This window comes from Solanum verrucosum, unplaced genomic scaffold (assembly GCF_900185275.1).
Source record: "Solanum verrucosum unplaced genomic scaffold, falcon-dt-bn FXZP01000011.1, whole genome shotgun sequence".
NCBI classification, from domain to species: domain Eukaryota; kingdom Viridiplantae; phylum Streptophyta; class Magnoliopsida; order Solanales; family Solanaceae; genus Solanum; species Solanum verrucosum.
The window spans coordinates 1,232,588-1,304,676 of NW_026020058.1; the positions used below are offsets into that span (position 1 = coordinate 1,232,588).

Genomic DNA, 72,089 nt, shown 5'->3' on the forward strand with positions numbered 1-72,089 from the left:
ATATCCTTACCTACTTCTATATGTGCCTACTCAAGCCTAAAACAAAGAGTTCCTAGAAGCTTGGGTTATGTTTTGGAGTCTTATGTGAAAAAGAGTTTTCCATGGTCTCCTTATGTCATGCATGTTTTAAATGAATTCTTATTAAATGAGAAAATGAGTTTTCATAAATTTATGTTCCTCATGTTGATGTGCATCTATAATGATTTGCCTAAATGTTTCATGAGTTGACTTATGAGCATGTTTAAAAGTGTTTTGATGATGTTGCCTAAAGTGCTTCTATGAGAAAGTTGCATGATGTGCATTTAGCATAAGTTGTCTATTTGTTTTATGAGGTGATAATGTGAGCATGCTTACTCGAGTTTTGGAGAAGGTTGCATGATGTGCTTTAATGAGAAAATTGCATATTGTGTCCTTTGATGTTATGATGTGCATGAGATGATTTGGAGAAGGAAGTACCTCCAATGAAATGAAATGAGAAATGAGCAATGGCAAAGATGATGCATAAGGAGTTAGTAGATGTTGTGCCTACTTTCTTGAATTGCATGAAGTTGTGTGGGACTTTCTATGTGGAGTTGATGTTTCCTCCTATATTTATGCATTTGTATTGATGTTGTATGCATGTTGATGGACTGTTTACTTGAGTCGTTACCCCTTATGTGTTTAAAGTGTCATTCGAGGACGAATGTTCCTAAGTGGGGGATAATGTAACGACTCGGAAAATGATAGAGTGAAACTAGAGCCTCACATGTGAGTTTGGAGTCGAGAACTTAATGAAATGGTTATAATTGAATTTGACCCAAAAAGTTCTTAAAATGTGCTTCGGAAGTTACCGGAAACTTGTTTAACTGTATATAAAAAGATCCGTTTCGTTTTTCGAAAATCCGACTTCATATTCTCGTTTAGGGGGTCAAATTGAGTGGGAAATGGGTCTAACCCAAATTTTAGAGCAACCGTATCAAAATCCAAAATTTCCAAGTGAAGCCTTTTTCGAGGGTCTACTTTGGAGGGTCATATCTCCTAGCACACAAATTATTTGGGTGGCCAATTATATATCCATGGAAAGCCCTTTGAGTTAGCTACCTAACGCACTTCGTTTCACCTCATTCGGAGTTCGGACGAAGAAGTTATGCCCATTTTCGTAAAATCTGTCCGGTAGGAAATGGCAATTTCCAGTATGCGGGGTTACTGTTCACCCGCCTCATTTTCTTTTCTAAGTGTTGGACCTTTTTTTTTCAAAAGACTTATATTATTTCCTAGATACCATAATCCAATTCCCATCCCTAAAAACATTTCCCTCTCTCAAAAACTCTCTCAAAACCCAAGGAAGCTCAAGGTGAAAGATGGAGCTAGGGTGGATGGTGGCTATTGATTTCTTCACCAATTTCGTTTGGTTCTTGAAGATTAAGGTATGGGGATCCTTTATCCTTGATCATTCTTTCTTTCAAGGAGCCCAATCAAAAGGTTTTCAAGGTCTTTCAAATACACCAAAATCCTATTTCGAATTCTAAGCATGGGTCCTTGCATTAAATGATTTCCAATGATGTTTTATGTTGTTATTAATGATTATTGATGGTTTTAGGAAAGAAATCTTCATGAACCCATGCCTTTACAAATTCTCTAAATTTGGCCTAAAGTGGGTGTATTGATTTGTGTAAATTGTTGTGGGCTGTTCATGTATGTATTTATCTATGTTGAATTGTTAAGAATTGTTATTGAATTGAAGGATGTGGGATGTTAGCCTTGAATGGGCAAAATTGTGAATTGGTCTTCATGTTGATTATGGGCTTATGCTTAGCTTAGTTTGTATAGTTGAATGTTGTTATTATCATTGTTATTGTATTGTTAATTGTTGGAATATGAGGATGATGAAGATTGCCATGGAAAGAGGGTAAGTTGATCAAACTTGATAAATATTGTATAATTGGCATGAAATTGAGTATTGTGGCTTATGGCCTTTGAAAAGGGTGGTAAGATGGCTTGATCTCTTAGTATTAATATAATTGTTATTGGTTGGTTTGATCCACCTTTGGTGGAGGTGGTTATTTGTTGTATTATTGTGAATTGAGGCCATGAAGGGCATTATATGAATGTTATTATATTGTTGTATTATTATACACATATGAGGCTATATGTAAAGTTTTATGTGAAGCTATATGTGAAGGAATGATGTGAATGAGTTTTATGTGAAGCTATATGTGAAGGAATGATGTGAATGAGTTTTATGTGAAGCTATAGGTGAAGGAATGATGTGAATGAATTTTATGTGAAGCTATATGTGAAGAAATGATGTGAATGAGTTTTATGTGAAGAAATGATGTGAATGAGTTTTATGTGAAACTATATGTGAAGGAATGGTGTGAATGAGTTTTATGTGAAGAAATGATGTGAATGAGTTTTATGTGAAACTATATGTGAAGGAATGGTGTGAATGAGTTTTATGTGATCTTGTGATGATCCTATTTTACGTCAACATTACTGAGCTAATAGAAGTTAAATAAGTTATGTAATTGTATTTCTAAGGTTGATATACTCGTGAACAAGTTTATGGGTCCTTATGATTATTTAGGAACTCTTGAATTATGAAATTACTATTACACATCCTATTATGGTCTATTTTGCATATTATCATGAAATGGAATTATTATGTGATGTTTATGGTTTTCATGCTTCCATGATCAAATTATGAAGATTGATATATATGTATGTTGTTGGTGGGCTGATTTATATGGATTTTGGAATTGGTTGGACTTAGTATTCTTGAAATACAAGATTTCATTTACATGAACAATAGCCCACCTTGTGTTTGATAAAATGCCCATTTATAGAATTCTTAGGAAATGGAAGGTCCAATGTACGTCCTATGAATCGGATGGTTATATAATTACTGAAATGATGATGAAATGGACACATGTATATTGTTTTCTCTATATAAGTGTTGTGAGTCGACCAAGCCTAGTACGGGGGGTAGTAGGCCCGTATAACCATATCGAGGGGTTGGTACCTTGGTTGCCTAGTACGGGGGGTAGTAGGCCCGTATAACCATATCGAGGGGTTGGTACCTTGGTTGCCTAGTACGGGGGGTAGTAGGCCCGTATAACCATATCGAGGGGTTGGTACCTTGGTTGCCTAGTACGGGGGGTAGTAGGCCCGTATAACCATATCGAGGGGTTTGTACCTTGGTCCCTAGCTCGGGGGGTGGTAGGCCCGGGTAACCACATTGAGGGGTTTGTACCTCTTTCGCCTCTCCAAGGGGGTGGTAGGCCTTGGAAATACTATATTGATGGTCACTCACCACACATGTACTATGCCCCACTAAATATGATTTATTTTATGTAAGCATCATTATACATATCATCTCATTAATATGCTATCTATCGGGTATGATTATGCACTTTGCCTATAAAGTCCTTATCTAAGGTAATCTTGGGGAACACTTAAGTGTGCTTGAAGAGGATTGTGTGGGCGGTCACTTCTTGTCTCACTCAAGTGTGTCTTAAGGTTATATTAGGTAGAGGTCCTATGGTAATGAAATGACATGTGTCCTTCTAAAGTTAAGCATGGGTTGTATATAGATTTATGTTAAGTATATGTATGGTTAGCTATGGTCTTATATGTTAATGTTGACTTGTATTATGTCTCTTATACTTGTAACGGAAACGTTTTATCAAAGGATATGAAAGCATACATTTCTTGTAAATGTCCGTTGTGCATATTTTCTTGCATGGTCTCCATACTTAGTACTTAATTGTGCTAACCCCTTTCTTTCGCTTTTTGACTAAAGTGTAGGGATTTGGAGATGGTGATATGTCATGGCTACTTGTTAGGTTTTTAAGAGTTGAAGATGAAGACTTGGTGAGTCCTCATAGATTCGAGGGCAATAACCAACATGTTCTTTTTATGTCTCTCTAGTATTTGCTTAGGTTTTGAGTGGGCTTAGTCCCAATGTTATATTCAAGTATTAGATGGTTTTGAGACATATTGTATAAAGTCTAGAAAGTCTTTCGCTTGCTATTTATTGAAAGTATCTTCGTGTGTGAAGAAAGTTTTTAATTCCTTATAGTTTTGGTGTCTATGCGATGAATGAATGCTAAGAGGCTTGTATTAGACCTCTTCGAGGTCGAGTACGCCGGTTACGACTAGGGGGTGCTCCCGGGTCGTGACACTTATAGTAGACATTCTTTTGCTTCTGATAGAAGACTGGCTATTCAACTTATTTCTCCGATAGAACCTTGTTATGGTCCAGCTAGAAATTGCGTTGCTTCTTTACATACTTTATCAACGGTTATATCTGTAGAAAAACAAAAAATTAAAATTGATCCTCGGTTAAACATTGTTCAAACGAATGATAAAGCATCCGATATTTCTGATAAGGATATTCCTTCTGTATCCGAGATGGATTTTAATCTTAATGATATTTAATGATAAGTGAACATCAAATTGATTTTAGTCCAGGTTCGCTGGCAAGAAAATATATTCAAAACGAATTTTTAAATGAAAAATAGAACCGGTTTAAAACTTGGTTTTTTGACACTTATAGTAAAGATGATTTAAATAATATTTCTCAAGAGTTTTATGAAATTTGTGCATTACATAATCATATTATGTATTTTGCGCCTTGGTTTATAACCACTTATTTGCCTTTATTCATCAACGTTCTTGAACGATCTTACAAAGATGAATCAGGTAATATTATTCAATCCATTTATCCTCCTCAAGCTCCATTTATTTTACCAAATAATACTGCTATTACTTTTACTGCTTTTCATAAATTTATTGATAATGAAGTCGCCGCAGTAAGTATAAATGAAATTAATCGTATTATTTCTCAAAATAATTATTTGGGTCTATATGTTAAAGTTATTGGTGAACATATTTGTTCTCTAGACAAAAAATTAGATAGTCTATCTAATCTGATTGTTCAAATTGATAATAAACTAAAATTTGTGAAACAAGTTTCGGAACAGGCTTCGTCGTCAAAACAACCTGACGTTCATATTCAAAGGCCTCCTGAGATTCAGGATTTTATTCTTAGACCTTTGCACGACCTTGAAAATCTTCTTGATAAAAAGTTTTCTCAATTTGGTGCAAGTGCGAAACCAATAAGTCTCGCTGAAGATTTTGCAGATGAGATGGAAGCCACTTTTGATTTCAAAACTCAAATGGAAATGAAAGTTAATAAACTTCATGGGTATCCAAAGAAGAATAGTGGTAATACTGCTTATGCTAGAAAACCTAGCATGCAAACATATTACTATCCTAGGCCTACTCCTCAAGATGTTTTAATAGAGGAAAGAGATTGGAATCAAACTAATACTTCTTATAGTGGAAGTGAGATTTATGAATGAAATCTCGATGGGTTAACTGATAGGCAGTTGACGATTATGGTTCATAGGATGCTTATGTATGCTACTATCTGCAAAAGTGTTAGTAACACTGACAAGACCATTTGCAAGATGATTATTGCAGGATTTACCGGTCAACTAAGAGGATGGTGGGATAATTATATGACCTCTGATGTGAGAGCAACAATTATTAATGCTAAGGCAGTAAATGAAGGAGTTGATAATTTAGGCTTTGCCCTTGTTCAAAATAGAGAAGACGTTGTGTATACACTTATTTTGACTATTCTCGAACATTTTAGTGGTAGATTTACCAATCAATATGAAACCATTAGATCTCTATTAAATGGTCTTAGATGTAGACATTTAGGTGAGTTTAGATGGTATAAAGACACTTATTTAAGTCGGGTAATGGAACTTCCCGAAAATGGTTTAGAATTCTGGAAAGCCAAATTTATTGATGGCTTACCTTCTTTATTTGCAGAAAGAGTAAAAAAGACTCTTAGAAATCCACAAGGAATTATTCCCTATAGTGATTTAACTTATGGAAAGCTTATTGGGGCTTGTACGCAAGAAGGCATAAATTTGTGCAATGAGTTAAAACTCTCAAGACAGCTTAAGGTGGATAAGCTTAGAGAAAAGTCTCAATTAGGAGATTTTTGTACTCAATTCAGTTTACCGGATGCTTCAAAAAGCACCCACCGAGAAACTTTTAAATCAGAATATCATAGATCTCATCATAAGAAAAGAAGATCTAGAAGAAGGACTAGAGAAGAAAGAGATGAGCGTAGGGCTCATCGTAAATCTCATAGATTTACCGGGAATAGGTCCAGGCGAAATCTTGATAAGATTAAGTGTTATAAATGTGGAAAATTTGGGCATATAGCTCCAAATTGTAAGCTAGAAAAGCTTAAGACTCTAGAACTTGGTGATGATATTCAAGAGAAGATTTTTAGTTTTCTATATACTTTTGGTTCCGAATCAGATTATGATGATTCTGAAGCAAGTTATGCAACAGAAGATGAGCAACTTGAGTCATCTAGTAAGGTTCAACAAGATTTGAATGATGCTTGCAAATGTCATGGTGATAGTTGTCACTGCGAACATTATGAATTCTACAAGCTACAATCTCAATTCGAAGACATGAATATGTTCACTATCACTGCAGACAATGTGATAGAACTTCTAAAAGAAGTTACCGATAATACTCTTCGTGAAAAGATCATTCAATTGGCTGCTAGTAAAACTAGCTCTTCAACTAGTATTCCTAGTGATAGAAAGGTTAAAGATGATTTTAATTAATCTGCTCCTTACTCCTTGTCTGAAGTTCATAATAGACTCTCTTCTAAACAAACCATGGTTATTCGTGATTTCTCTTTTGATGATTTAAAAGGAGAAATTGAACATTTGAAGGAAGAAATTAAATTTCTTAAACAAAATCATATTATTTGTGATCACCGTCTTACTCAGATTGAGTCTGCTAATAGCAAGGGAAAAAATAAGGTTGATGAATCTACTGCTGAAGAAAATATTCTTGCCAACACTTTGAATATTGATCCGAAACAAAATATGTTTTTAGGAATGATACAAATTGTTACAGCTCATAAATGATATGTTAAATGTACTATATTAATTGATAATGCTTTTTGTTTAACTAACATTGCTATGATTGATAGTGGCGCTGATGTGAGTTGCATTCAAGAAGGTCTTGTACCTACTAAATATTTTGAAAAAACAACTCATATGGTTAAATCTGTATCTGGTCATGCTTTAGATATAAAATATAAATTATCTAATACTCGTATTTTCCAAAATAAAGTTTGTATTCCTCACTTCTTTTTCTTAGTAAAAAATCAGTTATACCCTCCTATTATTCTAGGAACTCCTTTTATAAATGCAATTTATCCTTTTACTAATATAAATGCTAAAGGATTTTCTGCTACTTATAAAAATCAAGATATTAGTTATACTTTTATCACCGAACCTATTTCTAGAGATAATAATGCTCTAATTGAAATGAAACAAAAGCATGTTGATTATTCACAACTTGAGATATTTAGTATGAATATATTAGATACTTTAAAATCTGCTAAAGTACAGGAAAAAATTAAACTCATTTCTGAAAAAATGGCCATTGATATTTGTGCCGATCATCCTAGTGCCTTTTGGAATCGAAAAAGCATATTGTAACTCTTCCATATGAAGATGATTTCTCTGAGGAAAAATATCCCTACCAAATCACGTCCTTGTCAAATGAATACCGAATTGGTTGAATTCTGCAAAAACGAAATTGATAATTTATTACAAAAAGGGTTGATAAAGCCTTCCAAATCACCATGGTCTTGTACTGTTTTTTATGTTAATAACGCAGCAGAAAAAGAACGAGGTGTTCCCAGGTTAATTATAAATTATAAACCTTTAGATAAATTTTTAAAATGGATTAGGTATCCTATTCCAAACAAAAGGGATTTATTAACCAGATTATATGATGCTAATATGTTTTCAAAATTTGATCTAAAATCTGGATATTGACAAATCCAATTATTTAAAGACCATTCATATAGAACGGCATTTAATGTTCCGTTTGGACAGTACGAATGGAATGTAATGCCTTTTGGGTTAAAAAATGCTCTCTCAGAATTTCAAAAGATAATGAATGATATTTTTAATCCCTATTTGGATTTCATCATAGTTTATATTGATGATATTTTGGTATACTCAAAGACTCTTGAAATGCATATTAAGCATTTAGACATTTTTAAGAAAATAGTTATTCAAAATGGTTTGGTCATATCTAAACCTAAAATGAGTCTTTTTCAAACAGAAATTAGATTTTTGGGTCATTTGATTTGTCAAGGAAAAATGACTCATATTCAGCGATCTATTGAATTTGCATCAAAATTCCCTGATATTATTACAGATAAGACGCAATTGCAGCGGTTTCTGGGAAGTTTAAACTACATTTCCCCATTCTACAAGAATTTATCTCAAGATTTAGTTCTGTTATATGACAGGCTAAAAAAAGATCATAAAAAGCCTTGGACTAATAGTCTCACAGATCTTGTAAAAGACTATTAAAGAAAGAGTTAAATCTTTACCTTGTTTAACCCTTGCTAATCCTGCTTGGCCAAAGATTGTAGAGACGGATGCGTCTAATATTGGGTATGGAGGTATATTGAAACAAATTAATCCGCATGATAAATATCTTATTCGATTTCATTCAGGAAAATGGAGTGATGCTCAGAAAAAATATGCGACGGTAGCTCATGAAATGTTAACTATCGTTAAGTGCGTTTTAAAATTTCAAGATGATTTATATAATCAAAATTTTTTGATAAAAACTGATGCTCAGTCAGTCAAGTATATGTTTGATAAAGATTTTAAACATGATGCGTCTAAGTTAATTTTTGCTAGGTGGCAGGCACAATTAGCCCCTTTTGATTTCGAAATTCATTATAAAAAGGGAAGTGATAATTCCCTCTCAGACTTCTTATCAAGGGAATATCTTTCTTCTGATGAGTTTTCTTGACTTCTTTCCTGATAAAGATTTGGTTACTATTTTGAAGGCAGTTCCTCTTATTAGAGATTTAAAGGAACTTATATTATGAAAAATTATAGACGGAATGGTGATTGATGTTGTCAATAATTACATGATTGAACAAGAGCTTTATGAAAGATTTTATTGTGATGAAGTTTATAACCTCTTGAATGATTAAAAATATAACCTCTTGAATGATTAAAACTAAATGTTATGTTTGCAGGATGGATCCTCCTTGGATAACCAAGGTTAGAGGAAAAGGCAGTTATACTCGCGGAAGGGGAAGATCATCCCCAAGTTCATCAAGATCAGCATACAGATCTTCATCATCTAGTACTCCAATTATACAAAAGGGAGGAATGAGTTTATATACCTTAAATTCTAGAGCACAAGAAAAAGCTTCATCATCAATACATCTGGAAGATATTCCAGAAAGTGATCCATTATATCCTAAACTACAGGAGTTTATAACTCAAAAGCAGGGTGATTCTTTTGCTTCAATCGCCAAAGAAGAAGTTGATGATATCGAAACATATGAAAAGGTAGAAAAAAGAGAAATGATATTTCTCTTAGAAAACTCTGACATACAGAGAAGAGAAAAACCTTGGAAGATATTCCAGAGGTATTTAGTTAATGAGCTTTATTTCCCGTGAGTCATACAAAACTCAGAAATATTATGAGACTCTGCTGATAAGCACAAGTGTTGAATTTCAACATTTTTCAGGATATAATACAAGTGAGAATGTTTATAACTTCTCTAAAATGATTATAAAACACGTCATTCATATTGAAGATTGGGGTATTTCCTCAATGACTGAAAGACAATTCAGTCTAAACAAAGTCATGATATGCTTTACCTATTGGGATTATATTCAGGCATTTAATAAAGTTCTCTGTTATAACAATGAAAGGCATAAACATACTTGGTTTATAAAAGTATGTGCCAAGATATTTGCGAATCCTATACCAAATTGGTTTTTAAACTGGTGGTCATACCACGGGCCAACAATAAAAATATTGCTCGAACCATTTCACAAGTTATACAAAGAATGGGTCAAGGTTTCCCCAGATCTCAACAAGTTATATCATCAAGAACATATTTGTTATTTTCAACAAATTGAACAGATATACTTTTTTATAGAATTCTCTGTTCCATGGATTCATAAATGGGTTCCGGAAGTAGATTTCACTGAGGAACAAATCCCTTGTCTATACAGAACTTATTATAATAATTTTTGGGACAAGTTGATGAAGAAAGATCCTCAAACAAAGTCCATATATGGACAAGAACTGCTGGATCTAATTACGAAAATCATACACGATTATAAATCAATTCCTAATAAAGGAATTATGATTGATAACTCAACCTCCGTAAAACATATGGCTAGAAAAATTTCTAATCATGATGAAGGAGAACAAAATGAAATGATTATGAGATATCTAGAAGAAGTAAAGAAGAAGATTCTTCTAAATATAAGTCATTACGCAAAACCAGATTCATCAATGCGTAGTGAAACAAGTGAAGATATGCATGAAGCCCAACAATATGAAGAAGAAAGTCCAGTGGATGCACTGAAGAAAGCCGAAAATTTTTTGGCAAAATTAAAGGACAAAGTGTAAAGCTTATGCGCGTCGGTAGCGGGCCCGCGCTACTGTAGCAACACTGTTCACCAACAGTAAATACACTGTTACCAGGACCCATATATGGGCCCAGTATCCTGTACAAAAACGCTTTTCTTTTTCTATAAATAGGTCTGTTTTTCTTTAATTGAGAGCAGGTTTTAGAAACCATCTCTCCTTCTTTCTACTTTCTCTCTCCCCACTTGTAAAATATTTTCAAGTATTGTAAGCTTACCGGACTTTGGCCGGAGGAATAGTAAAGTGTGTTGTTTGCTACAAGGTACCTCCTTTTATTTTCAAGTTTTTATTTCTGAGTTATGCCGTGACTATGTCCGGCTAAGAAATTATATCTATGCCGGATAACTAACTTCTCTTTTATATAGACCATGAACGGATCTAAGCTTTATTTAAATATAGAAGAATTTTAGTATGGCTTTTCAACTTGGTTCTGAGATTGAGGTACAGTCAGATCTAGTACTACTTTTATTGGCTTTGTCTTTATGACTCCGTCTGATGAACCGTGGTTTTTAGCCCAAAATTGAGTTTGATAAGTAGAGCGCCTCATACCCGGTTAGAACTATCAGACACATGGGCTTAATAAAAGTATGTATTAGCTTCTTGACAGGCCCTTTGCTTGGGTAAAATAATAAAACCATGCAGTCTGAGAAACTATGTTAAAATTCTTGTGTATTTCGATTCTTATGTAGTTGGACTACCTTTAAGAATATTGACTTGCTTGATCTATGACTGGGCAGACCACCGCCAGGTCAGTGATAATAATAATAATAATTATTATAATAATAATAATAATATTATTAAATTATTATTATTATTATTATTATTATTATTATTATTATTATTATTATGGTATAAGAGAGAACATCAAATACATAATCTTATAATTTTTTGTCAAATCAAAACTTTATATGAATTTATGTTTGAAATGAATTAATTTTTTTTATCATGTACGAAGATATATGTTTATCTAATTATGTATAATGTTTTCATTGTTTCAGATGCGTAGATTGAGCTTATTTCACTTTGGATAAAAATATTGGATGACAACAACTTAAATCACCAAATAAATGCATGCTATAGAATATTTTGATATTTATTTTGATGTAGATTTTAAAGGATTTAAAATTGTAATGTTGAAGTTGTTATACAAAAGTTTGGATTATTTTTATTTGATATAATTTGAATTTGTGAAACTTATTAATACAAATTTATTTAATGAAATTTGATTTGCTTTAAATGTGTTATTTACAAAAATTATTCATTCTTTTGAAGACCTGATGAAAATCAAATTCCACATTTATTGTTAAAATAATAATAATAATAATAAATTTGTAAGATTCCACAAATCAAATTATATATTTAAATATTAATCTCACATCATGACAAATTTAAATTCACACAAATTTAATTTTTAAAAAATTGAGATCATACTATGAATGTTCTAAACTGTCACAAAATGATATTGAAAAACCTCCTCAAATTAAAAGGCATTTTGCGGGGAGCGTCATGGAGGTTTACTAAAGCCGCTGCAAATATGCTCGTGGCAAGGGTAATTGTAGCATTTTTAGAAATCGCCACAATTTAATTTGTGGGATCTCAAAACCGCCATAAATTGATAAAATAACCCCCATAAATTGAGCATTTTTTTGTAGTGATAGAGAGACAATATCTGCAATGGAGAGTAAGATAGTTTATATCAATGTCGAGCTTGCTGTTGTAGCTGAAAGAGAGAAGAAAGAGAGAAGAAGAGAGAGGAGGAGGAGATTGCGGCAGCAAAGGAGGTAGAGGACAAGAGGTATGCAGCGCTTCAGGCCCAACTAACTTTTTTTTTTAATCAGGAAATATTCTTCCTCCATGTCCGGCCAGCAGTGATGGATCTGATCAGGAGGGTGGTGAGAATGATAAGTCTGATAAGGAAAGTGAGGGTGATGAGAATAGTAAATCTGATAAGGAGAGTGAGGGTGATGAGGAGTAGTTGTATCTATTTGACATTTTAGACTTCTATATTTTTGGATTTGTTTAATTTGATCGTATTTTAGTTTATTTTGAAGTTGGATGAAGTTTATTTTGAAATAGTTTAATGTATATGTTGAAAATATTGTGTTGTTTTGGTTGGATGAAGTTTATTTGGCTTTGTGTTGTTTTGGTTGGATGAAGTTTATTTGGCTTTGGGTTCTTTTGGTTAGATGAATTTTATTTGGCTTTGGGTTGTTTTGGTTGGATGAAGCTTATTTGGCTTTGGGTTGTTTTGGTATAAATATGTAGGTGGGCAACTAAAAATTGCAGCAATTTGCTGCCTGTTTTGCAGCAGAAAACCAACCTCCGGAGGTCAACATTTCAAAAATTAAAAATAAAAATACCGACCTCCGGAGGTCAGAATTTCAACATTACAAAAATAAAAATACCGACCTCCGAAGATCGAAATTTCAAAAATACAAAAATTAAAATACCGACCTCCGGAGGTCAGAATTTCAACATTACAAAAATAAAAATACCGACCTCCCGAGGTCAGAATTTCAAAAATACAAAAATAAAAATACCGACCTCCGGAGATCAGAATTTCAACATTATAAAAATAAAAATACCGACCTCCGGAGGTCAGAATTTCAACATTACAAAATAAAAATACCGACCTCCGGAGGTCAGAATTTCAACATTACAAAAATAAAAATACCGACCTCCGGAGGTCAGAATCTCAAAATGCAAAAATAAAAATACCGACCTCCAGAGGTCAGAATTTAAAAAAAATGAATATTCCGACATAAAATAAAAATCGACCTCGAGAGGTCAGTAAATACCGACCTCCAGAGGTCGGTATTGAATAGCGACCAAGCTTTTTCCGACCTAAGTTGAGATGTCGGTTTTAGGGTATTTCAGGGAATGCCGACCTCCGGAGGTCGGTATTTGTAGGTCAGTATTCACTGTTTTTTTAGTAGTGTTTGGAGAATCCATCTTTGTCATCATGATATATCTACTAATCATATGTTGCACATCAAAATATTAGATGGAAAATATTTGGTCCCTGACCCTAAACAAATTAAGAGAAAAATTAATCATTTATTGGTGTGATCCATATAATTACTATTGTACACAATATATTATATTTCAGACCATGAAGCTTTGTTCTCATAAACAATGATTGACTATTTTTATGAGGCATTGAATATCACATCAGCTTGGATATTTATCCACATTATCAAGATGAATTGTCTTGATTATATATTCTGAAAGTTGTGCTCTTAACTCAATTATTTTGCACAAATAATTTTGTGAATGTCAAACTGTAGGTTGAAAATAAATGTATATGTGATTATCTTATAGATGCATCTATTTATCATATCACATCTCAGGTGTACGGACCCATATTCACCTTTTATACTTTCAGAATTTAGATATTTAGTCCCAAGATAAGGTGATCCAATCAACTTATCATGAGAACAAGTAACAAAAAGATTCTTGAAGAATTTTCTAGTTCTTCAATATATGTTGAATATTTAATATTCACATCTTTCGAGTGGTCAAAATCACATATGCTTCTTCAAGATCTTTCATTTTAAATTTAGAAGACAAAAAGTTTTTAGTCTCATTAATAACATTCATATTAGGGCGAAAGATTAACTTGGCATCTACATACATATATATAATCACACAATTTGAACATATCATTTTAGAATAAATACAAATATCAGATGAATTGACATTAAATTCATTATCTGCTATTATGATATTAAAATTTTCATATAACTGCTTAGGTGCTTTTTTTTAGTCCATACAAGAACTTTTCAATTTGCATAATTTATGCTTTTGTCTTAAAGCTACAAAATCTTTAGATTGAGTCATATAGACCTCTTTCTCTAAATCACCATTTAAAAATATCATTTTGACATCTATTTGGCGTACCACTAAACTATGAATAGAGGCTAAAGTAATAATAGTCCGAATAGTTGCTATTTTAGTCACAGGAGAATAAGTATCAAAGTAATCAACATTTTTTTAGTTAAATCTCCTAATCACTAGCATATACTTATAATTATTTATTATACCATTAAGTTTAATTATTTTTTAAAATATTCACTTGCTGCTTATGGATTTATAATTTTTTTCGTAAATCATACATGTTCCTAATATGATTAAAAATTATAGACTTTAATTCACTTTTAATATTCTTTTTTCAAAACATCATGATCTCATTGCTTCATCATAAATCTTAGAGTCTTCTTATATCAAGTAGATAGACACTAATTCATCATTTAAATAATCAATATTAGTATTTTTAGTTAAAAATAATAGTGATAAAATCAAAACTATAGCTAATCTCAATTGTATGCTTTTTACTCCTTTTAAGTTCATTTTCTTGATCATTAGAAATAACAGATGAAGACACAACATGAGAATAAACATATATATATATATATATATATATATATATATAGAAGCATTATTTGTACATCACTAAACATATTATTTTTCAAAGAAAAAATATGCTCAAAAAATTTTGATCTCTCGGTTCACAAATATAATGATCATTCAAACACATAAATCTATATACAACACCATTTTAATCATAATTAATAAAGATAGTGTCAAAAGTCTTAGAACATGTATTAACTTGTTTAAAATTAGGTAGATCAACCTTAGCCAAACATCCTACACTTTCAGAAATTTTAAGTTAGGAAAAAGAAAATTCACAACTCATATGAGTTCTTGTCCAATTTTTTATGAGGAATTCTATTAAGAATATAACATGTAGACAGGACTGTTTCACCTCACATATTATCAGATGGATCTGAGCTTAAAATCATAAATTCATCATTTTTGAAAGTTTTTTTTTGCTACGTCATTTTGTTGGGAGTATGGGGACACTAACATTATGAATAATATTATTTTTCTTATAAATTATTCTAGAGTTTAGTATTGTATTCATCGTTCCTATCAGATATAAATCTCTTGATTTTTCTGTCTGATTGATTTTTCACTTCTACTTTGAATTTCATGAACATACTTTTATCCTCGTCTTTAAACTTAAGAGGATATACCTTAGTGTATCTAGAAGAGTCATCAACAAAAGTAATATAATTTTTTTTTCTATTTTTGCTAGTATAGTTCTTGAAATTTGCTAATGTTTTAATATATTAGATATCAAGCAATTCATACTTTCTAATAGTAACACAAATTTGATAGAGTTCTTGACATGCTTTGCTTCTACGCACATGACATTCAAGAAAGTCATCAATTTTTACTATATGAATTAATTTCATTTTTTAATTTTTTTTTAATAGAAGCAATATTAGTATGACCTAGTCTACCATAACACAAATTAATAAACTCAACAATATAAATAGAATCAAAATACTTACATTATTGACGGTCTATCGAACAATGTTCAATACAAATAATTCTTAGTCACGAGAAATAATTATTTTATTAACTTCAAAAATAAGTTTGCCTTGTTGATTACAATTGGAATCACTTCATTTTCCTCAGCAAGATGAACTTGGATATCACTTTGTCCTCCTTGCTTTAAATTATGTCTTATTTTATATAGCACTGGATAGACCTGCAATCAAGCTTTTTACAAAAAAAAATAAGGACCTTTTGATTTTTGAATCTGACTTTCTAGCTTGTTAAAGTGATTTTTTTCTTCACATGTTTCTTTTTCAAGATTTTCTTATGTTTGTCTTTGAATCTATCTTTCACAACAACATTAGAAGATTTCACAAGATTAGCTTTAAAAGAATTAAGAGAAAGAACTTCAATTTTATTTTTGAGATGATTTGTCTCCCCAATTTGCATGTGATTAATAAGTTTTGGAGAGTCAAATTTTTTTTTCTTCTGTTTTAATTGATTTCTATAATTACTTCAATGATAGAATTTTTTCAAGCATAAAATTAGTTTGAAAAATCTTACACATCTTCATATCATCATTGAGAGCATCAACAATCAAATTCTCATATTCATGAACTTGTTCTATGATATACTTATTGTCAATCATCTGAAACTTGATCCAATATTTTCCCCGCATCATTTTTTTTAAACTGTCCCATATTTCCTTAATTGATTTATACTTAACAAACAAATCAAATAAAGAATTAGTCATATGATTAAGCAAATATCCTCTAACCATTTTGTTATCTCTTTCAGACTTTATTTTAAACAGCAGCATCAATAACCATAACATTGCGGAAACTAGTAGTGGTGTTAGAACAATCAGTGGGAGGTTCGTTAAATAAAACACAATCAAATTTTAATTGTTCAAAGAAAATCATTTTTTTTGTGACAACATTTAAAATTATTTTCATCCAATGGATCAAGCTTTTGACATGTCTGGGAGAGTTTTGTGAAATTGGCCATTTGTTCAATATTATAAGTGAAAATCACTATTAAATTATTGATGAAAATACTACAATATTTGATATTGGATTGAAATTAAAAATAGTAATCAAATTATCATAAATACTATGTCGTGACAAGTCATTATTTTGAAAGTGATTTTGACATGACTCTGATACAAATCATTAAGGTTGATCACTCTCCAAGGTACAACTCTTCCAAACACGTGCACTCAAAGTTAAAAGTTTGAAATTACTCAAGTACTATTGCCCAGAAATTAACAAAAATAAAAAGCAAATGAAAGATAAAGTGTGCGAGAAAGCTAACAAAGGAGATAATATTTCTTTATGTGAATGTGCTTTCTTATTAAAAGAAGACATCAAATATATATGTATAAGAATTGTACGTTTTGACGAGAAAGTAAATGAAATATCAGTTGAATATCTCCATAAGTTTCTGAACAATGAATTCAAGAGAATGAATATCTGCATTCTCATTAGCACAATTAATTTAATAGAGTGAATGTAAAATTTTACTTTGCATTTTCATATGCACAATCAATTGCATGAAAATGAATGCAATAAATATTATTTTACATTCTCAATTCTCATTCATGTACGAGAAAGCGCTAACAGGTTAAAAAAATGATTTTTATCGTACAGTTTTGTGTTGGGTTAGATCATGAGTGTCTTTTTTTGGGGTTCGATCAGAATTTTATGTGAACAATTAAATAAAGAATTGAGATTTTAAAAAAAAGGGTGTCACGCCAAAATTACGTGAATTGGCAAATATCCCCAAGTAATTAGTTAATATGGGTATAGTTTAATTTATTTACTGTCAGTAAATGTAATTTCAATTTTTTTGCCATAATTAATGGGACCCACCACCTCTTTGCATATCGAACCAACAAAATCCTTCATATGCTTTTGTATATAATTTTATACAATATCAAATTTATCTCTCCTATCCCCATTCCATATCTTTCTCCTAAAATTACTCTTCCACTTCTAATTTGAATTTTGAATTTCACCTTCTCCCTCTAGTCGTGCTTTCACTTTTCGCAGGTAACCGTCAAAATCGTGGGTGAATCCATTTTTTTTCTTTTTTCATCTTCAACAATTGTATATGTATTAAGCTTGTTAGTTATTTCATATTTTTTTAAAAAAATCTTTCTTACTTATCATATTATAAGTTTTTCAAAATCAGAATAGATGATTCATCTCCATCTATGAGGATTACAAGAGGTATGTCATTGCATGTCAATGTTGTTGACAATCCACCTTCATTTTTAATGGGTTCAACTCAAAATTTTGGGATCAATGTAGGGTCTATGGCAAAATCTAAACAAGTTCAAGATGAACAATCTATTGAAGAATTGAGATTCAATAAAAAAAATGACTCAATGACAATTCAGAAAGTCATCAACCACACGAAGGCTAGCGGCATTAAAATTGTTCGAGGAAGTAAGAGAAAAGCCATAAACAGTGATTCAGAGGAGAGTGGATCTGCTTCATCGGAAATTGACAAATCTGAAGAACATTAGGAACATGATTTGCATGAAGTGTATGTTTATTTTATGCTTAAATCACATTTTGTATATTAATATTTGTATATTTTGATAGTTATATACATTTTTATTTTGAAGTCTATGTATAATTTCTACCTAAATCACACTTGTATATTGATATGTATTTATACAAATTGCTTGAAGTATAGATGTATATTTTCTGCTTAAATCACATTTGTATATTGATATTTATATATTTTGTTAGTTATATACAATTTTTTATTTGAAGTCTATGTACAGTTTCTGCCTAAATCACATTTGTATATTGATTTGTGTTTATACAAATTGCTTGAAGTATATAAATGTATATAGTGATTTGTATATTGAGTTAATATATACAAATATTGCTTGAGGTATTTGTATATTTTGTATATTTAAGTACTATATTCATATACATATAAGTTTATAGTTATATACAAAGAAAATGCAAATACAAATTTAGCTTATTTATACAAATGTTTTAGTTTTGTATAAAAGCATATAATAGTATGCAACACTTAACTGAAACATTTTGTATCTTTAAATTTTTTTTATAGGAAATTAGATTCATGTGCAAATATATTGATATTTGTATATTTTGTTAGTTATATACAATTTTTATTTTGAATTCTATGTATAGTTTCTGCATAAATCACACTTGTATATTGATATGTATTTATACAAATTGCTTAAAGTATATATGTATACATATAAGTAATCGTATAAAATACCAAAAATTACTCGCATTAAAGAACACAATTGTATTCGAATCATATACAATACATATATATAAACTGTATCATTCAACTTTTTTTCAAACAAAAAAAAAAAGAATAGAATTGTTAATATACGATTTCTCTAATCTTGTATAAACGAATACAATTTTTTGTGAAACATCAAAATCAACAAAACAAAAATCATTCGTTACTCAAAATTTTAACCATAGACTATACAAATCAATTGTATACTTCCGTGCTGCTTCAATACATGAAGTTTCCTTGAAAGAAACGATTATCTGGCGTTGAATATACAAAATTATTGATTAAAGGGATACTTCAATCGTTTGAGGAGACAAGATGTTATGGACTTTCTATCGTTGTAGAACTCTTTTTTGGAAAAAATATTTGATTTTGGACATTTAGCTTAAATCATGGGATTATGTAAATTTCTTGTTGTCGTTTTTAGCGCTAATGATTCAGTTTATTTAAAAAAATAAAGTATTGTATAAATTTTTAACCAAAAAACGTTATATCCAAAATAAATGCTTAATAGCAAATTAAACTATACCCATGAAATGTAATTATATAAATTATACCGATAGAGCATTATTTTAAAAAATATGTTTGTCATATATGAAATTTTCCCATTAACAAATTACAATTTTTGACTGGGATAAATAAGATAACAAAAAAGTTATAGAATTTTTTTTATATGAATTTAATCAATTGACCTAGATATGATAATTCTAATATAATTTTTTTTAAAAGACTATTAGGAGATTAAGGGTGTATTTGGTACGAAGGAAAATATTTTCCAATTTTTCCATGTTTGGTTAGCTGAAATATTTTGGAAAATGTTATCATTTTCTTCAAATTGAAGGAAAGTGATTTCTCTTCAAAATTGAAGGAAAATGATTTCTCTTCAAAAATGAAGGAAAACATTTTCCACAACTCTATTTTATCCTTCAATATTTTTTCTTACCCTACCCCAAACCTGACCCTCACCATCCAAAAAAAAGAAATTAAATTTTTTAAATTTTCTTATTTTTTTAAAATTTCAAATATTTTTTTACTCCTACTCCCAAACCAACCCCCATGCCCCTACCCTCAATCCAGGCCCCCCTCCCCAAACAAAAAAAATATAAAAAATAAAAATTAATTTTGAAAAAATATTTCAAATTTTAAAATATTTTTTACCTCACCCAACCTCTACCACCTCTACCACCCCTATCCCCCCCTCCCCCTCAAACAAAAAAAAAATATTTTAGAAAAATATTTCAATTTTTTAAAATTTCATTTTTTACTCCACCCATACCCTGACCCCCCTCCCCCCTCCCCTCCATCAATTTTTTTTAAAAAAAAATTATTTTTGAAAAATATTTTTAATTTAATTTTTTTCATTGTTTACGCCACCCCCAACCCATGCCACCCCGTCAATTTTTTTTTAATTTTTTTTTTTTTGAAAAATATTTCAAATATAAAAAATTATCATTTTTTACGCCACCTCCATCCCTATCCTCTCTTAACCCCCCCCCCCCCCCCCCCACTCCCCACCTAGGACACCACATCAAAATAAAAAATTATATATATTTTTAAAAAAATATTTCAAATTTAATAAAAATTCATTTTTTACGCCACCCACCCTAACCCCCTCCCCCCCTCGGCACCCACCACCCAGGCCACCTTGTCAAATTTCTTTTTTTAAAAAAAAAAAATTATTTTGAAAAATATTGCAAATTTTAAAATTTTCATGTTTTATGCCACCCCTACCCCTACCCCTACCCCATCCCCAAGCCCCCCCCCCCCCCCACCGCTGCCCCGCCCCTGACCCGTCAATATTTATTTATTTTAAAAAAAAATATTTTTGAAAATTTTTTATATGGGTCGAAAGTTTGAGTCAGATCTTAGGTTCGGATTTTGGAATGGTCATCGGGGTCTTGTCCTAATTCTGGTGTGAAGGTCGGGTTCCACATCAATTATCGGGATTGATTTTCGGATAAAAAATTATTTTCCTAAAGAATATTTTCTAGTCTCAAGCCAAAAATAAAAGATATTTTCTGGAAAAAACATTTTCTACTCACCAACCAAACATGAGAAAATAAATTAGAAATCCACTTGTTTTTCAAGAAAACATTTTCTAGGAAAACAATTTCCATTGAAAACATTTTTCTTCATACCAAACACACCCTAAATCTCTCCTAAAAAAAATTCTCTAGACGACTATATTGTGAATATTATGTGTTCTTGTGAAAAAAAAAATCATTAATTTAAGCATTGACTAAATATGGAAGAGATCTTTTTCAATAAGGCAACTTTTTTTCACCAAGAAAATATTCCAGAGACAAACACAATTATGATAGAATTCAAATAACATAGAAAATTGAGGACAAACATTAACAAATCACCCCTGACCTGAATTTTCCTAGCAAATAATCTTGATCCACTTCTTTACATAACCTTCATCATTACTACTTGCCAGGATTAAAACTAGTAAGATCTAATTATTACGATTAGAAATAATTTTAAAATATTGTTGTTTTTATTTTTAAAGATGAAACGGTAGAAATATTGAAAATATGGTTAGAACTTTGTTGGAATCAAAATCACATCGTGCAAAAGCTAATAATTACAAATATTAACAATGATAAATTAAATGACAAACGAAAATTGTAAAAATATTATATGTATGATATGAGTTTGGTCAATTGTCCTACATATGATAATTCTAATATAAGAATATATTTTAAAACTATTAAGAGAGTAATTTTTCCTTAAACATAACTCTCTACACGACTAAGTTGTGGATGTTGTTGTGTATTCTTCTGAGAAAAAAAATAATCTTCAAGTTGTAGAAGTTCAATATTTTTCCGCTAAGAAAAACATAACTCAAAAATGGAAGAAATCATTTTTAACAAGAAAACCTTTTCGAAGTAAATTGTAAAGTAGAAAATTCAAATAAGGTAGAAGAGTCGAGGCAAATTCTAACATAAAAGTCACGATTTGAAAAATTTAATCAAGCGTGATAAAATTGTATAATTAATGGAGGGTCAATTTTAAGCTTGAAAATAGCATTAACGGTAACTTTGATTCAAAAGGTGAAACTTGGAAGAAAAATATTTTTGAGTCATTTTTGATATATTAAGAGCGTTTTTTGACCTAATTGGTGGAAGGAGAGAATTTAATTCAATAGGTTGAAAAAGGATATTCTTTTGGGTATTTTAAATAAATACGTTAGGATTGAGGACATGTACGATAGAACCAAGACTAGGGTGAAGTCAATTTTCCACTCTGAGCATTTCCTAGTCATGATGGGGTTGCACTAGGGATCAACTTTTAGCCTTTTTTTTGCACTAGTTTGGATGAACTAACGCGGCATAACCAAGGTGAGATGTCATAGTGTATGTTTCACAAATAATATAGTATTAATTGATGAGATATGCGGTAGAGTGAATGTTATGCTAGAGGTTTGAAGATAAATTCTGGAATTTAAAAGTTTAGGCTGAGCAGGATCAAAATTGAATACTTGAAGTGTAAGTTCAATGATGTTACACATGGAATCGGCGCGGAAGTAAACCTTAACGCTCAGGTCTTCCCCAAAAGAGAGGATGTTGCGAGTATATCTGGGTTCTTTAATTTAAGGTAATGAGGATATCAATGATAATGTCACCCATTGTGTTGGTACAAGATCATGAAATGGAGGCTCAATCCAAAGTCTTTTGTGATAAGAAGGTACCGCTAAAAACTAAATGTAAGTTCTACAAAGTGGTAATTAGAGTGAATATGTTGTATGAGACAAAGTGTTGCCTAGTCAAGAACTCACATGTTGAAAAGAACAAAGTTGCGGGTGGAAGCACACTGCCATAACATAATGGTAAGGTGCGAAGCTACACTTCAAAGACAGAGTCACTAGATTTCAGCATTTTCATTGCTATATAATATGAGGATGTTGAGATGAATTTGTGGGTATACTAAGAGAGATAATATTAGGAATGAAGATATCATGGACAAGGTAGGAACAACTACCATGGTGAACAAGATGAGAAAAGTGTGACTGAAATAATTTAGACATGTGTAAAGGAGAAGTGTAGATGCTCTAGTAAAGAGGTGTGAGAGGTTGCCAATGGTGAGCATCAAGAGAAGTAGATGTAAGACAAAGAAGTATTGAGGGCATGTAATTAGATATGACATGTTGTATCTTGGGCTTACCGAGGACATGACCCTAGAAAACAGGATTTGGAAGTTGCAGTTAAGGATAAAAGGTTAGCTGGTAATTGAGTGTTCTCTCCCAATTTCCTACAGGATAGGCTTCGTGATCATACTTAGACTTAAATTCTTATCGGTGGTATTAGCATTATAGATATAATTTTTTTGTTCTTCAGATATCCCCGTGTTTTTATGCTTCAATTATTGCATTTTATGTATTCTCTTTTTCAAATTGTTTGGATATGCTTTATTTTAAATTAAGGATCTATCAAAAACAACATATCTTTACGAGGTTGGAGTAAGATCCACACTCTTTATCCTTTTCATAACCCACTTGTGAAATTACAACGGATATGTTGTTACAACAAGTATGTTTTTATAAACTCTACATGGGCAAGTGCAACTCTCCTGATCATACTCTCATATCCATTCGTGCAAAACTTCATATAAATAATTTACCGAATATTTTCATTACCTTCAGAACCTAACACAATAAAAACCTTTTGCTTAGCAAGAAAATATTTTCTTTGAAAAACAGTTACGTCATATCAAATGCACCCTTCTTATCCTATAGTTCTCATCCAGTTTCGGCGCTTTTAAAAACAAACTGCTCTATAAAGCCACAAATCCATCGAGCTTGAAGCCAAAAAGCGTGCAGTGATGCGCACACTTAATTGAAGCAAAACACATAACTGACAAAGAATTAAAATACCAAATATAATCGTTACTATAAGAATTAATTTTGAAATGCTGATATCAATCCAACTCCTCAGAGATAAGATTCAATGAGTTGGTTGCTACTTCTTGAGATAATGTTGCACGTCACTGTTTGAAGCGCACAATTCTCAGAAGTGCATGGCTTTGCCCATCATAAAGCTTTTGGCGCCCCTGGCTTTGCATCGCTTCATGGCTTCAAACAATCAAGGAATGGCTTTTAATTACCTTTCATTGACTGTTTGGTTCTATACCTTGAGTGATCTACCGTAAACGTTGTCTAGCACAAGCACTGCACAACTAGAAGAGTAAATTGCAACACTAAACAAGGGGTCTAGTACTGTGAGACCATAATAAGGTTTATTAAATCATGATATTAAACTAAAAGAGAAAATCCAGAAACAGAGGAATCCCAGACTAGGCTACCCATCTCACCCAGATGCACAAAGAGGGGAAAGTGAGTGACTACAAGCATGTGCATTGCCCAAACACCTAAATCTGCAATCATACAATCGCACTGTATGTTGCAACCTGAACGTAGAGATGATCAGGAAGCAGAGGAAGAAATTATAATGTTTATGATGAGAATGTAAAACTCTATTATGAGAAAATACACAGAGTTGGAACCTGGATGATTTTCTCCATCTTCGTAACTTATAGCCAAGCCAGGTCAGTGTAAGGCTGCCTAAAACCATGGGTAAGTTGTAAAGTTCAAATATGTAGCAGCTCAAGAAGTAAGAAAACATTTTTACTTTGATATATTCAAAAGGAATTACATGCTCAAATATGATATATTACCTCCCACTGACCTACTTCAACAGATGTAGTGATTGATACTCAGTGGGATGGATGATGGATGATGGATGATGGATGATGGATGATGCATAATTGAAGGAGTAGTCATGTCAAAATGGCCGCTCCTTCGCATATATCAGCTTATACCTAATTGCCAGCCTCCTACCTCTCAAATAATGTTTTTGGGAGAAGAGAATTTGTGTTGGATAACAACTTTTAAGGTTGAAAGTATCATTCCTGAACCTTAAAAAAATCCAAAACCCACAACAAAAATTCATTCAGAATACCAAATCAAGCTATTCTTTGACAAACTATTTTGATCGAATTAAGATCATGTATCAGCCACCCGTAAGAATATTTGCATAATTTTCATCCTGAAAGGGAAAAGGAATAAAGGACACTATCCTTGCATCCAGACAAATGGCCTTCCACAACAATATATATTCATTCTGTCTTTTAGAATAAAGGCAAACAAGAAGTGGACAATTGAAGTATAAACAGCATAGGGATATGAAAAGAGAATTTCCAATAATTTGTTAGAAAGCCATATTTACATCTGCAACTATGGATATGAAATCAAAGAACTAAACTTCAGCTTTCTTTATCATAAAAAAATTAAAAACTAAACTTCAGCAGCTATTTCTGAAACCTAATGAAAAACTAGTGCTGGGAAAAAAAGGTTTATTCTTCCTTTTCATGTTTCTTTTACAGATAAGAACTGATTATACCTCCAAATGCAATCATAAAATTTGGAAGCCATCACCTTCAAACTTCCACAAAAAGCAAAGGACATTCGAAGGACAACCACCACCTTTGAAGGATTGCTTTTAACCCTGCAAGGAAAATCAGGTTGTTACAAACATAGTGAGAATACAAGAGATGTAATTTTATTGAACAGTGAACTATACCTTTGGAACATTTTCACAAACTTTATACAAATCGGGAGTTATTGAAGCTAGCCATAAACCAGGGAAGAGCGTCTGCAAAGAAGAAGTAAGAAAACAAATTCAGGTCATTCCATAACCACAAGGCAAAATAGACGGCAGAGAAAGTGATGATAAATTCTCACATCAAGTTGTTTCTGAACAGTCTTTACTCTCTTCTTAGGTTTTCTTGTAGCCTTTGATCCAGTCATAGCATATATATCTTCATCAATCTCTTCTCTGGAGAGGGCTATCGAAAACCTAGGCCTTTTTTCCTTTTTCGGAGGGTTGGATTCATTATTTTCTGGCTTGTTCACATTCATGTGAGGCGATTGAGATTTGTTCTCCTGTAGCACCGATCCACTGGCTCGAAATGGACCTCCATTCACATTCAATGATTTTTGTACAGCCTTTCTGGGTCTCAGATTCCACGTCTTTGGTGCTGTATCTTCAGCAGCTTCCTCGTCTGCAGTAACCTCTTGAGATTCATCACCCTTTTGCTCTTCATGGACTTCCTCGGCCTTGTTTTTCCGAGGGATTTTGAGCAAGATTTTCGATCTACCTTCTTTATTCCCAGCCGCATCCACCTCTACTACTTTATGCTTCTTATCTGATTTCTCACAGATCCCTTTCTTCGTACTTTCAGGTGCTGAAATTCGTGAATGCCTACGATACTCAACAACACTTCTGTCCTTGTCCGATTCAGGAATAGATTCACAGTGCATTGGAGACTGACGCGGCAGCACAGACTCCCTCATCGGAGACTGACGTGGAGGCACGGAATCACGCATGGAAAACTGGCGAAACGCCGTAATGGATTCAGACGTCGGAGACTGGCGAGCCGCAGCAACAAATTCAGACTTCGGAGACCGTCGGGATGCCGCCGCAACAGAATCATGCATCGGAGACCGGCGAGATGCCACAACAGAATCACTCATCGGAGACCGGCGAGACGCCACAACAGAATCACGCATCGGAGACCGGTGATTCGCCACAACCAAATCACGCATCGGAGAGGATGATTCGCGCATGGGAGACTGACGAAACCCCGGAATAGGCTCTCGCATGGGAGACTGACGCGCCGCCATGGATTCACGCATTGGAGAGTGAGATTGTGATTGACGCTGCGGCGAATGATGGCGCGACGGGGAAGATGAATCTGAAGAAAGCTTATTTGATCGGCCGCGCTGGTGATTGTTTGAGTGCTGATTCTTCTTCCATTTCAAGTATGGTAAATCAAAGTTGTGAAGTGGGTTACTAGACTTTGCTGGAACTGTAGAAGTCATAGTACAAACAAGAATATCCAAATCTTTTCTTCAAATCAAACAGAAGAGAACAATAAATAAGCAAGTATATCAAGGCGATTGAGTCCAAAAAAATCTCATTGTGACTGAAATCTAAACATATAAAGCAAGATTGAGTTGTTTTGAATTGCTGAAAAGGTATCTGGGGAAGAGAAAACTTTGAAAGAAACCCTAGACAGAAAGAGAGAGAGGCAATGGATGGCTTGAACAAGTGAAAAAGCAAAGTGTATAGAGGAAGACAGTTTATTTGATTACTATCCTGAATCCGGAGATGCACATGGGAGACTTGACACACTTTTTTTCTATTGCCCATTATAACCCTACTGCCCCCACACCCCCAATTAATCACAAATACCCCTTTTTAGATCATCAATTTGTTTTATTAATCACCATGTGTTTTGACCATAATATTTGGAAAATATATTTTACTTTTTTAAAATTGTGATTTATACTCATAAATTCTAAAAACTATCAAAACTAATTATAATTTTTATATTACAGAGCAAGATAGAATAACAAGATTCATGACTTCTGCAACAAGTTGGATCATGAATCTTTGTTGCAATAATAACAAGTATTGTATATGACACTGGAGCAATGTGGTAGTTCGGAGTTAGTCCAACCATTCCATACATAGTGAAGTAGATGAAACACATGACTTTGTTATCCTGAGTCGGTTGTTCGTCATTTTCTTTAATAATCATATCATCACTTTCATATTTGTCACACCACTTCATTTTTTACAATTGTTAAAGATGTGACGGATATTATTTTTTTTATAAAAAAAATAAAGTAAAGGAAAAATAGTTTATTTTTATTTTTTGAATTGCCACTTGGAATTGAGTTTTTTAGGTGTTCCGAGTCACCTGGTAATTCCAAATTTAAAAGGAAAATATTCTTCTTCTCTTTTTAGTCTATGAAACTAAGATTGAGTAAGGAATTCTATTGACCGGAGGGAAGGTGTGAGGCACCCCGAGTCTCGTGGTTCTAGCACGGTCACTTTATTAACTTATGTTTGGCTAAAAATAATTTTTTGGATAAAAAAATCGTGTTTGATGCTAATCTTTGTTTTAAAAATAAAATGATTGGCCTAGGAGCGTAACCGCACAGAAGACCCTTTTAGGAAAAATACACCAAGAATCGTAACCGAACACATGGTAATATTTAATAAATTTATTTTTTAAAAAAAAAATTAAAAATTAATGAATCAAATTTTATTCAATAATGATACACAAAGTTTAATGAATAAATGAACTTGTTGCAACATATAGACATGAAAATGATTATTTTTTTTTGCAAATTGCTAATTAACGACTTTTAAAATATATATATACATATATATATATATATTAAGTATCACTACTTGACAATCACAACAAAAGAAAAAAAGTATATTTTAAAAAAAAAATAGAACAATGACTATGCCCCTTTTAAAATAAGTAGTGATATACTAAATTCTTTTTTTTTTATTTTTATATATTGATATGATTTCAGCAATGACCACTTTGGTAAAGTTTTCAGTTTTAAACAAAATGGTCATATGCTCTCTTTTGAAAGAAAATTGCAGAATATAGTCAATTTTATCTAATAGTTAAATTACTAACCAAAAGTAGCCGGTTTTGTATTTTGTTTCAATAACCATTTTTCATATATGTATTATAAAAACATAATTTATGAAATGATGAGATTTACATCTTTTGCAAAAATGACCAGATTTACATATTTTGTAAAAATGACCAGATTTATATTTTTTTGCAAAAAATGACCAGTTTTGTGTTCTGTTTTTGCAAAAAACAACCTAATTTTTTTCTTTTTCTTAAAATGACCAGAAACTAAAAAAAAAAGACGTTGAGATTGTTATTTTTTTTCTTTGGCAAAGCATGAGTTATGTATCAACTTCATAATGATAAAAATAGATTAACACCTAGTTTAATAATAGAACACAAATATATAATAACAACAAAACATAATTTAACTAATTTCAATAAAGTTATGTATCAACTTTAATGATAAAGATAGAATTAACACCTAGTTTAATAATAAAACACAAATATACGGATAGTAACGAAGCATAATCATATTAAGTATCATAACATATTTAACTAATTCAAATAAACTAAGCATAATAATTTAATAAAAAATATAAACATGTTTCATTATTTTTTTGAAGTTACATTGCAAATGTAGGGAAATAGATATACCTAAAGAGATGATGAAAAAACAATGATGGAAGCAAAACTTAATTGAACTCCTAAAGACCACCAGCGATGAAATACTTTTTTTTCTTTTAGAAGAGGACTTTTTTTTTCTCTATTCTTATGATTTTTACTCTTCTAATTTTTTGTTCTTGTTCATTTTTGTCCCCTTTGAAATGAAAAAATAATGTGTTTAAATAGGCAGTGAATATTAACACTCATTTTTTTTGAAAACTTAAGACTCAATGCATGCATTAGACTCTTTATCTTCCAAGGTGCCACCCAAGATGGCCAATATAATTTTCTCTTTTTTTTTTCTTTTTATTTTTCCAAGATAATAATTAATTAAAAAGCCTTTTAGATGACCCATTTCTTTTATTCATTAATTGAATAATAGCTAAATTGGTCATCTGAAAATTTAAAATAGACCCAAAATACCCTTTTAGATGACCATTTCTTTTATTCATTAATTGAAGGGAAAATTGAATGAAATAACAAACTATTAATTCAAATTAAATGATATAGCCATAGTTTATTTTAATTGTAATTAGCAGCAAACATCCCTGTTTTTTGCCATATACAATTAGTCATTTTCGGTATAAAATGCGTTTGTGTTTGTATAAAGCGAGAGAAAAGTGTATATACAAATACAAATATATATATTTCGTCCTATACACTTATAATTATATAAATACATATCTTATTATACAAATTACAATGTATAAATAAATTTATAAAAAACTAAACAATTTGTATAAAATTGGATGTTTGTAGCGAATTATACAAATCAAAAGCTCAATAGCAAACATAAAATTTGCTATGGAGCGCAATTATGCAAACTATAGCTATAACATACAAATATGATTTTTATGTTTGCTATATGTGAAAGTTGCTCCTAATTGAATAATAGCTAAATGGGTTATCTGAAAATTTAAAACAGGTCCAAATTTTAGACCCATTTGATCAAGACCCAAAAATCAAAATAAAATCAGATCACTAACACAAAATCCAAACATCTAAACTATTTTGAAGATCAAACACAACAAATAAGGCAGAAAATAAAAATAAAAAATAAAAAATAAAACAAAAATTCAAATAAAATAAAATTCAAGCAAAACTTCAACACGATAAAACTTAAAGAACACTAACAAAAAAATACAAATCCGGCACCAAAACGACTTATAGTGTTTTTTTTAAAAAAAATGTGATAATGACGGATTTGGATAGAGGATGAGAGGGGGGAAAGATTGACATAGATTTTCGGGTGAATGAAGGTCGCCGATTTTTTTTGACGGATTTTGGACATAAAATTTATAACAAAGGATAGACCTTGAAGAGCTCTACACATCTATGTAAAGGGTATAGGATGGGGATGAACGGAACTTCGTAAATCTAAAGAAAAAAGTGAAGATTCATATTTGATTTTTCTTAGATCTACGGAGTTTGGCTCTGGATAAGGATGAATGGTTTGCGGATTTGTGTAGAAAAGGGTCAAAGGAAGAAATGGTAAAATTTTTTGGAGATTTTTCAGGCAAAAAGGGTGGTGGCCGGCAGCTGTGGTGGTCGGCCGGCCGGTGGCAAGTAGAAGCAAAGGGGAAAAGAAAATAAAATCTAATAAAAAAATTTGATTTTTGGAATTTTGTAATTTTTGGTAGGATCCCATAGGAGCCTTTGGATAAAAAATATCATGAATGGTTGAGATTCAATCTTGACCATTTCTATTGGACCGGGTCAAAATTGATTGGGCTGTCAGAATTTGATCTAAATCAATCCAATTCAATCAAAATTGGGTCATTTGGACCAATTAAAAAAAATACAAACAAAGACGAACAACTCAAAATACCAATAAAATATAAGAGAATACATTACTATATATTATAGGAGTAAAATAAACACGTCAAAAATTAGGTGTTCACAGCATGCCCCTCTTTGCTTGGAAACATGAAGAGTTTTCAAGAAAAAAAAGTGAATGAAGTGGCTAATTTTTTATTGTTTCAAACTCCGATGAAGCCATTTTGAAAAAGATGACAGAACCTTGCTTCAGAGGTTGCCTACATATCCTTGGTTAAAAGGAAATCAGGTCAGTGTAGTTCGAGAAACTTTGATAGCCGAAACTATCAGAAATTGTGGTCAAAATATTGCTTCATATTGCTTTCCATCATCTACTGTCTATAGTTACAAAGAAAAGAGCTAGAGAACTATGTCTCTCTATATTATAAGAGTTACAAGATCCCTACTTGATGTTTTTTCTTAGGGTCTTGTCTTGATCTACGAATTGCTCAGTGCGTTATCTCTGAGATTGATCTTCATGCTCTCTTGGCGGCTTGTGAATCATTCTCAGGTGCATGTTTTAACTTGAGTTGGCGGTTGAAACTCAAAATTCAAGATCGCAAAATGAAGAACCCAAAAAGGATGTGTTTCTTTTAAGGAAGAAAAAAAATGAGATTCTTGAACTAGGATGTATAACCCTAGAAAGAAAAGGAGAAATGAGACGTATTGCGCTGAGAGTTTCAAATAAGATGTATTGTCTTTGTGGGTTGACCTAAGATTGGGTGTATCACCCAAAAATGTGAATATGGTGTGTATAACCCATGAATGCTGGTGCGTATTGCCCAAGATATGCATATGGTGCGTATTGCCCATGAATGCTGGTGTGTATTGCCCAGGATATGCATATGGTGTGTATTACCCATGAATAGAGGATTGATACGTCTTGCTTGTGAAAAAGGATTGGTGCGCATTGCACATGAAAGAAGACTAGTGTGTATTGCACATGAATGCAATATCAATGCGTATTGTATGGGATTTGGATTGGTACGTCTTGCTCATGAAAGAAAGGCCGGTACGTTTTGCACGTGAATAAAGGACGAGTGTGTATTTGCATTGAATTCAGATTGGTGCGTATTGCACGGAATTCAGATTGGTGCGTATTGCACATGAATAAAGGACGTGTGCGTATTGCATGGAATTCAGATTGGTGCGTATTGCCCGAAGCTCTCGAATTGAGAGGCAAGAATGCGAATACCATGAGATGAAACAACAAACATGTGAAGACTTTGGAGAACTTCCCTTTTGTGATGTTTCATTTTTGACTTGTAATCCCACATTTTCTTTTGTTCCTGTGTTGAGCAAAAGAAAAAGAAAATTGTCAGTTTAAAGTGGTGGTTGATTTGTAGCCTTGATGCTCCGATGACTAAACCATATTCCTGACCAATTTCTCCGACTCTACTCTAAATCCTTGGTTGAACAACCTTTGAAGCTTCCTCTTTGTCAATTCAAGGGCCTTGATCTTTGGTACTACCAAATATCATGGTGCGACTGATGTCCCAAAGAATAAATTCTCATGTTGAATATTTTTCATGACTTAAAAAGACTATATCGTGTTCCTTTACGAGTTTTCGGTGAAGATCTGAGGTGTTTTTAGTCCTTGCTCGATGGCATGTCAACTCGGATACTCAGCTTTACTTTTTGGGAAACCGCAGTAAGCTTTGCAATCTTTTACCTTATTTTATCAAGAGATTATACCGAAAAGACTAAGAAAAATATCAGACTTAAGAGTGTGAAAGATTTGATCAAGAAACACTATAAACTTAAGGAAGGGCATTCCTTTTTGAAGAAAAATGAGAAAGAGAACTTATCTGGAGACATATGTCGACTTTGAGTGAACCATGACATGCACTTTAGACTTGACCCCTGATCCGTTTGACTTGTCTAGTTCTCAAAATCTGAATCATTATCAATTTAAAACTGATCTATGTATCCTTCATACAGAGGTTTTGAGAAATGGTCACCTTTACATATTTCTTCCAGTTAGTCATTCTCATGATGTGAAATGGTCACACTTCCTTAATAAGATATGGACCTTGCCAATTTGGGGCAAACTTTCCCTTGGCTCTTTCTTGGTGAAGGATAATGCACTTTAAGACCAGTTGACCTACTTCAATGTGTCTTGGGTGCACCTTTTTGTTGTATGCATGAGCCATCCTTTGCTGATACAACTAACCAAACCAAACGGCTGTCAATCGTTTCTCATCTATCAATGTGAGCTGCTCTAGTCGGGTTTTGACCCATTCAGTATCTTCAATTTCAGCCTCGACAATAATTCGAAGAGATGGAATTTCGATGTCCGCTGGTATCACAGCCTCAGTGCCATACACCATCAAATAAGTAGTTGTGCCAATCGAGGTACGCACTACTGTGCGGTATCCCAAAAGTGCAAAAGGTAGCTTCTCATGCCATTGTCTGGTGCCTTGAACCATCCTCCTGAGAATCTTTTTGATAATCTTGTTGGCAGCCTCCACAACTCCGTTGGCTTTTGGTCGGTATGGAGTAGAATTGTGATGCACAATTTTGAACTGCTCACATACTTCTTTCATCAAATTGCTATTAAGGTTTGCATCATTATCTGTTATGATAGCTCTTGGGATACCAAATCGACAAATGATGTTCGAATGGACAAAATCCACGATCGCTTTCTTAGTGACTGCTTTGAAAGTGATCGCCTCCACCCATTTGGTAAAGTAATCGATTGCGACAAAAATGAATCGATGTCCATTAGAAACTTTTGGCTCAATTGGTCCGATGACATCCATTCCCCATGCAACAAAGGGCCAAGGAGCGGCCATAGGGTGCAACTCTGAAGGAGATGAATGAATGAGATCACCATGAATTTCACACTGATGACATTTTTTCACAAAGCGAAAGCAATCCCGTTCCATGGTAAGCCAGTAATATCCTGCTCGGAGTATTTTTTTTCGCTAGGACATATCTATTCATATGTGGTCCACATACCCCAACATGTACTTCATTCATGATCTTCTCGGCTTCTTCAAAATCCACACATCTCATAAGTTTAGATCCGGGGTTTGTTTATATAAAACTTCCACGTTTAAAAAGAAACCACTTGCTAGACGTCTCATAGTTCTTTTTTGGCTTCCATTGGCATGTTCGGGACATTTTCCTATTTGCAAGAAATTCTTGATGTCTAGGTACCACGACTCACCATCTGATTCTGCTTCCATAGTGTTACAATAGCCACGTTGGTCCCGAAGTTGAATCTCCAAGGGAGTAATGCAAGTGTTTCCAGGATATGGAAACATTGAGGCTAAAGTAGCCAAGGCATATGTCAATTCATTATGAAATCTGGGGATGTATCTAAACTCGATGGACCTAAACCTTTTGCTAAGATCTTCCACACATTGTTTGTATGGAAGAAGCTTGAGGTCTCGAGTTTTCCATCCGCCTGGAGCTTGCCAAATAAGCAAATGAGAATTTCCTAACACAATCAATTCTTGCACACCCAAATCTATTTCCATATTTAGACCCATGATGCAAGCTTCATACTCTGTTGTGTTATTTGTATAGAAGAAACGAAGTTGAGCCGTTGTAGGGTAATGCTTCCCTGTGGGCGATATGAGAATTGCCCCAATCCCTGTGCCATTTTTGTTGATTGCTCCATCAAAGTATAATTGCCAGTCCTGATTTTCATTTGGATCCACTTCTTCAATTGAGTTAATCTCTTCATTTGGAAAATAAGTATCCAATGGTTCGTAGTCACCATCGATTGGATTCTATGCCAAGTGGTCTGCCAAATCTTGATCTTTCATTGCAGTTCAAGTGACATATATAATGTCAAATTCAGTGAGCAAGATTTGCCATTTTGCGAGTCTGCCAATTGGCATTGGCTTCTGAAAGATGTACTTCAAAGGATCCATCTTATATATGAGGTAAGTTGTGTAGGACAAAAGGTAATGCCTTAACTTTTGAGCTACCCAAGTTAGGGTGCAACATGTCCTTTCTAAGAAGGTGTACTTGACCTCATAAATAGTGAATTTGTTGCTCAAGTAGTAGATAGCTTGCTCTTTCCTGCCTCTAGAATCATGTTGACCGATAACACACCTAAAGGAATTATCTATCACTGAAATATATAGAAAGAGAGGCCTATCGGGTTCAGACGGGACCAATATGGGAGGGTAGGACAAATACTCCTTGATTTTTTTCAAAAGCTTGTTGACAATCCTCAGTCCATCTGACAGCAACATCTTTTTTCAAAAGTTTGAAAATGGGCTCACAAGTGGTTGTGAGTTGAGCAATAAACCTGCTGATGTAGTTCAACCTCACAAGTAGACTCATGACTTCGGTCTTATTTTTTGGGGGTGACAAATATCGAATGACTTTTATTTTGGAAGGTTCCAATTCGATTTCCCTTCTACAAACAATAAAACCCAGAAGTTTTCCAGATGGAACTCTAAATGAACATTTTGCTGGATTAAGCTTGAGATCATATCTCCGCACTCTTTTAAAGAATTTTCTCAGATCTTACGCATGGTCAACTTGTGTTTTAGTCTTGATGATTACGCCATCGACATATACTTCAATTTATTTATGCATCATATCATGAAACATGGTGGTCATAGCCCTCATGTAAGTTGCCCCAGCATTTTAAAGACCAAATGGCATGACCCTGTAGCAATAAGTCCCCCATGGAGTGGTGAAATCAGTTTTCTCAGCGTCCTCTTCATCCATCAAGATTTGATGATACCCCGCATAACAATCCACAAAAGATTGAATTTCGTGTTTGGCACAATTATCAACTAGAATGTGGATATTGGGCAAGGGAAATTTGTCTTTTGGACTAGCTTTGTTCAAATCCCGATAGTCAACACATACTCTTGTCTTTCCATCCTTTTTAGGCACAGGAACAACATTTGCCAACCAAGTAGTGCAACGAATGGTTTGGATGACATTTGCATTTAGTTGTTTCATGATTTCTTCCTTGATTTTTTCCCTCACGTCCGGTTTGAATTTTCTTCTTTTCTATTGGACGAGTGGAAAATCAGGATGAGTAGGCAACTTATGGACCACTAAATCAACACTCAAACCTGGAATGTCATCATAGGACCAAGCAAACACATCTTTGTATTAAAAAAAAAGTTGTATTATGGCATCCCTAATTTCCTTCTTGACATGAAAAGTTATTTTTATTTCTTTGAATTCCTCATTACTTCCCAAATTGATTGCCTTGGTTTCCCTAAGATTAGGCTTAGGTTTGTGCTCAAACTATTCCAATTCCCTATTAATTTCCCTGAAAGCCTCTTCTTCATCATATTCAACCTCTTGACTTGGTGATTCAAGAATAAACAACTTTTTGAGATTTGGGAGTGAATTATGCATGCATATCATGTTATCAAAGCTGACATTTACAAAACTGAAAAATGGAGAATAAGAATTAGGGGAGGGGAACAGACAAAATTTTACTACGAAACTGGAATTTTATTTCATTGAAATTAAAAAAGGATAGAAGGGTTGACATTAATACAAAACACTTTCAAATTTTCAGATCACAACCCTGACAAAAACAAAATACAAAAGAGTAGCAAAACAAACTACCAAGACTCCTTCCTTATGGGGAAATGAGTGGCTTCCCAATTGTTAGCTCAACACCTGATCCCACGAGCTGCACATCGGCATGACTTGTACCTTCACCAACTTGGACCATGTTTACTTCACAAAACAACTGACTGAGATCTTGAATAACTTCTTCAATGTCTTCATGAGTAAATGAAGCTTCCATTTCTGGACCCTGAGGCTTGATAAAGGAATGAGAAATATGGGGAATCGGTTGTGGCAGTGCCCAATCAGTGCTTTTGTGGTTCTTAGCCTTATCTCCATTTCTCTTGCTTTGTTTGTATCCGAGGCTAGTGGTGCCTTGGTTTCCTAAAAGAGTAATGGGATCCACAATTCCTTGAGAACATAGTCCCAAAACTTTACTAGGCTGATAACCATATTTGAGCATCGTCATTGCTACCATTGAAGAGAAAGAAGAGAGACATGGTTGGATGATGAGGTCTCCTTCTTTAAAGCGATCAACTGATACAGCCTCAAAAGACTGGTAAACAACGGAATTGATGAGTCCATAATTTGGACTCATTTAGGGCTTGATTTTAATAGAATCAGTGTCCTTAAATGTTCATTTTGTCTCAATAACTGATGTAAATACTTGAATTTCTGACATTTGAACTTAGGGACAAAGCATGGACAGTTTGGAGCAAAAAGGAACAAGGCAGCTGAAAGAACGAAGAAGAGAAGGCCTGAAGATCGCCCAAACCATTGGGTGAGTCGCCGAATGGCCATGGTCTCGCCTAAATGTTCTATTATGCCAAGCCTTGGAAGAGATGATCATGTTGGCGATAGAATAGAGCATTCAGCGGTTCGCCGAACATCCATGATACCGCCCAAAGTTACAGAATGCCGGAGCTAAATTCAGGTTAATTTCGATGAGGAGCAGATCCTGTTGGCGTGTCGTCGATCTATTCGTCGAAGGACAATCAAGTCACCAAAGATTGCTGAAGAAGATCTGAACACACGCTGATGAGAGAAATAATATACAAAAGGCGATTCGTGGAAGTGTTTGGTGATCCCAATCTGGATCAACTAAAGTTACAGTAGCTGAACCAAGATAGAGTGAAAAATCAAGGCGAGATAAAGAACAATCGGTGCGTCACCGACCTATAGGCGACATCCGACTAACCTCTCCCAATGGTCTGTAATAGTCACACATTAGACTTATTTAAATTGATTTTTGGAAAGGAGAGTGGATATTCATTCACGTGGGAACAAACCAATTAGAACGAGGATACCACCAAAGGCTCTAGAGAGGGATTTTTATCTTAATATTCTTAGAGAGTTTGTAATCAAGAAGATTTTTAGCTGATTTCTTCATAAAAATTCTCATTTCTGTATTCACTTATGGGAAGAAGAATGGTTGTTAATTTTTCTACTTTTGATATGAGTGGCTAAAACCCTTCTCTTGGGGTTTTGACTATGAAGCCAATTATTGAAGTTTTTCTAAGTGGGTATTGTTGAAATGCAAATAGGGAGGTTAATTTGAAGTGGGTCTGAATTGTTACTGCGTTTTGAAGTTGTTTTGCATATTTAGTGTAATTAATTCCTCGTTGTGAGCTTGCTCGAGAGAGAAGCAGAGAACCAAAGTAGCAATCTTAGCATCCTTAGTAGTGGGTTACCCAGATTTCAGCTTAAAGAGTGAAATCTGAGATCTATCCTTTGTATCCAGCTCGAGAGAGTGGATTTGATGAGGACAAAGGGCAGGGCATCTTTCGATTAGTGATGAAGTTAGAGAGAATTCATCATAGAAAAGGTAATTGTTCGAGATAAAGTTATCTTATATATGGCCCGACCTACGCACAACAAAATAACCTATTGTTAGTATCAACATTCACCCTCTAAAGTAAAATTTGACAATTGGCTGGTCAATTCCCCAAGTTCTACTCTAGTATTTGTTCAATTCGTGTTTATTCGTGAAGTTGGATCAAAATTTGCTAAATATAACCATAACCTTGAAGGCATAACAAGTATAACATTGAAGAAATTGTGTCAAAGTTTCATTTTCAAATTTGAAGGAAAAACTACTCCATCGGGACTCGACCCTAATCCTTGGTTGGGTCATATTACTATTAAATGATCGCTGATGCTTAGTATTGGATGAAGTATCTTTGATAGCATTTATCAAAATGGCGCCGCTGCTGGGGAGTAGCGTTACTTAGAATTCTTTATTTGAAGGTTTGTCACTCTCAAATTTGTTGTCTGTAGTTGAATTGGTTTTGGTTGCGTTGTGTAAGTGTTGGCTGGACCACATAGAAGTGGACATGAGTAAGGAAGAGATGAATGACAATCAAGGAGGTCATCGAGACGGTATAGACGACATTAATAGTGTCTACAACCCGAATCAATCGGGTGGAATAGGTGCAATTTGTATCCCACAAACTGATGGGAATGCGATGTTTGAAGTCACTAGCACAACTCTGCACCTTCTCAAAATGAGAGGACTATATGAAGGACTAGATCACGAAGACCCACACAAGCATGTGAGAAACTTCACAGTGGTGTGCAACCCTTTTTCATTCAAAGTGTGTTGCAAGAGTCAATTTGGCTGCGATTATTCCCTTTGTCTTTAAATGGAGAAGCTAATAAGTGGTTAACTGAGTTACCAAACGATTCCATCACATCATGGGAGGAGTTAGTTGTAGCATTTAACACAAGATTCTTTCCTCCATCAAAGATGATGAAACTTAGAGATGAAATTCAAGGTTTCAAGCGACGGGAGGGGGAACCGCTCCATGAAACATGGGTGAGATTCAAGAAGCTCCTACTTAAATGCCCAACTTATGGGTTGCCAAATGATATGTTACTTCTATATTTATACTGGAACCTCGATTCGGTTAATAAAGGAGTGGATGATCAGTTGGTACGAGGAGGAATAATATTGCAATTGTTTGAAGTAGCCTCATTTCTTCTAGATGACATTACTAGAATAAACCAAGCGTGGTACACCAAAGACGATCAAGTCTCTCCATTTCATTTTAAATTAACACAAGAGCAAATGGACAAAGAGAAAGAGAGGGATAAAAACATCAAGAAGATGTTGACCCAAATGGAAGTTCTATAGGAACACATGAAGGGAACTTATGGAGTGTTCAGAGTTGAGGAGGGTTCATCCTCAAGCTATTCAAAGCCTGGGGAGAATCAAGGTTGGAACTCCATAAGAAGTGAGGAGGGTTTCTACCCACGCTATTTACAGTGAGATGGAAATCAAGGTTGGAACCATCATAAGGAAGTTGAGCAAAGGAGATGCCACCAGGATTTTTTCGAGAAAAATGAGTATTGGAGAAGAGAGGATGAATATGAAGAAAACCACACCCACCTAAGTGAGAGCCCAAAATCAAGGAGAGCTGCAAGTAGTCCCCGCGTGAATGATTTGCTTTCATGCATTCTTGATAAAGTTGAAGGCTCGGATGATTTATCGAAAGGGATGAAATCGACTTCTCATCCTTGAACAATAAAGTAAACTCGTACGTAGATGCAATCAAAGTCCTTAAAGGTCAATTGAGTTTACTTTCAATACAATTGAAACAAAAAATGGTGTCAGATGATGAAGATAAAGGACTGTCCGTTGTCACTCGGAGCGAAAAAGAAGTAAAAGCTGATGTGATGGGTAACGAAGAAGAGCACACGCGGAATGAAGGCAAAGATATAGAGGAAGAAGAGATAACCATTCCTCAAGATGTTACAAAGGAGTCGCAAAGTGAGGAGGAAAAGCACAAGCCATGCCTAAAAGCCAAGTAACCTTTACCTAAAATATCTCATCCATTTCCTCAATGCCTAAAGAAAAAGAATGCAGGATGAGAAGTTTAAGAAGTTTCTATCGGTATTCAATACCTTATCGATTAATCTCCCTCTAGTTGAAGCATTGTTGGAAATGCCGGGTTACGCCAAATTCATGAATGAGTTAGTCACCAAAAAAAGAAGCTTGGATTTTGAGACGATTAAAGTCTCTCACAGTTGTAGTACAATTGTGACGAAGAAGCTGATCGAAAAGAAAAATGATCCTGGAGCATTCACTATCCCATGTACTATAAGCATGCTAATGTTTGCAAAATCCTTATGCGATTTGGGAGCAAGTATTAATCTAATGCCTTATGCTATTATAAACAACTCGTGTTGGGTGAACTGCAGGCTACAACTATGAGACTCTTGATGGCTGACAGATCGATCAAACATCCGGTGGGAATACTTTATGACATTTTGGTTAAGGTTGATCGATTCATTTTTCCGGCCGATTTTGTCATACTCGACTGTGACATAGATGCCAAAATTCCTATTATCTTAGGGAGGCCATTCTTGGCAACTGGGAGAGTGTTGGTGGATGTTGAGAGTGGGGAGCTGAAAATTCGGGTTAATGAAGATGAAGTCACCTTTGATATGTACAAATCAATGAAACACCCGAGTGACATCCATGTAATTTCAACTGATGATATGGTTGATGAGGCAGTGGCTAGTGTGAGCCATTTGATGTGCAGCAAAGAACCACTTGAGGTTGTTTTAGCTAACGATGAATAGTTTGAGGTTCAAGGCCATGATGAAGTGGTAGCCGTATTTTCGAGCATGGAGGGATTTACAAAGACTCCAATTAAATTGGACATCAACTTAAAAAACCAAGAGATCCCTCCCGCCAAACTATCAACCGAAGAACCACCAAATCTCGAGATGAAGGTACTACCCTCTCACCTCCGGTATGCTTTCTTAGGTGCAAATAACACATTGCCGGTGATTATTTCAGCTGATTAGCTTGATTGGCAAGTAAAAATGCTCCTTGAAGTACTGAAAAGGCATATAAATGGCATCGGTTGGACTATTGCTGATATAGTGGGAATTCCTCCTGGCATATGTACTCACAAAATTCAGCTTGATAGCGATTGTAAACCGAGTGTAGAACATCAGCAAAGATTAAACCCACCAATGCAAGAAGTGGTGAAAAAGGAAATAATAAAGTGGTTGGACGCATGAGTGATCTACCCTATTGCAGATAGCAAATGGGTCAGTCCGGTGCAATGTGTAACGAAAAAGGGAGGAGTCATGGTTGTCCCTAATGACAAGGGGGAGCTTGTATCTATGCGACCGGTGATAGGTTGGAGAGTTTGCATGGACTATCGAAAGCTGAATTTATGTACTGAAAAGGATCATTTCCCCATGCCCTTTATGGATCAAATGCTCGACCTTTACCTGCCCATATGGTACTTTTGCCTTCAAATGAATACCATTCGGATTGTGTAATGCCCCGGCTACGTTCTAACGTTGCATGCTATCCATCTTTGCAGACATGGTGGAAGACTCGATGGAAGTATTTATGGATGATTTCTCAGTTGTGGGTGACACATTTGCAGAATGCTTAGAGCACTTAGGACAAGTTCTCCAAAGATGTGTTGAGACCAATTTAGTCCTAAATTGGGAAAAGTGTCATTTCATGCTTAAGGAAGGAATTGTGCTTGGTCATAAAGTATCACAAAATGGGCTGGAGGTAGACAAAGCAAAAGTTGGAAGTAATCAAGAAATTACCGCCACCGATTTCAGTAAAAGGGGTTCAGAGTTTTTTGGGACATGCCGGATTTTATAGGAGGTTCATCAAAGACTTCTCAAAGATTGCACTTCCTCTATGCAAACTTTTGGAAAAAGTGGTGAAATTCCACTTTGATGATGCTTGTATGGTAGCTTTCAAATGCCTGAAAGAAAAACTGATCTTTACTCCAATCATCATTAGCCCTGATTGGTCAGAGCCATTTGAAGTAATGTGTGATGCAAGTGGCATGGCATTAGGTGTAGTGTTGGGACATAAACGAAATAAACTTTTTCATCCCATTTACTATGTAAGCAAAACTTTAAATAGTGCTCAATGTAACTACACAGTTACCGAACAAGAGTTACTTGCAATGGTTTATACGTTTGAGAAGTTTCACGCATACTTGCTAAGAACAAAAGCGATTATTCACACTGATCATGCTGCATTGCATTATCTAATGGCAAAGAAAGACGCCAAACCGAGATTGATAAGGTGGGTGCTTTTATTGCAAGAATTCAACTTTGAGGTCAAAGATATAAGAGGTTGTGAAAATCAGGTGGCTGATCACTTGTCAAGATTGGAAGGCAGGGAGAATGACGACCTGGAGATCAACATAAATGATATTTTTCCCGATGAACAGGTATTTGCGGTAACCCTCACACAACCCCCTTGGTATGCTGATTTTTCAAATTATTTGGTGTGTGGAGTAGTGCCAGACGAACTGAACTTCTACCAACAAAAGAGGTTCTTGTTCGATGCTAAGAAATATTTGTGGGATGAACAATATTTATTCAGAGATGTGCTGACCATATAATTAGAAGATGTATTCCAGAAGAAGAAGCTATTGAGATCCTACATGCTTGTCACGCTTCGCCGGTTGGAGGTCATCACAGTGGTGTACGAACAACAACTAAAGTTCTGCAAAGTGGGTAATACTAGCCGTCTCTATACAAAGATGCTCATGAGTTTGTCAAGAAGTGCATGCAATGTCAAAATCAAGGTGGAGTGTCCAAAAGGCACGAGTTACCTCTGACACCAATTTTGGAAGTGGAACTATTTGATGTATGGGGAATCAATTTTATGGGTCCATTTGTGAGCTCATTTGGCTATAAATATATCTTGGTGGTTGTGGATTATGTTTTCAAATGGGTAGAGGTTGTAGCTCATCCAAACAACGAAGGAAAAAGTGTTGTTCAATTCTTGAAGTGCTACATTTTTGCAAGGTTTGGGACTCCGCGAGCCATTATTAGCGATGGAGGATCACACTTTTGCAATAAATGGTTCTCAGCTGCATTGAGTAAGTATGGGGTGAAACACAAAGTAGCAACACTGTATCATCCCCAAATAAGTGGTCAAGTTGAAGTGTCAAACCAGGAGATCAAAAGCATTTTGGCTAAGACAGTGAATGCAAATATGACTGATTGGTCTCGAAAGTTAGATGACGCACTATGGGCGTATCGCACCACATACAAAACTCCTATTGGGATGTCCCCGTATCAACTAGTTTTTGGTAAATCTTGCCATCTACCCGTTGAGTTGGAACACAAAGCGTTATGGGAATTGAAAGCTTAAAATCTGGATTGGACAAAGACCTCGAGGGAGAGAGTTTATAAGTTAAACGAATTGGATGAATTTAGATTCAGAGCTTATGAAAGTTCATCCCTGTACAAGGAAACGATAAAGAAATAACATGATGCTAAAATTCTTAAGAGGGAGTTTAGAGTGGGAGACTGGGTGTTACTATACAATTCTCGACTTAGACTCTTTCCAGGAAAGCTCATGTCCAAATGGTTAGGACCATTTAGAGTGACAAGAGTATTCACCAATGGTGCCATAGAAGTTAAGGGTCAAGAGGGACCTGCATTTAAGGTGAATGGGCAACGCTTAAAATTATACTTTGGAGAATGCCAAGAGATTTCTTTGATTGAGGTGGTGTACCTGGAAGATGCTTGAGAACATTTCCACGTCGTGCCACGACGTTAAATAAGGCGCTTCTTGGGAGGAAACCCAAGTGTTAGTGTTTTAAATAATGTGTGTATTGATTTTACAGGAGTAGGGATCATGAGCGAGACAAAAGTCTTCTTGGCGAGTCGCCGAACTATTTCGGTGAGCACGACTTGGTTCGCCTTATGGATATAAAAAATGAGACTGAGACTCGGGAACATTCAGCGGGATACCTTCACCAGTTGTTGTCTCGCCGATGTGTTTAGGTGACCCGATTTTCCTCGCCCTTTCTAATCAAAGCGGACAATGTTCCTCAAGGATCGACCAACGATGCTTTCAGTTCATTATGCGGATCACCGAGGTGTTCGGCGATCCACTACATCTTTGCCAATCTGCCTTCTCTGGGAGTGCAATATACTGGAACTAAGGGAGATCCGAAGAACATTCGGTGCATTGCCAAACCACTCCGCGACCATTACACTCCATCGCCATCTGGGCATTTAGTGAAGATTTCTCGTTACCCTGCTTTACTTATTAACACACTAATTTGCTTTCATTTCTTGATACTTTTTATTATTCATATGTCATGTTAAATTTTGGTAATTGTCCGCTCTCTAACCACATTGAGGACAATGTGAACTATTTTTGTTGAGGGTGTGGAGGCCTACTCATGAACCTCAACGAACCTCCTTATGAACCTCATCGAATCTCCTTCTTGTTTCAAACCCCATACTTGGGTTGAAAGAGGCTTTTCTTTTGCAAATTTGAGTATCTGTTTTGATCAATACTGATGACTTGAATAGTGCTCATAATTGAACAAGCATGAATGTGTGGTTACGATGAGGACAAATGAAGTTGCATAGACAATATGTGAACTCTTTGCATCTCGTTGTGACTAGCCAATTATCGAATCAAGTCTCTTGTGCTAAGCATTGCACACTAGCGAGAGTGTGGAGTCTTGTTTGACTTAGTGTAAATGCCTTGTGTGATAAGCTTATCGTGAACCATGCATGATGACACCTAGAATTTGCCCCGTTGGTTCGGTTGTTTTAGGGATGTGAACTCTTGAAATGATCTTAGACAACTTTAAAGAGTGTGAACCAACTTGACATATACCTCTTTTGTGGCCTACTCTGTGAGTGTGTGAACCTCTTTTGAACACCTTTTGAGCCTTAACCTTTTCTTGGAAAAAGCTTGATAAAAACATGACCTTTCTTGACCCATTACCCATAATCCTCATGATTTGTGGTTTGTTTGAATAACCAACTTAGGTGTGTGGTAAAAGGAGAAGAAACATCAAGGAGTAGTGCAAGAAAATCCCTTCTACCCATGGTATTGATAAAAAGAAAAATGGAACCCCTCTGGAAAAAAAAGGGTTTTCACTGATCCATGGAAAGTGAATAATGAGATGACTTGTAAGCACGAATGAAAATGATGAAGAAAAGGAAAGGGAAGTGTTGTTCACACCACATTTCATGAGGACTATAGCCATTTAGCCTAAATAACCATACCTTTGCACTTAGCACCATTACAAGCCTTGAAAATACCTTTGTGATCTTGAGTGAGCTGAACCAAGTATCGATTGGAAAATACAGACAAACCTATGGGTGAAATAATGTATTGTGTTCATCTTTGTGAGTGTGAGCGTTGCATTTGATTTCGAAGCTTTAAATTGTGAACCATTGTGTGAATATGGAATCATTCTTTGTGTGAGGGCATTTGAACACTTTAGTTGAGCTTGAACTTGGATTTGAAGCAAGTATTGTGAGCTTGGGATTCTTTGATATTGGTGAGTCACAACTTGAAACTTTGAGTGCAGATTTGTTCCTTGCATAAGTAAGTTGAATCTTTTTGTGTGTATTCATGGTTGAGTCTTGTGTAGCACTGTTTGAGGCATCCTTTTTGAACTGCCAAACTTGAGTTTTACTTGAGGACACTCAAAAGTTTAAGTTTGGGGTGTTGATGAGTCCATAATTTGGACTCATTTAGGGCTTGATTTTAATAGAATCAGTGTCCTTAAATGTGCATTTTGTCTCAATAACTGATGTAAATACTTGAATTTCAGACATTTGAACTTAGTGACTAAGCATGGACAATATGGAGCAAAAAGGAACAAGGCAGCTGAAAGAATGAATAAGAGAAGGCTTGAAGATCGCCCAAACCATTGGGCGAGTCGCCAAATGGACATGGTCTCGCCTAAATGTTCTATTGTGCCAAGCCATGGAATAGATGATCACGTTGGCGATAGAAAAGAGCATTCGGCAGTTCGCCAAATAGCTATGATACCTCCCAAAGTTACAGAATGCCGGAGCTAAACTCATGTTAATTTCGGCGAGCAACAGATCCAGTTGGCGTGTCGCCGATCTATTCGATGAAGGAAAATCAGGTCGCTAAAGATCCAGTTGGCGTGATGCCGATCCTAGTTACATGTGTCTGCATCATAAGACGATGCATGCAAACTAGCATCAGTACATTGAATGTACGAGTATGCAAGTTGGAATGCTAAACACAACTTAAGCTTGAAAGGAAATTTGAAAGAAACACTTACCATGACTCTTCTCAACTCATGAATACTTATATCAAAATAAAGCAATGAAACACATGCAATAAATGAAAAGCTTTGTAAAACAGTAAAAGCAACTTAGTTTGTTAAAGAAAATGCAATAACAAACTCAACTTTACTCATATAATAAAGTAATATAGTTTCTGTGGTAGTTTCTCTAACCAACAACCACCACTATGAGCCTAAGTGGTGATACAACGTCTTGCCCACACTGCCAGAACTATCCTATACTTTGCCATCATATAGAACGCTTAACTTAGTGGATCCACCAACTTATGCTAAAAGCATCTTAAGGAGTCTTCTAAAAAGTATGATCCTTTATTACCCATGATGACTAAATGGTTTATGGAAACTTGAGTTAATATGAACTCGTATCCCCATATCGGTGCTCAATACTACTCCCAAAATGTACTTAGCTCATATGTTTTAAAAACAATCTTCTTTCTTTGGTTTGATATAATTACTCAAAACTTAGCTTAAAAGCTCTCTTGGAATCGATGTTCCCTTTTCTTGCTCAAATGTGAAAACATTTATAAAATCTTTGGGAATACTTAATTCCCTTACAAGTTTTTGAGAAATGAACTCAACTCTTTACTCTTTGCTTAACTTGAAACTTAAGTATTAAAACAAAGTTAAAACATTCGTTAAAGACTTTTGAAAACTTATTAAACTTTGCTTTGACTTGCTTCTTAACTTCTAGACTTGACTCTTAACTTCTCTTGACTTTGATCCTTCAATTAAATTATGGATTCAAGGTTCATGATCTCATGCTTATGGATGATTTCATGATACTTAGATGTACCTTAGAGTGTTGGAATCAACTAGAAAACATAGGTACATTGCTAAGGAACTAGTATGAAAAGATGGGGGAAGAATGGGAAGAATTGGCGTCCCTGGCGCTCTGAGAGGTGCGGGGCGCCAGCCCTTGAGATTCAAAGACCAAGCTGGGGAAATCTGGCTGGTGTGGTGCCCCAGAGCTCAACATTTAGAGACCCCTTTTTGGGGCTCTGAGATGCGCGACGCGCCAAGACCCTCCCCTGGTGTTCCCCGACTTTTCTTCTTCGTTTTTCAACTCTAAACCCTCCCAATCAACTTAGTTCTTTCCCCAAACACTTAGAATCGATTATATACTCAATATATACCAGATTCAACTTGAAATTACACCTGAAAACATGTATTAAACATCAAGCAAACATCAACAACACAACCCACAAGAATTCAAACGAATTTCATCAAGAACTCAAAGGATTTACTTTCAAATCAATATAACCTTGCTGAATTGAATCATGTTTGTCGCGTGGGTGAACTAACCCAACGCTATGTGATCTCACATACCTTTTTAGGTTTCACCCCCGACGAAATCCACAAGCTATCCTTGACGAGATCGACGAATCTTGAACGTTCTTCTCCTTTCTCCTCTTTTCTCCAAGCCCTAGCGTGAAATTCACTTTTCTAAAACTGACTAAAAATGAATTTACCCCAATTAAATTCCTAAAAACGAATTAGAATAATTAGGTAAGGAAAAGACTAAATTACACTTTCGAAATCCGGATTAGACTTTCCTTAATCCAACAACCTAATTTCCAAAGGGCATAACTTACTCATACGAACTCGAAATCACGCAAACTCGATGGCGTTGGAAAGATCATTCCAAGATATTTACAACCATATCTGTAAGTACACCTAACTCATCCTGAGCTAGGATTTATGTTCATTTGAATTTGACCAAAAACTCAACTTTTCCTAACTTAAACAAATTTCCAGATTTTCATTCTTTCCAAAAAATGACTATTTCCAATTATTAGCTTCTTCCTAGTTATTTCATATTGCGAGATGTTACAATATCTCCCCCTTGGGAACATTCATCCTCGAATGAGATTACTCTTACTAGGCTAAGGGTGTAACATCAAGTTCAAACACCCAACAAGCAATTGCAAACAAACAACATGCTCACTCATAAGTTAAAGAGTACTAAGAAGAGAATTAGTACCTTGCTCTGAATTTTCTCCGGACTCAAAGAGATGTGGATATCTTTTCTTCATATCCTCTTCAGCTTCCCAAGTAGCTTCCTCAACAAATTGGTTCCTCCAAAGGACTTTGACTGATGTTACTTCCTTAGTCTTCAACTTGCGAACTTGGCGATCTAGAATTTGAACAGGAATCTCCTCATACGATAAGCTGTCCTTGATCCCAATATCTTCAGTTGGTATGATCAATGAAGGATCGCCCATGCACTTCTTCAACATGGAAACGTGAAATACCAGATGAACCGTTGCTAACTCTTGCGGTAGCTCCAACTCATAAGCTACCTTGCCAATCCTCTTGGAAATTCTATAAGGACCAACATACCGGGGACTAAGTTTCCCCTTCTTACCAAACCACATCACACCCTTCATGGGTGAAACTTTTAAGTATACCCAATCATCAACTTCAAACTCTAACTCTCTTCACTTAACATCAATGTAGGATTTCTGACGACTCTGCGCCATTTTCAACCTCTCTTGAATCACTTTCACCTTCTCCATAGCTTGATGAACTAAATCTGGTCCTATCAACCCAGCTTCACCAACTTTAAACCATCCAATCGGAGATCTGCACCTTCTCCAATAAAGAGCTTCATATGAAGCCATTTGGATGCTAGAGTGGCAACTATTGTTGTAAGCAAACTCAATAAGAGGTAGGTGATCATCCCAATTACCCTTGAAATAAATCACACAACCCTTCAACATATCCTACAAGGTCTGAATAGTGCGCTCTGCTTGACCATATGTTTGAGGATGAAAAACAGTACTCAAGTTCACCTTCGAACCCAAGCCTTTCTGAAATGACTTCCAAAACTGTGCAGTAAATTGCGCACCTTTGTCTGAAATAATGGAGATTGTAACCCCATAAAATCTTACCACCTCTTGAAGATACAACTTAGCATAGTTTTCTGCCGAATGAGTAGTCTTTATCGGCAAAAAGTGGGATGATTTTGTCATTCTGTCGACAATCATCCAAATAGAATCATGCTACCTGTGAGACCTCGGTAAACCTGTGATGAAGTCCATATTAATCATTTCCCACTTCCATTCCGGAAGTTTTATATTCTGGGCCAAACCACCGGGCCTTTGGTGCTCTACTTTAACTTGTTGGCAATTTGGACACTTAGCAACAAACTCTGCAATGCCCTTCTTTATACTATTCCACCAATACACCTCTCTCAAATCATAATACATCTTTGTGGAGCCCAAATGAATAGAGTATCTGGAGCTATGAGCCTCCTTCATGATCCTCTCTTGGAGTCCATCCACCATTGGTACACACAATCTACCTTGATATCTCAGTAAGCTATATCCCCCTTGTTCAAAAGCTAATACTTTTTGGTTATGAACATTTGCCTTTAATTCAAGCAAACTGGGATCTTGGTCTTGCTTTTCTTTCACTTCTGACACTAATGAAGATTCAGCCCCATTCATCACCACTATTCCTCCTTATGTGGAATCCATTAGTCGGACTCCTAAGCGTGCAAGTCTATGCACATCTTTCGCTAACTCTCTCTTTTCCTCCTTAACATGGGCAGTACTACCCATAGACAACCTGCTTAGAGCATCAACAACAACATTAGCTTTACCTCGGTGGTAAAGAATACTCATGTCATAATCCTTGAGTAATTCTAACCACCTCCTTTATCTGAGATTAAGCTCTTTCTAAGTGAACACATATTGAAGACTCTTGTGATCAGTGAATACATCAACATGAACACCATACAAATAATGACGCCATATCTTCAAAGCAAATACTAAGGCTGCCAACTCTAAGTCATGGATTGGGTAATTCTTCTCATGAACTTTCAACTGTGTGGAGGCATAATCTATGACTTTGCCATTCTGCATTAACACGCAACCCAAACCAACTCTAGACGCATCACAATAGACAACAAAGCCTTGCGTACCTTCTGGTAAGGTCAAAACTGGTCCTGAAAGCTTTTCTCACAAGCTTCAGACCATTGAAACTTCACTGTTTTCTGAGTTAACTTGGTCAAAGAGGATGAAATAAATGAGAACCCCTCTACGAACCTTCTATAATATCCAGCCAAGCCCATGAAACTCCTAATATCTGTTGGAGATGAGGGTCTAGTCCAATTCTGTACTGCCTCAATTTTCTGAGTATCAACTTTAATTCCCTCTCCAGACACAATGTGACCTAAGAATGCCACAGATACAAGACAAAACTCACATTTAGAGAAATTAGCATATAACTCCTTATCTTTCAAAGTCTGAAGAACTATTTTAAGGTGACTAACATGATCTTCTTCATTCCTTGAATAGATTAGTATTTCATCAATGAAGATGATGACAAACATATCTAAATAATGTTTGAATACTCTATTCATAAGGTCCATGAATGCTGCAAGCGCATTGGTCAAACCAAAGGACATGACCAGAATGACCAGAAACTCATAGTGACCATAACGGGTTCTGAATGCTGTCTTTGGAATATCACTTTCCCTTACACTCAACTGATGGTAACCTGATCTGAGGTCTATCTTTGAAAAACAAGAAGCACCCTGAAGCTGATAAAAAAGATCATCAATCCTTGGGAGAGGATACTTGTTCTTGATGGTAACCTTGTTCAATTGGCAGTAATCTATACACATCCTAAGGGAACCATCTTTCTTTCTCATAAACAAGATTGGAGCACCCCGAGGTGAGACACTTGGTCGAATAAAACCCTTATCTAGGAGATCTTTCAATTGCTCTTTAAGCTCTTTCAACTCTGCTGGTGCCATTCTATATGGTGGAATAGATATAGGACGAGTATCTGGAAGAAGGTCTATCTCTCTCTCAGGAGGGACTCCGGGTAGATCATTTGGAAAGACTTTTGGAAACTCTTTTACTACTAGAACTGACTGAATGGGAGGTATCTCAACATTAGAGTCATTAACTCGGACTAAGTGATAGATACAACCCTTAGAAACTTACTTCCTTGCCTTAAGGTACGAAATGAAACGACCCTTAGGCACTGTTGAACTACTTTTCCACTCTAAGACTGGCTCATTAGGAATCTGAAACTTGACAACTCGAGTTCTACAATCAATGGAGGCATAACAGGCATGAAGCCAATCCATACCAAGAATGACAACAAAATCTACTATGTATAGCTCAATTAAATCAGCCATGGTATCTTTGTGATTGATGGAAATGACACAATCACGATAAACTCGCTCAGCTATAATAGACTCCCCAACAGGTGTAGAAACACAAAAGGGTTCACAAAGTTTCTCAAGAAGAACATCAAACTTATTTGCAACATAAGGGGTTACAAAAGATAAACTTGCTCCTGGGTCTAGCAAAGCATAAACATCAAAGCAAAGACTTTGATCATACCAGTGACAACATCTGGAGAGTTCTCTTGCTCTTGGTGACTAGTGATCGCATAAAGACGGTTTATTGCTCCGTCGGTACCAGAAGTAGCTCCTCTAGGTGCGGCCCTATCTGGTGGAGCAACTGATGAAGATTGGGCCCTATTGCCCTGATTTCCACTACCTTGCCTGTTCTTAGGACACTCTTTCATGAAGTGACACTCTTGCCCACACTTGAAACAACCTGTCTGGCCATCACGACACTTACCTGGATGGATCCTACCACACTTAGAACATGCAGGATCTCAGTTACCTCCTTGCGCCACACTACCTTGAGACCGTACAGGTCTCGCTCTGAAGTTCTGCGAATTCTAACCATTATGCTCACCTTTGTTTCTGGGTGTAGGTGTACTAGCAGATGATGGAGCAGGTCCTTTTTGCATTTGCTGAAAGGACGAACGGTTCACATTACCTTTCTGCTACCCGGACTCATTTCCTATCTTAACTTTCTTATTTCTAAACTCTTCCCTGTCCCTCAGCTTCTCTTCCTCAACCTGCTACACATATACCATCAACCTTGATATGCCTATATCCCCGATAAGCATTGTAGCCCTACCTTCCTTACTCGATAGATGAGACAGCCCAACAACAAACAAGCTCATTCTACTCCTCATGTCCGCAACCATCTCCGAAGCATAACGTGATAGTTGGGCAAACTTCAACCCATACTCATGATCACTTAGAGAATCCTGCTTAAGTGTGAGGAACTCACTTACCTTGGCCTCTTTGAATTCTCAGGGAAACAAACGCCTCAAGAAAGCTTCCTCAAAACCTGTCCAACTCGTAGGTGGTGCATCCTCAGCTCCACCCCCTTTCCACTAGTCGAACCAAATCCTAGCAACATTCTTCAATTGATATGCAGCTAGTTCAACTCGCTCAGTATCTGCCACATACATAACATCAAATACCTTCTTCAGCTCCTCAATAAAGTTCTCTGAATCCTCAATAGTGCTCGAACCAGTGAAGCTTGTAGGATTCATCCTCAAGAACTCACGAATCCTTGAAGTGTTAGCCCTTTCTTGTCGAGCTCCTCTTTGCTTCCCAACCTGGTTAGTCACAGCTTGACTCAACATCCTAACTACTTCTTTGAATTCAACATTAGTGACTTCCCCTTGAGATTGCACTTCAGGTGCATTTGGTAACTCTTACTCCTCAATATTACGCCTAGCAGGACGACCTCTGATAGCTCTCCGTGGAGGCATGATTATCTGAAACATGCGCAAGAACGAGTTAGAAGGAAACTTTTTATAGATCAAACTCTAACGCATGAAAAGAGTGTGAAAGAAGTAAGATAATTTTCCTAAGTGTTGAAGCCTCCTAATTATAGATGTGACGCGCTTCACACCGATAACTAGGACTCTACAGACATGGCTTCACAAACCCCCTAGGACTCTTGAACTCTGTGCTCTGATACCAAGTTTGTCACACCCCGAGCCTATACCCCAGACGTGGCTGGCACTCGAGAACCATTGCTGGCCCCAAGCGAACCCTTGTCCTGGATTACGTAACTCAGTGGAAGACTTAACTTAACAAGATAATCTCAAAACATAACCTTAAAGAGATATAACACTTAGCCAAAACGGCAACTGAAGTCTTTAAACAACATTTGAATGATAAAGTAAAGACAACTGAACTACTAACTATCTATGAAGCCTCTAAAACAACTGAGATGTATGTCGAGACAAACCCCACGACATCCTAATGAACTAACAAAGTAACTGAAAGCAATAAAAGGAGTCCTCCGAAATGCAAAGAGGTTCATCGACTGACTCTGGAGTGCTCACTGGATCAACAATGCGCTAGATGCCGATCCTAGTGACCTGTGTCTGCATCATAAGATGATGTAGGCCAACTGGCATCAGTACATTGAATGTACGAGTATGTGAGTTGGAAAGCTAAACACAACTTAAGCTTGAAAGGAAATTTGAAAAAAACACTTACTTTGGCTCTTCTCAACTCATGAATACTTAACTCAAAATAAAGCAATGAAACACATGCAATATATGAAAAGCTTTGTAAAACAATAAAAGAAATTTAGTTTGTTAAAGAAAATGCATTAACAAACTCAACTTTACTCATATAATAAAGTAATATAGTTTGTGTGGTAGTTTCTTTAATCGGAAACCACCACTATGAGCCTAAGTGGTGATACCTCGTCTTTCCCACGCTGCCAAAACTGTCCTATACTTTGCCATCATATAGAACGCTTAACTTAGTGGATCCACTAGCTTATGCTAAAAGCATCTTAAGGAATCATCTAAAAAGTATGATCATTTACTACCCATGATGGCTACATGGTTTATGGAGACTTGAGTTAATATGAACTCGCATCCCCATATCGGTGCTCAATACTACTCCCAAAATGTACTTAGCTCATATATTTTTAAAAACAAACTTGTTTCTTTGGTTTGTGATAATTACTCAAAACTTAGCTTAAAAGCTCTCTTGGAATCGATGTTCCTTTTTCTTGCTCAAATGTGAAAACATTTATAAACTCTTTGGGAATACTTAGTTCCCTTATAGCTTTTTGAGAAATGAACTTAACTCTTTACTCTTTGATCAACTTGAAACTTAAGTCTTAAAACAAAGTTAAAACATTCGTTAAAGACTTGATTGGCAACCACCTAGAGATGTGTACTACTATCCATTGAAGAAACCCATACCACCGTTGTACCAATCATTTCGATTAGCAGGTTTCATGGGTGGCATCATTGATGAGCTTCTAGAAGACATGTTTGTCTCTGACCAAGGAGGAAGGGAAAGTTTGCAATGTCGTGATTAACGAGGAGGAGAAATGGGACCCTAGAGGAAGCAGTGAAGCAAAGATCAACATCAGCATTTGGACCTCAACTCCATCCAGACCTCGTCGGGCATATGGGTAGCTTTGGAAGAAGTTTTCTATCAATTTTAAAAGTTTTCAATAAACAGTTTTAAATTCCAATTCTCTGTTATTGTTTTCAAATGCTAGTATTATGAAACTCTTGAGTTTTAATAAATAAAGTTCTTTTCCCATCTATTTAATATCTTATATTTATTTGTGCATTATTCTTTCTTCCAGCAAAATCTGTTATAAAAATGTTGAATCTGAGATTATGGCATATAATGAGACTGTACATCTTAACATTAATGATGTAGAAGAGGTCAAGGAAAGTGAAGTCCCCAAAGAGTTAATCAGAGAGGTTGAGGAATTCGAGGAGACGCCCAATTCGAATTTAGTAGAAACAGAGGTCGTAAATCTGGAAAATTTAGGGGTAACACAAGAGACCCGAGTAAGCATTCATATGACGGAAGATGACAAGAAGGAGTACACCGAGGATATCTTTGCCTGGTCCTATGCAGACATGACAGGGCTAAGCACTTCAATAGTAGCTCATCGGTTGCGTACTGATCCATCCTGTCCTCCTGTGAAGCAGAAACTGAGAAATTACAAGCCTGAGTTGAGTTTGAAAATCAAAGAAGAAATATCAAAGCAATTAGATGCTGGAATCCTTCAAGTGATGGAGTACCCAACCTGGCTTGCAAATGTTGTTCCAGTGCCTAATAAAGGCGGAAAGGTTAGAGTTTTTGTGGATTATCGGGATCTCAACAAAGCTAGTCGCAAGGATAATTTTCCATTGCCCAGTATACACATCCTGATTGACAACTGTGCTAAGCATGAAACACAATCATTCGTGGATTGTTTTTCCGGCTATCATCAAATTGATATGCACAAGGACGATGCTGAGAAGACTGCTTTCATCACACCGTGGGGTGTCTACAACTGCGAGGTAATACCTTTCTGGTTAAAAAATGCTGGGGCTACATACATGAGGGCAATGACCACCCTGTTTCATGACATGATCCACAAGGAAATTGAAATTTATGTGGATGATGTCATCATCAAATCAAAGAAGGGTTCAAATCATCTGGATGATTTGCGAAAGTTCTTTGCCAGACTACGCAAATATAACTTGAAGTTGAATCCCGCAAAGTGTGTCTTTGGGGTTCCTCCTGGAAAGCTTCTAGGTTTCATTGTTAGCAGTTGGGGTATAGAATTGGATCCATCGAAAATCAAAGTCATTCGTGATCTACTTCTGCCTAAGAGTAAGAAGGAGGTAATGAGTTTCTTGGGACGACTCAATTACATCAGTCGTTTCATAGCCCAGTCTACTGTCATTTGTGAGCTTATCTTCAAGCTGTTGAAGAAGGATGCTGCAGTGAAATTGACAAACGAATGTCAACAAGCATTTGATAAGATCAAAGATTATCTATCCAATCCTCCTGTGTTGGTCCCACCAGAGTCTGGTAGGCCATTGTTGTTATACATATCAGTATTGGATAATCGTTTCAGTTGCATTTTGGGGCAACATGATGAAACATGTAAGAAGGAGCAGGGGATATATTACATGAGCAAGAAGTTTACATCATATGAAGCTTGATACTCTCTATTGGAGCATACCTGTTGTTCTTTAACTTGGGTCGCCTAGAAGCTGCGACACTACCTATCCTCACACACTACTTATCTCATTTCAAGAATGGATCCTCTGAAGTATATCTTTCAAAAGCCCATGCCTACAGGTAAACTGGCTAAATGGCAGATACTATTAAGCGAGTTTGACATAGTGTATGTTACCCAAAAAGCAGTGAAGGCATAGGCATTAGCAGATCATATGGCGGAAAACCCTATAGATGACGATTATAGGCCATTGAAGACTTACTTTCCCAGATGAGGAAGTAGCTTTCGTGGGGGAGGACATTTATGAAGAATATGATGGTTGGAGGATGTTTTTTAATGGAGCTAAGTACTTGAATGGATCTGGCATCGGAGCTGTTTTAATCTTACTAACCGGGCAACATTATCCAGTATCAGCCAAATGCAGGTTCCTTTGCTCAAACAATATGGTTGAATATGAAGCTTGCATATTAGGGCTCTGACATGCAATCGACTTGGATGTCCAGGAAATGCTGATAATAGGATATTCAGACCTATTGATTCATCACGTTCGAGGTGAATGGGCTACCAAGAATCGGAAGTTGTTACCATACTTGGAGTGCGTGCATAGGTTGTGCAAAAGGTTCATCAAGGCCGAATTCAAACATCTACCAAGGATCCAAAATGAATTTGCAGATGCCTTAGCCACTCTGTCTTCAATGATTCAACATCCTGATCATAATTACATCGATCCTATCTACATCCACATATATGAGCAACCAATATACTATTTTCATGTTGAGGAAGAGCCTGATGGAAAGCCTTGGTACAATGACATACGAGAATATTTGAAGAACGATGAGTATACAGAATATGCAACAAGTGTACAAAAGCACACAATTCGGAGGTTAGCGAATTAATTCTTCCTAAGTGGAGAAATCCTTTATAGGAGGACTCCCGACTTGGGGTTGCTAAGGTGCGTCGAAGCTGGAGAAGCCAACAGGTTGATTGAAGAGATACATGCAAGCAGATGTGGTCCTCACATGAACGGTTTTACATTGGCAAAGAAGATCCTGAGATCGGGATATTTCTGGCTAACTATGGAGACAAACTTTATTCGCTATGTTAAAAAATGTCACCAATGTCAGACTCATGTAGATATGATCCAAGTTCCTCCCAACGAACTCCATGTTACTAGTTCACCTTGGCCCTTTGCAGCTTGGGGCATGAACGCCATTGGTCCAATCGAGCCAGCAGTATCCAATTGACACATATTCATTCTTGTTGCAAATGACTACTTCACCAAATGGGTCGAAGCCACCTCTCACAAATCGGTAACAAAGAAAGTTGTGGATGACTTTGTCAAAAATAATATTATCAGTAGGTTCGGGATTCCTGAGTCAATCATCACTGATAACGAAACCAACCTAAATAGTGATTTGATGAGATCATTGTGTGAGAAGTTCAAGATCAATCATCAAAATTCTACAGCATACAGACCACAAAAAAATTGAGTGGTTGAGGCTGCAAACAAGAGCATCAAAAGGATATTGCACAAGATGATCGACAATCATAGACACTGGCATGTAAAGCTACCATTTGCATTGCTGGGATATCTTACCACCATCAAAACTTCTACTGGGGCTACGCCTTATTTTCTGGTATATGGTAATGAAGCTGTGATACCTGCTGAAGTAGAGATACCATCTCTAAGGATTATTCAGGAAGCAGAGCTGAGTGATGCTAAGTGGATACAAGTTCGGGTGGAGAATCTAGCATTAATAGATGGAAGAAGAATTAACGCCATTTGTCATGGTCAACACTATCAAAATAGAATGGCCATAGCTTTCAACAAGAAGGTTAGACCCAGACACTTCTCACCTGGGCAACTAGTTTTGAAGCAGATTTTCCCAAATCAAGATGAAGCAAAGGGTAAATTCTCACCAAACTGGCAAGGTTCATACATAGTCTCTCGGGTATTGACAGGCAGAGCCCTCATACTTGTAGAAATGGATAAAGAAGTTTGGCCCAAACCTATCAACTCAGATGTTGTGAAGAGGTATTACATCTGAGTTTTTTTCATGCTCTTTTACTCTGTATTTGGAACTACGTCAGACCTAATTCTCATTTAAGAGGGTATACGTAGGCGCTCCTATGGAGTTTGGTCTTTTTCTTAATAAAATTTTCATTTCTCCCCATTTCATTGTGTAACTGGGGCATGATTTTTGAGAGGATCTCAAAAATTCCATCAAAGCATTCTTATTGCGAATCTCGATACTGGGGCAGAATTTTTGAGAGAAGCTCAAAACTTCCTTCAAAGATTTGTCAAAGGGAGCACACCGGTCAGAGCAGATCAACCACCCCTATTTTTAAACTCACATTTATTTTTGAATATAGGAAAAACTGGTACAGATACAAAAAACAACTTCAACATCGCCTGACCGCAATTAAGCTCAACAAATCTCCAGTCAAATAGCATACTATCCTTCTAACAGGATGAAGGACCAAGTTATTTTGAGCCTGACAATCGCCAATCAATGGTACCCTATCCTTCCAATCAGACAAAAGGATCAAACTACTCCATATCAAGCCCGACAAATCAACATTTCAACTGCACCCACTCCTTACAATAGGACGAAGGGTCAAAGTTACAATATTTTGAATTTGAAATATGTCAACAAATGACACTCAATCCTTCCAAAAGGCGAAGGTCTATGCCCCTCAAACAATTATCACATGAGCCCGACAACTATATTATGCCCGAGAACTGCATTGTGCCCAAGATTGCATGTGTTTGAAGATTACATTTGTGCCCGAAGATTGCATGTGCCCGAGATTGCATTTGTGCCCGAAGATTAGATGTGCCCAATATTGCATTGTGCCAAAAGATTGCATGTGCCCCGAGATTGCATTGTGCCCAAGTTGCATGTGCCCCAGATTGCATTGTGCCAGAAGATTGTATGTGCTCAAAGATTGCATTGTGCCCGAAGATTGCATTGTGCTCGAAGATTGCATTGTGCTTGAGAATTGCATTTTTGGATGTGCCCGAAGATTGCATGTGCCCAAAGATTGCATTGTGCTTGAGAATTGCATTATTACATGTGCCCGAGATTGCATTGTTCCCGAATTACATGTGCCCGAGATTGAATTGTACCCTAATTGCATGTGCCCGAGATTGCATTGGGCTCGAAGATTGCATGTGCCCGAAGATTGCATTATTCCCGAGAATTGCATTATTGCATGTGCCCAAAATTGCATTGTGCCCGAATTACATGTGCCTGAGATTGCATTGTTCCTAAAGATTCCATGTGCCCGAAGAATGCATTGTGCCTGAGAATTGCATTATTGCATGTGCTCGAGATTGCATTGTACCCGAGAATTGCATGTGCCCGAATAAATTCAAGTCAAGTCACAAGTATCAATAGATGCCCGAATTACAGATACGCTCTCTTACTCATTACTTATGTTTGTAAGGCGTCATGGTCTAAAGACATCATCTTTCATGGCCTGCAGACATCATATCATGGCTTAAGGATTTAATTTCTGTTTATCATGATCCAAAGGTGTCATAGTCTAAAGACATCAGTTTTTCATGGCCCGCATACAACATTTTCATGACTTGAGGATATAAATTTTGCGTATTATGGCCCTAAACATCATAGCCTAAGACATCATTTTCATAGTCCCAAGGCAAACATCATGGTTGATATGGGAAATTGCATCATGTTTACTTTTACCATTTGTTTGAAATATTTGCTCTAATCATATTACAAGCTACAAATTTGCAGACACTAACATTTTGCGGATAAGACATTTTCACCTCTCGGCTACGATTATGACGCTCATATCTATCGCAACAAATGCCTTATCAAATTCTTTGCTACTCGTATTACAATTTTTTATTTCACCCTTGACTACTCATATTACCGCTTCTCATCGAATTCTTCGCTCTTAAGTTGGAAATCGCTTTGTCCTGCTCTTCTCGCTACTCTAATCTATACATTCAAGCCAATATCGTTCTCGTTCGAATACCGTACCGCTCTTTCAATTTTTAAGAGTTTCGTTTGCTCCTGAATCTAGAACTACACACGACCTGATTCTCGTATAACCAGAGATATGTAGGTGGCTTAATACCAAAGTCTCGATCGTACCCTTCTCCAACTCTATTTAGTTTCAATTGATCCCACTGACATCTCTCGTCGGTCGGACAAAATCGGCTACTAAGTCAACGTTGGTTGCCCGACAATTCATTCTTCATTCTCAAGCAACCAAGGGGCAACTATTGACATCCAATTTTTACCGACCTCTAACCCTCTTTGGGAATGCTATTCGATTAAATACGTATTTTAAAATATATTCTGAGTTTAAAATTTAGTCGATTTTGTCTAAAAAAATTATAATTTTAGTATGCATGCTTTACAAAAATTATTGTAAACATTATTAAATTATTCTCTTAAATTATTTTTTATCAATATATAAACTCGAAGTAATTATTTTACTCAAATGTTTTAAAATATTGTATAAAAAATATTTTAATATATATGGTATTTTAATTGGATAGCATTTCCTTAAATTTCCTCTTAATTATTTAATTTTTAGCCTATTCTATTCTAATTCATTTCAATTCTAGCCACTTCAATTCAAATTCTCATTTCAATTATAGCCTTTGTTGATTTCAATTTTAGCCTATTCTTATTCCAAATTCAGACCCATTTATTTTAATCTTATCTGTCCAATCAAATCATATCATCTAAGTTTAAATCGTGTGCATCCATTCATTTAAATCGATGGTCAAGATTTGATTCCTCTACCTTCCTATTTTAACCTAAAAAAAGCTCCTAACCCTAAATTCTTTTTTTCCATTCCTCTCTTCTCCAAAATCAGCGCCGCTCCTCCCCTATCTCTCCTCTCCGTCTTCCGACGAGAAGTGCCATCTCCGGTGTCTTCTCTCTCTCTTTTCTCGCCTTCTCTCTCCCGTCGCCACTCATCCTATCATCTCCCTTCTCTCTTTTCTGGTGAGGAGCAGCAGCTGCGACCAGCAGCCCCGGCGAGGCCCATCATTGCTTCCCTCTCATCTCTCCAGCTAACGACAACAACAACCAAGCGAGCAACGAGTGTTGCCTCTGCCTCCTCTCTTCTCCGGCCAGCGAGCGCCAAACAACAACGTCAACAACGCCACCAGTGCCTCATACCGGAGAACCCCATTAGCGAGAACAAGGCAGGCGAAGCCACCAGCGAACATTGAACTCCGAGGCAGCGACCATCGACGACAAGAGAAGCTCCGGCAAGCTACTAGACGCCTCCTCTCCTCTGTTCTCCGGCGAGCCTCGAGTTTCTGAAATTTCGCACTAAGACGGATCTAGACAGATCCATCCAGGTTTGTCTTTGTTTAATTATTATCTGTCTTCTATCGATTAGCGTGAATTGGGATATGATTTATGAAGATATATACTAAAAAAAATCAATAATAGTTGTCAATTTTATTTTAAGCATGAATTGTTGTGATTTTGGTTATTCTTTTTACATATAAATTTATTTGAGTGTTTGATATTGACTGAATTAGCATTTGCTTATGATTTGTATGCACCTGCTATAACTTGCATTTGTACAAGTTGGTTTTAAATTTGCCCATTAATATAAGCTGCATTCACTCCCGTAATTGTGAGTCTTTGAATTGATTATTTCCTTGTTTAGTGTGAGCATTTTATATTCATTGAGTGTGCTAATTCAACCTTGCTGCAAATTTGGTGTAGATCCCTACTTATTTTCTTTGTTTATGATAATTGATTTTATGCTGATTGGTACTCTTAAATGATGCCTGTTTGTTTGCTATGATAAAATTTGCTAAGGAAATTCTCTGAACCCATATTTTATTCCCTCCCTCAGTTAATCTAGATGGTTTTGTTGTTCTTATGGGATTTTCATAGTTAAATTTAGGTGCTTATTTATGAATCAATAAATTAATTATGGCTTTGTTTACTATAATTTTGGTTCATCCGATTCTTTAAAATTGAGTTAGTAATTGTTATTGGTTTGCTTTGCTATTAAAATCTGTTACCTTGTTTTCTGATATGACAGAGGTGCTAGAAATTAGCATGTGGGGGTATGTAAAATTTGATCCTTGACTTATGTGTGAGCATTTCTTTTCCTTAAATTGTATTCCTCTTGTCTGATTATTATCTATCAATTATCCTTAATTGTTGTCCCTTACCTTTAATAAATTAGGGCAGATTCTTACATGTTTAGTTTATGGTAAACTCTTATTCGATTGATGTAAAAAGGGAATTCGGCTGATTCGCTTTACCCTATTTAAAAAATTGAGCATATTTCGTATTTGGATATAATTGGCAAAAAATAAAATTAAATAAATAAAAAAAGGTTTTGTCTACCTTCTTAACAAGGAAAATGTTTTAATTAATCCTTAATTTATTTCCTTCCCCTTAATATGTGTCCTCCTACTCCCTACATATATCAGACCTCCTCTCACTCTTTTCTCACCTACACATCCTGACATTGCTCATACTTGAGTAAAAGGAAATATTGCTCTCTACTCTTAAAAGAACTAAGATTCTGGTAAACATTCTAAGTGCTGCTTTACTCGGTTGTACTGTGTTCGGGTCTAGTTTCGAAACAAATTGGATCTTCATTGCTGATAAACTTTCTGCATAATTGGTTAGCCCTTCTTCATTAGTTTAAATTTTTTTTTACATTTTTTAATTATGAATGTTGTGTTGTGTTTGAATAAAACAAAGGAAGCACTTAGGTCCATTTCCTATCCCTCCTTCCTTAATGTGCTTTGATATGACTGTGTTTGCTTTGAATAACTTTATGATTCTGCCCATATAATTGATCTTCTTATATAATATTTGCTTTGTTATATTTATATGTATTTGTAGTATTCCTTTCTTGTGGTTTAGCAGGGTTGAACTAGAAGTTCAAGGTATGAAGAGTCGTCATGGAGGGGAAACAATAGACGATGAATTTATTTAATTCGTGTTTTGTATATTATCTAATTTCTGTTATTCGGTTTGTAATATTTGTATAACTCTAACTCTAGTATATATGTGAAATATTTGGGGATCGTCTAAAGGGGAGGGGATTTATGTGCTACTTGTTTATTTTATCGTAACTTATTTGTGTTAGAAAACATGCCTATAGGTTCATGATTGTTCGGTAGTTCATATTTAGAAACTTCACTTTAGATCTAATTAAAAAATTAAATTAAATTATTTTTTCCATTAATTACCTATTTAATCTTGTTTAACTATATTTTAAAGTTGATCATGTGCTTAGATATTTTAATTGTTCATCATAGTACACCTATTTGATTTGCACGGCTATTTCTTAATTAGGTCATTAAATTAACTTTGGTTGTTCCTTGTTTTATTAATTAAATCAATTCCTTTTTATAGTAATTTAAAAGTAAAATATTAATTGATATTCAACAATCTTGTATTAGTCAATCTATTAGATATTAGGCTCATATAAGATTTAGTCAAAATTGATTAGACTTGATCAATCAATCCCTAATATCTTGGTGTGTTAATTAATTGGTTTTAATAACCTCGGCATGTTAATCAATTAACTTAAATAATCCTTTCGTAATTGTAACATTATAATCAACTCATATTTTATATGATAAGGGTTGCTGTGTTAATGGAAATCCAGTATATGATTAATTTGTAGAATGATTAATTGATTAGATTCTAATAAACTCGAGTAAATCAATAATCAGGCTAGTTTATAGGGGCTTATTCACTTTAATGTGTTAAACAGTATGGATATGTTAAAACTGGACAATTTAAACTGCATTTACTACTGCCCGTTTGACCAGCATGTTTAATAATTAATCTCTTCTGCTACTTAAAAATCAGTTAATGATATTCCTTTGCTGCGTGTCTCTTCTTAAAATCTGCTAACTTAGATATCCGCTGCCCCGAGTAATTCCTGTCTAATAGTAATTAACTTCTGCATTAATAAACCGCTTTGCCGCTTAAAATAATTTTTGTATTAATAATAAAATCTGCTAATGCTATGAAACTTGTTTGCATTCTGTGATCACCTTTCTACTATATTTTAAAACCAAGTAATAAAATCTGCATTTATGTAATAACTTTCTGCCACTCTTTTTATTGTAATCATGCTGCTGTATTGCCTGTTATAATGTTTGTTTGTATGCACACACTTAGCATGAGACCTTTCACAATTACTTGTGTTTTCTAGGATGTTTAATTAAAATCTAGGAGCCCTTGGATCAAAATATCATGAATGGTTGAGATTCAATCTGGAACATTTCTATTGGATCGGGTCAAAATTGATTGGGATGTCAGAATTTGGTCTAAATCAACCCAATTCAATCAAAATTGGGTCATTTGAGCCAATAAAAAAAAAATACAAACAAAGACAAACAATCCAAAATACCAATAAAATATAAGAGAATACATTACTATATATTATAGGAGTAAAATAAACACGTCAAAAATTAGGTGTTCACAATATTCACTGAATATTCCATCGCTCTTTTGGTGTTTACGTAAAAACAATTTATGTAATATAGCACAAACAACTATTATAGATGTTGTTTTTGTAAAAGATAAAAATTTGGTGTAGAATTTGAACTTTTAAAAGTTTCCAATTAATGAGATTTGACCCACATACTTTTTTTCTTCTAGTATTTAGGAATTTGGGTTATTTGCCAAAAAAATTGCCAAATAATGACAGATTGTATGAACAAATACTATTTGCCAAAATTTTTCCCCAAATTGTACTTTGGAAAATCTATGACCAAACGGGTCCTAAGCATTTTGGACATGTGATTTCAAATCGCGATATAAAATTACGAGATGAAATCAGTGTTTGGACATGTGATCTCGCATTGATGATGCGCTATGAGATGAATTCAAATTCTCCAAAAAGTATGATTTGAGAATTTCAAATCATGATTTGAGATTTTTCAAATACAACTATTAATCCACAAGTTTATATTTTGTAAAACAACTCCGCATTTATATCTTCTAACCCTTTGTTTCATTTGAAACAAAAATTATTATTACTTCAAATAAATTCCTACTTTACCATTTATATTCACCAAATTTATTACTATATTTTTTATAAAATTTATACCAACAAATGGCTAAAAGTAACAATGTTGGTTTGTCTTCTCGGTCATATGATCAAGAAATGCAAGTTCAACATGTGAAAGTTATTTATACTATGTGGGAGGATTATATTAAAGACTAGTACACTATAATTTATGTTCAATCTTTTTCATTGAATTAAAGTTTGATCAATAAATGTTGTATTTTTTTTAGAATAACTTTGTGATTGTTATGAAACTATATAAAATAATGAGAAGAAAATAGGGAGAAGAGAGAAGACTCATTATTTCTCTTGAAAAGGATATTTAGGGATCTACAGATCTGATGTACAATGAAGGGAAACCCCTTTATTTATAAGGAAAAAATTGACTTGGTCTCCAAGTAGGACTCCTAACTTTTCTCTAACAGATTCCACATAATAAACATTCACTATAATATAAATATGTTTATAACACTCTCCCTTGGATGTCTATTTGATAGATCATATGTCTCGTTAAAACCTTACTAGATAAAGCCCAGTGGGAAAAAATCTAGTGAATGAAAAATAGTACACATATCTAATAAAACGCATTATGTATGCCCCATTAAGAACCTTACAAGAAAAATTAGGGGTCTACTAAAATCAAACCGACCAATAAATCGAACCGAGAAATTGTTATCGGGCAATTGAGTTTTTAATGGGTTTATAAAAATAAATTATTGGGTTATTGATTCGGTTTCAGTTTTTACTATTGAGTTATGGGGTAAACTGATAACCCAATAAGACGATAATAATTTACTACTTTACCTTTCCTAAATATTAGATATTAATAATTTAAAATATAACTATACACTATAACTATATCAAATTATCAATACTCTACCCACTTCACAATAGACCGCTTTAGTCTTTACTATTACTCAAGACCTAAAGACTAAAGTAAGGGTTCACAATTATAGCTATTTAATTTTAGTTTTAGTTTTAGTCCTGTTGGACTATTTGATTTCAGTTTTAGTTTTCGTTGGTAATTGTAGGCTGTATCTTTTGCAAGTTTGTGAAGGTTTATAATTTCATAAACATTAAAAATTTCAGACTATATTTTGACGGTGACATGTATTTGTAGCCTTCTAACTACATATGCTCTTATTGATGTAATTTCTCATTATCTTTCTTGTTTCATTATATCAAAACATTTACAGAAGTGAGAAGTCATATATTATTTTTTGGACATTTCTTATTGGGTAAACCGAACTGATAACGACCAAAAATTGATAAACCGATAAAAAATATCTTATTGATTTGTTATTGGGTTAACATATTAAAACCAAAAATCGATAAACCGAACCGATAATACATCAAACTGAACCGAACCGATCGATGCACACCCCTAAGAAAAATCCAATGGGACAAAACCTTGTGAGAAAAAAGAGTACATCACGTATTAACTACCCCCTAATGTGAACATCCGTCAAAAAACTTGAATCTTCTCATTCTAAACTTGCGCACCATCTTCTCGAAAGTTGTATTTGGTAGAGACTTGGCGAATAGGTCAACCATAGAATTGCTTGAACAAACCTGTTGCATGTTGATATCACCATTCTTGGGAGCTCATGTGTGTAGAATAGTTTTAACGAAATGTGCTTCCTTCTATCTCCTTTTATGAATCTTCCCTCCAGGATAATTTTTTTTTGCAAATTCTTCACTTCAATTTCTTTAAGCAAATAATTTATTGCCTTTTAAAAACTCTTTAAGAGTTTCAAGTTATCAACTTGCATAATAATACTTGTGTATGCTTCATGCATTTTGAATCTATTTAATCCTTATGAGGATTATAAACAATTTTTTTTCAAAAAACTTGCACATGCTTTAGATTTTGAATCTTTCAAGAATTTTCATATTAATTTTGTCAAGTGACAACATTGAATATTAAAAGTATGACATCTTCTAGTGTCTAGACCACAAGTCAAAAACTTTACGATTACCAAGATGCATCATTTCACTTTTTCCCTTGATAATTATTTCTACACTAACATGCTTTAATAGTCATAGACTTCATATCATCATGGTCTTACAAAATTATGCATTATTGTATCAAAAATATCGTCAACAATATATCATTTTGTATCTATTCACAATACGACATAAGTTATTGAGATCTCATCACTACATTATTTTCAAGGACGTACCCCTCTCATGAGGTTTCATGAAGTGTTATGTCGTAAGATCTTCAAGAGCACATTGCCTCCTTATTATGATCATTTTGATTCTTTGATCCTCCCCCTTTTCAAGGATTATGTTACTTAGATTCTATTAGTCTATCATACTTCACGCATCTCGTAGACTCTATCCTTTAGAAACATTCAATAGGAGCATTTACAATTCTTTTGTTGCTTCTTATCTCCCTCTTATGTTAGATAAACTAATATGTATCTCAATCTATTTTGGAGAATCCATCTTTGTGAATCATAGTATATTCATTAGTCATGCACTACACATCAAAATTATCAAATTAAAAATATTTGGTCCCTGACCATAAACCAACTAAGAGAAAAATTGATCATAATTTATTGGTATGAAGCGTACAATTACTTTTGTATGCAATATCATATTTCAGATCAACACATGAAGCTGTATTTTCAGAAGCAATAATTTCACTATATATCTGAGACATTTAATGTCACATCATCTTGAATATTTATCAATAATATCAAGATACATTGTCTTGATTACATATTTTGAAAGTTGTGCTCTTAACTCAATTATCTTGCACAAACAATTTTGCGAATGTCATACTACAAGTTGGCAATAAACGCACATGTGATTATCTTATAGATGCATCTCTTTATCATATCATATGCTAGGTAAATGGGCTCATATTCACCTTTTATACTTTTCAAAATTTAGGGATTTGATCTCAACATTAGTTGATCCAATCAACTTATCACGAGAACAAGCAACATAAAGAATTCTTGAAGAATCTTCTAGTTCTTCAATGTATGCCTATTACTCAGTATGCACATCTTTGAGATGGTCAAATCATTCATGTCAACTAATAAAATTATTATTACTAGTAAACTCCAAGTTTACTATGACATGTACCTTTTGCTTTAATAAATTTCTAATTTACTATTATATGAGAAAATTTCAATTTTATTACTCTGAGAGTAAATTTTAGATTTATTTCTCCTCAATTACTCTACCTCTTTTAAAGATGAATTGTGATCCCATCATGATAAAATTCATAGCGGCATTGATAAGCTTTATTTTACACTACAACATTCACTTTAGTGTTGAGTTTATTCAATCTCAATCGATAGACATTAATCATTAAATGCTTGAGATGAAAATTCTACATTATTATCAAGGCGAATGGACTTAATTTGATTATCAGAAAACTGTGCCTGTAATCGTATTATTTGTGTCAATTTTTTTGTAAACGCCAAGTTGCGTAATGACTGTTGGAAATCGACACACATGAGACCACTACAAAAAGAATTCATTAGGACCATACAACATCTAAACAACCCACTTGGTGGGTAGATAGGTCCACAAATATCCTCATGTGTATGTTTCAAGAACGCAGAGGACTCAATCTCAAATTTTGTTGATGTTGGTCTCACAATTAACTTGCCTTGATAACAAGTTGTACAAAAAAATCACCATTTAAAAGGATATTTAAGTTTTTAATGGATTTACATTTCAATTTTATATAATTTGTCTCATCATTATAGACTCATGCTGTCCAAAACGGTCATCTCAAAATGCGAAAGTATTGGAATTAGTAAGTTCCTTATTTACTATAGAATGTGCCTTAATTGCACTTATTCTTGTCCAGTCCAAGTCAATAGATAAAGTATAAAACTTTCTATAACACATTTGTGTTCAGAGACATTCTTGGTGATAACACATCCAAGATCAAGGTCGCAACCTTTTCCATGCCTAGCCTAGTGGACTTACACTGCATTCACTTCAGAGAATGAATTTGTACGTATTTTTAACATTTATCAAAAGTTCTCATTTTCTTATGAATGAAATACAATCATCTGAGCATATCATCTTATGATAGCTTAGTACCTTATTTCACATTCATATGCATTATTCATGAATCATTTGTCTTCTTTCAAACATATTATGCACTGCTACCACATTCATTTTAGAGAATAGAACGATTTCAATGTAATATGTTTCATGACTAAATTACATTGTTTGCTTTAATAGTCAATATATCATCTATATAGTGCATTGAGACTTAAATTCAATGTCTTATCCATATATTGATGGTATTTGAATCCAACATCTTATCATCATGGTGCACCAAAATTTGAACATGATGTCTTACCCTCTTGGTACGATTGGACATGAATCCAACGTCTTACCCTCTTGGTGCGATTGAACATGAATCCGTCGGCTTACCCCATTTGGTGCGATTGAACATGAATCTATCGTCTTACCTCGTTGGTGCGATTAGACATGAATCTATCATCTTACCCTCAATTGAGACACACCCTCGAGTCTTTAATAGCAATATACCACATCAATATTGAATATTCAAGTAGTGTATACAATGAGTATTGGAGATGTTAGCCGACAAAAGTGTACAACAATGACAATTGAAGATGAATATGGCACGCTACAGTATGTTCTAGCGTGATAAAGAAAGGAAAATTTGCAAATATTGAATTGAATTTTCTTTTTCCTTTTATTAATTAGCTAGTAGTGCTTAGCTCAAGCCTCAAACTATTTTTTTTTAATATTGAGCAATTTAATTGATCAACAGGATTCATCTTTACCTCAAATTTAAATTGAGTATTCAAAGTAGATAATCTATCCCCCCCCCCTCCCCCCCCCCCCCCCACAAATATCTAATCTTTTTTTTCTTAAAAATAATTTAGATTGCAAATCTCTTATGAATTATAAAGATGTTATAAAATAGTAGAACTCAAGTTGATAGAAATAATTACCATGACATCACCTCGCATCGTGATCATTCAAGATATGTAACACTATGTTGCTCCAAGTAATCAAAAAGAGGCAGCACGACATCTTGCGGCAGAAAACTATGAGGATGGTCAAGAAATACCTATCATTGATTCTTAACGAAGAATGAGCAATTCGTGCTGATAACGTGTTATAAAGCTACAAAATAAGAAGAAAAAAATACTTAGAAGAGAGAAGACTTACTATTTCTCTTGAGGTGTGATTTTACAATGAAGAGGACCCCTCTATTTATAGGGGAAAATTGACTTGCTCCCAAAGTCAGGGTTCCTAAATATTCTCTAACACATAGACATTTACTATATTTATTATAGTGATAGTGTATTATACAATTTTATAAACATTTTACTTATTTGGTACGATTGTATAAATAATTGGGACAATTTTAATAGTTTTACAGGTTATGGATTTTTATGTTTATGAGAAAACATACAACATAAAGTCCAAATTGCATATCGAAACAAAACTTCAACTTCATCACATGATTTCATGTTATGATTTTGTATCATGATTTAAAATCATGACTTGCATGGCCGAACGTGCCCTAAATAACACTCCCTTCATCCATCTTTACTTGTTCAATATACTATTTTGGGATGTCCAATAATACTTGTTTAGTTTATAAAATCAATGAATAATTTATTATGTTGTGTCTATTTTACCCTTGCCATTAATTTTTCAATGTGCAGATGACTTATATTAATAAGAGTGATTCGGTAAAATTATCCGTATCATTTATTACTTCTAATTCTCTATTTCAAATTAATAGTGAACAATTACTGTGATACAGAAGGAGTAAAAGAATTAAAATTATAGCACACATCATATTCATAATAAAACTTAATTAAAATGAGGAAAGTTATAACTATGATGAAGTTCAAACATATAATGCTCTTCCTTCCTATTATTTTAAGTGAGATTTTTCTTTCAATTATATGATAAGAAATTTGTATCCTAAGTAAGCTATGTATGCACTGCTTCATGTAGTAAATATTTGCATGTATCTTGATAACTCAGAAAACATATAATCTTGTGTCGATCATGATATTTTCCTGATTTTGATTTTCAAGTATGTGTATTGTGTCTTGTTCATATTGAGAAACCTCTTCGGAGATCTTGCTTGTTTAAATGGTTGCGACAATCTAAAATTTCATCTTGTTATTAGTGTTCAATTTTTCACCTTGTAGTTCTCTCTCCTATTTTTTCTTCCTCTAGTATGATGTAATGAAAATAGGTAAAAGGGTAAAAAATATCCCTCAATTTTTCTTTACTTGATGTTTTTATCTTTTGTTATGTTAGCTGACCATATTTAACTCCAACGACATCGAATTTATCACTTATATTTCTAATTGGATGAAAAAATTTCAAACCAACAAAATTATCAAAAAAAAATCTGTAATCTAATCAGTCATGATACATCTTAATTAAAAAGAATCTAAACAATTATACCATTTACATAAGAATTTTTCAAAATTTGAGACATAATTAGAGCTAAATTTCTTTTCTCCCTCACTACTCATCACCAAAATTTCTTCAT

General features: G+C 34.8%; 3 protein-coding genes across 3 annotated transcripts; 2 read left to right on the plus strand and 1 right to left on the minus strand.

Moving 5' to 3' along the window:
• Positions 1-25,311: 25,311 nt before the first annotated feature.
• On the minus strand, positions 25,312-27,130 carry LOC125823226 (uncharacterized). Its single transcript, XM_049502627.1, has 3 exons — positions 25,892-27,130; positions 25,731-25,802; positions 25,312-25,655 (listed from the first exon to the last, which is right to left on the minus strand). Exons 1-3 carry the CDS (start codon positions 27,029-27,031, stop codon positions 25,650-25,652), a joined length of 1,218 nt encoding a protein of 405 aa, XP_049358584.1. The 5' UTR covers positions 27,032-27,130; the 3' UTR covers positions 25,312-25,649.
• A 13,049-nt stretch (positions 27,131-40,179) lies between these two features.
• On the plus strand, positions 40,180-41,160 carry LOC125823236 (uncharacterized). The gene is made up of 3 exons (XM_049502636.1): positions 40,180-40,382; positions 40,429-40,717; positions 40,777-41,160. Exons 1-3 carry the CDS (start codon positions 40,180-40,182, stop codon positions 41,158-41,160), a joined length of 876 nt encoding a protein of 291 aa, XP_049358593.1.
• Positions 41,161-58,038: 16,878 nt separating this feature from the next.
• On the plus strand, positions 58,039-58,551 carry LOC125823237 (uncharacterized). Its single transcript, XM_049502637.1, has one exon. It carries the CDS (start codon positions 58,039-58,041, stop codon positions 58,549-58,551), a length of 513 nt encoding a protein of 170 aa, XP_049358594.1.
• The last annotated feature ends 13,538 nt before the right edge of the window (positions 58,552-72,089 follow it).

Bases quoted from the DNA above. Each gene is read 5' to 3' on its own strand.
- LOC125823236 (XM_049502636.1), top strand. From the start codon at position 40,180: ATGGTGTCAGATGATGAAGATAAAGGACTGTCCGTTGTCACTCGGAGC. The intron at 40,383-40,428 runs GTAACCTTTACC...CAATGCCTAAAG, and splicing joins AAGCCATGCCTAAAAGCCAA to AAAAAGAATGCAGGATGAGA. The intron at 40,718-40,776 runs GCAAGTATTAAT...GGTGAACTGCAG, and splicing joins AATCCTTATGCGATTTGGGA to GCTACAACTATGAGACTCTT.
- LOC125823237 (XM_049502637.1), top strand. From the start codon at position 58,039: ATGATCGACAATCATAGACACTGGCATGTAAAGCTACCATTTGCATTG.
- LOC125823226 (XM_049502627.1), bottom strand. From the start codon at position 27,031: ATGACTTCTACAGTTCCAGCAAAGTCTAGTAACCCACTTCACAACTTT. The intron at 25,803-25,891 runs GTGAGAATTTAT...TCTTCTTTGCAG, and splicing joins CTGTTCAGAAACAACTTGAT to ACGCTCTTCCCTGGTTTATG.